We start from the raw sequence: 72,089 nt of genomic DNA on the forward strand, positions 1-72,089 counted from the left end.
TTGTGTTAGTCTAGAACATCTGAACCAGATTCTGCCATGCAACTGCTTGAGTGTTTGCATCCTGTATGTGTCTCATCATAGTGTCTGTGAGTGACACTAGTTGAAAGCCAGTACGTGACTTTTCTTGCACCCTGATTCCAATACTTGAATGCCTTTATATCTGTAGGAGTGGCATTCTCCTCAGATAACTCTAGAGACTCCTCATTGTCTCCTTCTACATAATCCCAAAATGCTTACCCATCAGAAAATTGGTCATTCTGAACTTCCAGGCATGGAAGTTATTCTTATCTGGCTTCTCACTAACAATCTGATTAATTCCATCAAACATGTTTTCCTTGCAGAGCAATCAAATAACTCGTAAACAGAAAACTTATATATGCAACCTGTAATACAATAGTATCTCCTCTAACTGCAGCAGCGGTACTTCAGCACAGCCTATGTGTCACCAAATGTGACCAAAGTACCACTTCCTTCCTTGCTTGTTCTTGCCTCTTGCTTGCCTCCTTAGATCTCACACGAACCAGACTCTGATACCATAAAGAGAATGTGGGGGAGAGGGAGAGCCTCAAACCCTAGCAAGCAAACACACATGTACACACACAAGAGAGAGCAACACACGAGAGAGATGGATAGCTGAATTTTCTTCTGTCTTCTTCTTCTCTACTCAACCAACATAGCATAAAGATAAGAGTACACACTATATGGGTTAGTACTCAACTACTACAACATACAATGGTCGGTCCATAATGTGAACCCGACTAAATGAGCTGGCGCTATAACTATGCCAGTCTCTAGTAATCTAAAATGGCACACAGCCTATCATCCCACTGGCCACATATCACCCATAATCTCACCAACCATGCCAGTGGTGTAGATACAGAAGCTATTACCCAAGCGGGTCATCAATGTCCGCCGCCGTAGCACTAGTTGAGCTCGATATCTCAACAGGAGTGGCTATCCGCCGCCGCGAGTAGGTGGTTGTAGTGGAGGGGGAACCCTTGATCTTTTCACTATCCTTCTCTCGCAAAAGAGTTGCATTTGGCTTTAATAGTGGGGAGCGTGTGGAAAGTCCTCAAAAGCTATCATCCAAAAGGGGCACTGTCCACCCTGCTTGTTTAAGCACTATTGTAAGAGATCGTAACAGTGTCCTAATATCACAAGTTGTATTTTTTGTCTAAGCTTGTGTCGTTGTTTTCTCTTGGTTGGCTTGACATTATCGAGGTAAGTGGCATTATTCATTCAACCTCATGTTTATTACACCCTTGGGTGTGCCGGGTTTAGGAAATGGACTTATGCATAGGGATATGGGGCATTGTTACATGCCATCTAGAATGCTACTTATGTCAAGTTAGGAGTGATTATCTGCCAAGTAGGTGGTTTTAGTGGAGGGGGAGCCCTCGATCTTCTCACTGTCCTTCTCTTGCAAAACAGGAGTTGCCTTTGGCTTTAATATTGGAGAGCGTGTGGAAAGTCCTCACAAAAGCTATCATCTGAAAGGGGCACTGTCCACCCTGCTTGTCTAAGCAGTATTATAGGAAGTCTTAACAATGTTCTAATATCACATGTATTCTTTGTCTAAGCCTTAAGTATTGGGTTAGAGAAATCGTGTTTTGTTGCCTATGCATGTATGTAGCAATAATGCCGATCGACCCGCATAAGATCTTGATGTGGCTAATCTACTATCCATTATAAATGAACGATATGGGCAACAAGATTGATCGCAGTCAAGGATTTCACTGACGTAAACGAGAACATGTGAACATGTTAATAACATATGTTAATAACACAAAAAATCTTGTGATCACATGTTATATTCACAAAGCTTTCACAAGGGCCTAAAAAAATTATCTTTGTCGCGCATAAAAAATCTTCTTAGGTGGCCATTGACCTGCTATTATGTGAAGATGGTAACATGAGAACATGTGAATAGCTTATTCCCATGTGTAGCCAAGCTTTTAAGGGGTTCCCAATGGCAAGTGACCTGTTATTTTGTGAACGGTAACATGAGAACATGTGAATAACTTCACATGTGTTATTATCACAAAAAATCTTGTGATCACGTGAATATTAAATCCCTGGTCGCAGTTTACATAGACACAGGTATGGTTCCATCAAATCTTTTCACATACAAAAAGTTAATCTTTTATGCATTCTATCTGTCTTATATTTTAATCTTATATGCAGGCAGGCTTACAGTCGCGGGCTAGTTGACGCCATGGGGGTAGACTACCCCACTTGGCCAGTCGACACCGTGGGGGCAATCTACCCCACTTGCTCAATCGGGGGATAGACCACACCTTTTATAGGCATGGGGCCGAGTGATGCAGGCCCATCATGGTATGGTTATGATGAGCTTACACCACCTTCCTCTACTAGACCCACCCCTGCTCCCTCACATCCGTCTTCACCACGACGACGATGTAGCAGGGAGTCTGGGGGGGTAGTAGACGTGCTAGTGGGGGGTAGTAGACGTGCTAGTGGGGGGGGAGTTGGCTAGGTCTCCCGATGCGTCTCCCCAACAGGGAAGCTCTTCATCTACACATTATGAGCCAGCCCCTAAAAGACCCATTCCACCATTCGATCCATGCCTCCTACCATACACCGTGGATGCGGATGGTGCCCTCGTGTGATGGATGCATGAGGAAAGCAAGTCATGAATCGTATGTATGTACTTGCGAACCTAGAGGAATGCACAAGATAAACTTTCTAAGAAATATATTATCGATGTGCTTTAAGTCAGAGTTCCCTGTGCCACATGAGGGTCTGTGCTTCTCCGAGGAGTGGATGAAGTGGCACATCAAGCTTTTGCTCTCTAATAGAAGAGAAAATATCAAGAGAGCAGCAAAAAAATAATTTGGAGAAGCTTAGCGTGTGTACGGCCGAGGAGTGGAGGCACGCACATAGTTTCGTGAGAAAGCACCCAGGTGCTTTTTCAACAAGCAGCGGCGGCGAGTGCTTCCCAACTACGAAAGCGAGGGGCTTCGCACTTCGGCTCTAGCAAGAAACCCTCCTTTCTTGCTCATTTCCTAAGTATCATTTCTTCTCTCCTTTCATTTCGTTTTGTACTCTATTGTTTTCTTGAAATAATTATATATTTTCTTAATTGTTTTTTGTAGAGGGAGGTTGTTGAGCGTGACCCAACAAAGGAGAAATATGACTATGGGTATAGAGCCCCCTGTCCGTAATTTTGGGCATGGATGTGTACGCGGGGTGTACTATGTATACATACATACACACATACACACATAGAGATACAAATACATACATTAATGCACACACACACACACACACACATATATATATATATATAGTAAATACATGTATGTTCTTTTATATATATATATATAAGTACATACATGTATTTACTATATATATATGTGTGTGTATATATATAAAGTACAGGCCAATAGTGTATTTAGGGTCTTTAAGGACCAAGCGGACATACTCGTCCGACACAGGCTTGTGGACTACATGGCTATCGTTGATTTGAGCCAAAAAAAAAAAAGGGGCGGACGAAAACGTGGGCGGGCAAGGTCCCCCCTCCAAACGCCCGCCGGGACTTGAACTCGGGATTTGCCACTTGGATATAAGTGATTTGTGACATCGAAGCCTTAAAAACTAGTTTCGCGCAGTCTGTAAAAGCTGTGAGCGCCCGCCATCCACTCACTTTTGGCGGGCACTCGGCCATGTGTAAACACCCTTAGAGCTAGGCAGAGCACTACAGCCAAAAGGGAAACAGCGGCTAGCCTATTACATCACCAAAATCCGATTCACCTGAGTCAACTGTGTTAAGAAAAAAATTTAATTGGATGGATCAAGGCTGGAGCTGAGGAAACCGCAGATTTAGGCAACTATGAGGAGACCTTTGTTCGTGCGTGAAGGGCACAAGGCGGGAGTGTTCAGGATGAAAACGATAGTGTGCGGGCTCACACACGCAGACAGGAAGGAACACCATGTGGATTATTGTTAAGTGATCGCTCATATGACAAAAAAAATTTACAGACCTTGCCTGTCAGTACACATTGTTAAGTGATCGCTCATAAGACAAAAAAATTGTACAGACCTTGCCTGTGAGTACACATGAGAACTGATCGATAGAGCCACTCTCACCCTCAAAATAGAAGGGAGTTGTGCACTGCATGGGGAGCTGCTATACTATTGTAATTACCGTCAATGAGGGAAAGTTGCCTTCATGAAAGCTCCTGACGCTACTCTCATTCTAGAAGAGAGCTGTCATAGAAGCTGCTAAAGTTACTTGTTGTAGTTTGGTGCATGCCTTCTGGGCGCACAGTACACACAGCGCACACAAGTTCAGGAAGCGCGTCCACAGAACATAACAGTTATTCGATTGATATGATTGTGACAAGGTATTACATTAAAGAAAGGAGGCGCGCCCTTTCATATATATCTTGGCTGGACACATGGACACTACTCTCATCCTGATCAGAGAGGCCACTGCAGGAGTGCTGCAACGGCACTCTAGTCAATCTATAGGTGCGCTGAGTGTTTTCGGCATCGACATCGTTGTCTGCGTCTTCGTTGACCTCCGACCGTCTGCATCATAACTGTCTTCCTCACCTTCAGCATCAGTCTCCTCATCGGCCTGCTGTGCATGCGGCCTGGCTGGCGGATCCGCGACATCATCATCGTGGATATGTAAATCAATGCTGAAAAGGCTATCTGCATCATCATCATATGCCTCCTCTTTTACAAAAGCGGGGTCTGAATCGTCAAGCAGGAATGAAAAATCGAAATCAGAACTCTCTTCTGGGTTTGATAAAGTGGAGGCGGCATGCGTAAATAAGTTGGCTGCCTCAGGATCCTTCCTGGTAGGACGACGTCGTTGAACTTGCAAGTGAACTTTATACAAGCTGCTGATGAGTGGGATGCAGTGATCCTCCTCAAACTCGAGTTCGATGCTTGCGTCAGAGAGAAAAGAGGGCAGATCATACGCATAATCAGAAGGACCATTATGATAGTACTCTTTACTCAAAGGAGTGATGTATATTATGTCGTCCGGCAACTGCAGAACAAGATCAGCGTAGTCATTCATGTAACTAGCCATGTCTTCCTGGTGATGCCGATACCAGGAGGTTGCGCATGCGTAATTCTGCTTATTCTGCTTAGCTACATGTTGCTTTATGCGTTGCTGTAGAGTCATGGTAATAGGCTCTGCCTTCTTGATGATGACGATGCAGCACTGCTTTAGAGTCATATTGCAACGTTAACAGGCGCTCCGCTGCATATAAATATTGTGCGAGATGATAATCGCTGCTTTTCCTTTCTTTGCTTTTCTGTACAACATATATATATATATATATATATATATATATATATATATTGCTTTTTGCTTTTAAAGCCTTCGCTTTTCTCTAGCGTGTATATATATATATTGCTTTTTGCTTTTTAAAGCCTTCGCTTTTCTCTAGCGTGTGCTTTACTTTTGTGCGGCTCTAGCTTTGGTTTATTTTTTGTGAGGTATAAAGTAGGTTACTTTGTTGGACCTTATCTAACTCTATACCAAGTCATTTAATTTCCCCTCTTTCTTTTAGTGGGAAAGGCAAATAAATATGTTGAAAAGAGAGAGCCAACTGCATGGTTCCAAAAAGACTCCCGAGAGGAAGGCCCAAAAATTAGAGTCATCTATCACCATAGGCGGAGAAGGGATGACATAGTCACCATCCCAGAACATCTCTACTGGGAGGTACACAAGAGCCCACTCTATACACATCTCTAAGGGAGGTACTTTGAGCAACAAGAGCCCACTCTATATCGGGGGGATAGGTGTCGCATCATCAGGCCAGTACACAAAACCATCTCACAAGGAGCTTTTGATCATTCTCCATATAGAAAAAAAAAGGCGTTCACTAGATAATTTCCTAGGTAAAAATTGAATACTTACTACATAGCTTAACTAGGAAATATGGATTCAATAAAGGTAATGTTTTCTATATAAGAAATCTGCTTAATATAGATAAATTTTCCTATAAAATTACATAATTTTCTTTATATAAAAAATGTGTCCAATATCGTCAATTTTTTCTATATAGTGAAAATCTTATACATTTCCTAGTTATAAACTATCTAGTAAGTGTTTTATTTTCTCTAGATTGCACTTTCCCTATATATGTCTATTTACCTCTAGCAAATTATCTAGTGAATACACTTTTCTTTTTACATATAGGAAATAATCAAATACTCACCTAATATAGGTATTTATTCAATATCTCAATATAGGGAAAAAATTCATCTACATGAAGGTGCAAGCTACTAAGCAAAATGTTCTATATTTTAAAGTTCTCACATACTCTACGAATACATTTTAAACTTTAAATTTTACATAAAGAAATAATTTAAATTTTTCTCTTTAATTTCTATCATGCACACTATGCATCAACTCAAATTTTCAATACAAAAATATAGCATCGACTATTAATATAAGATCAAAGAGAAACTTCTTCTTTTTTTGACAAAGATGTAATGGAAAGTTCAGAAACTTGAAATCTTCGTACATAAATGAGAGTTAAAGATAGCTAAAAGAGCTAGAATGTTTTGATAGCTAATAAAGTTGAGTAACATATCATGATAAAATCTCGATATCTTCTGAATTACATTGTGCATTGAATCTAACTTTTCTATTTTCTATAAGCCAATGCACAATCTCAATAATCATAACTTCAATCCCTGGCTTTTTAGTGTCTTTGGAATAGTTTCCAAAACTACTATTTGTCTTCTTTAAGACCCAAATATGTACTCTTGAGAGAGTATAAACCCATATATTTCAAAAGAATCATCTCCATGTTCTCCTCTGAGATATCATGTACCTAGGTCCATAATACCAATATTATTAAGTCTCAAAGTATAATAAGTTATGCAAAGCAAACTAATAACTTGATTAATTATGCATTCCTTTAATGCTATATCAGTCACTTTATTGATCTCACTTGGAGCGATAGCTTGATCTATCTCTCAATATCTTTCAAATCCTTCCTGAAAAAAAAAGACCAAAATTACCTTGAAGCTAAAATAAAGATAAAATTAACCTAGTTAATGATAGAAAACATAATTTAATTATATAAGAATACATTAAAACATTTTCCTTTGATATCTTCATCTCTTTGTACACTTTTTTGTTACATATGGATCCTCATCTTTTCACCGATCTATAAAATTAAACAAATAAGCAATAACAATGACATAAGAAAGAAACAAGTGAAAGTATATAAGAATACTAAGCTAGTTATTTAAGAGTAAACATACACTTTTTTGTTTTTTTTCTATTTGACAATTCTTCCCTTTCGCTTTCTTTGACTTTTTCTTGATTCTTAATTGGTGTTATCGTCCAATTCAAGCATTGATATATATAAATATACCAAATGCTCATGAGAAAACTTGAGGTAAACATTTCATTGTTTTGAGACTTGTCAATACAAGGAGTATATTCTTGAATTTGAAAGTTTATTTATCTATAAGCCTACATTCATTTTAAAAAATATAACTTGTCTTACATATATTCAAAAACATAATTCTTAGATTAAAATACGAGAAGATAGCCTATCATATCATTAAAAAATATGACAAAATCATTAAAAAGATAAAGCATTATACCACTTAAATGATTCAAAAATCAATAAAATTCTATACTCACGTGTTGACGGGTGTGTACACACCCCTAGCATTTTGGCATTAGTAGCATTAGCTTAGGCTAATACGTTGTTGGATTTGGTTATTACAAGATGTCATATCAAAAAGCGGTTACAAGAGGGCTAGTGAGGAGTTAGGATGTTGTGGAGGTTATGGGAGCCTAATAGTCACATGGGTAGCCCAATAGTCACATGGGTATCCCAAGAGTCATATAGTTGGATGGCTATATAAAGCCACTCTTGTATGCAAATTCGATATGACTATGGTATGTACACATGATTCTTATGCTGGACACACAATATGTGATACATGGATATGGAATACACTATGATGTTATGTTGTTATGCTTGTATGTTTATCTTGTTCTTGATCTATGCCTCCTACTCCATGCTCATGTGTACTCCATGGCCATGTGTACTCCACGGCCATGTGTGTAGGAGCATGTCACTTTTCCCCATGTTAGCAAGGTGATGCTAACACTTGGTAATCAAGGTGGGATAAATCACGGTGGATAAGAAGTTTCAATTTTTCCTTACCCACAAGCTCTTGATTAGAAGTCATATGGCATCGTAGCATCGGCATCATCTTTTGCCTTTTTCCTGGCCCCATATGCTGCATCCACCAGCATACGCTTTGGGTTTTTACAGATCCCATGGTCATGCGATGCTCCTGAGGGCAGCTTACACGAAGCCAGGTCTTGCTTGCATTGGCCAGTGCAGGGGTTGTAGGGGCCTAGCTCATCTCAGGCGTTAGCTCCTCAACATCCTTGGCTTTTCCCTCTGTGTTGCCTTCGTCAGCCATGTTCGCTTGTCCAACATCAAAATCTGCACTTTGCTGCTTGCTTGCCTCTTCGTGTATGACATCTTCTGGGTCTTCTTTTCTGAGCGCTTCTTCGTTGAAAACGTGATAGTGTTTGTAGCCATGCAGCAGCCCTATGCATACGGCGGCCAACACTCTCAGCTTTCCCTCCATGGCATTGCGCAGTCCCTGGGACTGCGCAACTAGTCGGACATGCCTTTGTCATCTAGTATTACAACATTCATGTGGTCTACTATTTTTATACAGACTCTAGTCGCCTCACGCGTGCTAAAGCTGGGCCTGATGGTACAGTGCTGTCTGCAAGAAGCCAAGTGGAGATCCAAAATATTGTGATGTCTATGGGTTATGAAGAGTGCAAAGCAGAGATCATAAGTACAGCCTGTGGCTATGCCTATCTCGTATCAGCAGGTGAATGAGCAGCCTATCTATTCTCACCAGAACAACAGTGCAGGTATGCTAGGAAATCCACCAATGGCCGTGCATGTAGTGGATGAAATGCACTTTCGAGCAGTGAAGGCAGAGCTGTTGAATTGAAATCAATATCCATCAAGAATTTGCCTGCAAACATCATTGAATCACAACTCGAAGACGATCTGATTAAGATTGGCTCTTCCAGATCCATTAGCGTCATCGTGAAGAGTTACAAGGATGGTGGAGTATATGCCTTTCTTGATTTTGAAGGCACATCTTCAGCTCAGAATGGCATACAGGTTGTATGGATTGGACTCACCTTTTTGGCAGTTGTGGAAGTTTATTGGCTTGTTTCTTACAATCCATGGCCGATGATGCACATGGTCTACTAGATGGGTTCCTTCACCTTATTAAGGATGTAGATGTTTTACTTGATGTAGCCATGGCCAATGATTTACATGGGCTACTTGCTGCTATCCCTCACATAGTTGAGGATAATGATGATGATGTGTTCTTTGATGTAGATGTAGCCATGGCCGATGATACACATGGGCTACTCAATGAGACCCTCATGTCGATGAGGATGATACAGTTATTATGGTTCCTTGGGCACCTTGGAATAATGTCTTTCCATGCACGAGAAATACACATAAGCAAAAGGTTTTTTTTTATTTATAAAATGAACACTAAAGTTAATAAGATCAAGTAGCCTTGTGTATGAACAGTAAGAACCTTGGTATTGCAATACGCTCTACTTGCTGGGAGCACACTTGGTCTTGTGCTAGTATGGTGCACTAGTTGCGGGGGCTTAGATCAAATCAAACAGTAAAAATGAGGAGAAAAATCAGCACACATATGACATATAACATGTTGGCTTTGATGATCGTGCTCATCTTATGCCTACTACATGGATTACATGGAACAAATCCATCACCTACATGGGAAACTCTGGCTAGACAACCTGATGAACTTGAATGGTAAGTAATTGACCAATTCTTGAAGTTTTGTCTTAAAATATGGTGTCAATGAAAAAATGAAATTAAATATTGAAAGAATGAAGCATGAGAGGGTCGAAGGAGACGCTTAGCTGGGATACTACTGGGACACTTGTAAGACCCAGTGAGAAGGCATGAGGTTAGGATCCTCATCATCTGCCATCTCTTTAATCTGCTTCTCCACTTGTAACAATGCTGAAAGTCTTTCAAAAGAAGAATATCCTTATCTCCTTACAAAATTGAATTTTGATGTGTTAGTACATCCAATTGCACAAAAAATTCTATCTTCATTTCCTTCAATCAATCTACATTCATTTCAACCATGTTTGTTTTCTTTTGTAACTGAATTTGCACATCTTGAATAATGTGCTTCTCATACTCTACCACCTGTTCCTCCATCCTGTTTTCCACTTTGGCAACTTTGCTTTCAGGTCCTTCAATTCTTCCTCAGAACTAGTATTCTGCACTAATTGTTGATTCACAGCTACATTCTGATTCTCTAGGTCTTTTATCTTTCTTTCATACATGAACTGCTAAACTCCAACAAATGCTCAACAAATGCCAATGCCCCTCTTAGTTTTGGATTTGACTTCTTTCTGAACATTCCCTTCCATTGACATCTTGTCAGTGTCTATATCTTTATCTCGAAACTTATGCTTGCTAAGGTTCAGATTAATGACTTTCTTGGCCACAGTACCTTTGCTGGACTGTGCAATCATCTATGTCTGTGTTAATTGGTGTCTCCCACTGGTGTCTCCCATAGTTGCTTCACTACTAACTCAGGTTGAGATTTCTCTTTGGCCTCCTTTGCAACCTGAAATGAATTACCAGCATTAACCAGATCTGTAATCACTCCCTTCACATTTATCTTATTGGTACTCAAATTCTTAGTGTGACAGATGGTTTCATTCGATCGGCCCCTCTCAACGCTATGACCCGGCTATAAAGCAGGCAAAGGGTTGCAACACATGATGCAGCAGAGGCATCAACCTCACAAAGTTAGGGTCAAACAAGATCCCCTGAACAAGCACGAGCAACTCGGCACTCATGAAAGAAAGCCGCCAAGGTTGGGAAAGGAGAAAGCCGATTGATTATCAAAAGCAGTTCTAGCACAACAAATCATCCGTCAACTTCTTTTGCTGACGAAGAAGAATTGCTAAGGGCTATTGCTTCCTAAGCCAGAGAATCCATGGACACCCACCAGTTACTGCAAAATCTTGTTGAGTACCCTAGTCCTATTGAGGAAAAGGAGAGACTCCTGGTAGTCCAAGAGTTAGTCTGTGAGTGATAAGCTCAGTTTGGAAGCTGATCCTCCTACTGCCTACCTTGAACTGTGCCCATCGGTCTCAAAACAGAGACCTGCGCATGATGCTCACGCAAGAGTTAATAGAAGTGGAAGCTACCCCCCCCAACAACAGGGAGATGGAGTGGCCGAATATCTTATAAACTTGGGAGAGGAACATTATAGGGGAACAAATGCAAAATCCTTGTTCCCATCCCATACACCTCAAAAAGCTTAAGACAAAGCATACCCAACCTTCCTCAAAGGACACCCTCTGTCCCAAGAGATACTGCAGGTATCTTTTCCTTTCTCTCGTCTCAAGTCCAAATCCCTATCGGCACCTTGCTCCACGGTAGCCCAAGCCTATGGAACGACCTAAAGGACTGGATGGAGGGACTTCTAAGAGCAAGCATGTACGAAACCATAGAGCCCGCCAGTTCCGATGAATCTGAGGAAAAGGAATTCCATATACCTTACAAGGTAAGAGGAACCCCCACGGTTCGAGTCAATGAACTTGGGTAGTAATAAACTTGAGTAGTCCTTCAAAGGCGATGAACTCAACACAGCTTTACTCGTAACCTTCGATGGCCTCCAGGTTATTGCAATCTTGGATGGGGGAGCCGGTGTGAGCATTGTTACCAAACAATGTTGGGAAGAATTGGGAGCACCTACCTTGGATAACACTCGATTGCTAGTTAAACTTGCTGATGGAGCCGCTGCTAGACCCATTGATCTACGAAGGGATCTTAAAATTAAGATTCTGGGAACCACCTAACTGCCACACTTTTGTGGTGGTGATGAATTTTGGATGTCAACCAGTTTCATATGACTGCATCCTTGGCAGACCCTTAATGAGAGAATCGAAGAGATGATCCATGACTAGGACACTCACCACATTTACATTCAAAGAAAAGATCTTACCTTCAAGATCAATCTACGCACGTGGAAGGTATATCCCATGAGTGGCAGACCATTTGCAGAGGACTTGGTCACAACAACATGAACTACTGAAGTCCACCTGTGCCAAACATGCCTTAAAACGCTAGAAGATGAAAATGAGAGTGAGGGTTGCGCACCACTCCTAGAGTTGGAAGACTCTGAGAACTGGATTGATATTCTTGCTACCCTGGGTATCTTACCTCGATGCACTGGTACAAGGTTTGCTTGGCCAATGGGCAAGATCTTACGTCATTATACATGCTTAGTTCAACATATTTGCCCAATATTGCCACCCAAGATCTCAAACAGGCTATTGGAGCAAAGCCATCAAGGAGCACACACTCCCATAGAACTCATAGGCTAGAGGGTTTCCCTGGGCGGAAAGGTATGGCTTCCCAAATAACTCAGAAACCTATTGGTTGAAGTATGTGGGTGTTGTGGAAGCACATGAGCATTTCAATGAAATGTTGCAAAAAGAGTTTGCAAACAGCTCTCTTTTGGTCCACACTACTGTCCTGCAACTAGTTTGAACCCATTCAACCTAAACCAGTCCTCGAAAATCTTTACCGCTCCATATGCAAGGCACGCGATAAAAAGCTAGCACTCGTTGAGAAAGAAGCCAAGAAACTACTTGATGAGGAAAGTGCTAAAGCAGAAGAGACAAGACAAGTGCCCAAGAACTTTAAGACCTTCCAAAAGGCCGATCGATTTGTCCAATATGACTCGGCTCAAAGGTCTACTAGTGGGCAACCTAGGACCTCATATGACGGTCTAGCTAAGGTTAAGGAAGTAAAATTAGTAGACCAAGGTGAAGACCCAAGGACGTTATTTATTGTTTTGCAGAAGACCTTTAAAAGGAAGAAGAGACCAAGCTCATCACTCTCCTGACAAAATTCCTGGACTATTTTGCTTTTGGAAGTACACGGATATGAAGGGTGTACCTCCTGAAGTGGTCTAGCACACCATTCCAATTGTTGATGGAGCCAGGCTAGTCAAAAAATGAGCTTATCCTATGAACCCTAAGTTCTCCAAGATGGTCCTCAAGGAGATTGAAAGAGTTATTGATGCCGGATTCATCTATAAAATCGAGCATACGGAGTGGGTGGCACCAATTGTGATAGTACCCACAAAAAGAATGGAAAAGTCAGTGTGTGTTGACCTTAAAAAGGTTAATGCCACCACCATTAGGGACCACTATCCCCTACCATTCATAAAAAATGTGCTAGAAAGAGTAGCGGGAAAGGAAAGTTATAGTTTCCTCAACGGATTTTTAGGATACAACTAGGTGCACTAGCACAAAGTGGCCACTGATGAGTGGGATACATATGCATACCGAGCCATGCCTTTTGGCTTAACCAATGCCCCCAGAACCTTCCAATTCCTGATGTGCACGACTTACAAGGAATATCTTCATACGTTCCTTGAAGTCTTCATGGATGACCTTTGTGTCAATTCCTCTTGGAAGGAGCACCTAGCATGTCTGCGCAAAGTGCTAGAAAGATGCAGGTTATATTACATCATGTTGAACCCTCTCAAATGTAAATTTTGGGTTTGACACACGGTGTGATCTTGGGACACATTGTCTCCAAGCAGGGAATTTCAACCGATGACAACAAAGTGTGGCTCATTCTCGTGTTGCCCCCACCCACTAACTTCAAAGGTGTCCAACGCTTCATGGGACATGTCGGCTATTATCGATGATTCATTTTTGTGTACATTGATATTGCTAGACCCCTTTATGGACTCATCATTTTTGAGTGGACAAAAGAATTCCAAAGGGCTTACACCATGCTCAAAAAAGCCTTGGCAACCGCTCCAATCCTTAGATCCCCCAATCGGGATCTCATCTTCCATGTCCACATTGATGCCTCGGCATTTTCTATAGGATGTGTGCTGGACCAACCAGGTGAACACAAGATGGGCTTCCCCATCAGTTTTGCCAGCCGCCAACTCAATGAAGCTGAGAGGAATTACACCACAACAACTGAGAGAGAGGGATTAGTGAAGGTTTACATGGTAAAGAAGTTCTGCCAGTATCTTTTGGCGACCAAGTTCGTTTTCTTCGTAGACCATCAAGCCCTCTTGTACCTAGTAAATAAAACCTTATATGATAGATAGTATTACCAAGTGGCGACTTATCTTTCTTGAGTTTGACTTCACCGCCGTTAAGGAAAGGCTCTCAGCATATTCTTGCAAACCACATGTCAAGGATCCCCAACGGTGAGAAGAGCCAGTGGGAGTAGATGACGATTTATTAGATGCAGCCCTATTCCAACTTTGTTTAATTTCTTGAATGGGGCGAAGAAGTAGCTCACTTCTTAGCCACCAATGGCTTATGATTGATCCTCTCCTCAACAAGGACCATGCCGGTTGTTTAATAAAAAAGTGTCACCCTTACCAGCTAATTGCAGGTCAACTTTACAAGGTGGGCAAAGACAAAATCCTAAGAAGTTTTCAAAAGACAAGTATGTCTTCCTCCTTGAACATGCTCACTCTTCTTGTGCTGGTGGTGGTGGGCACTTTGCAGGCAGATTTCACTACTCATAAAGTTCTCACGGGTAGCTAGCTTATGGTGGCCCACTTTAATGGCTGCCACTGCTGCTGAGTATGTCAAATGATGTGATGAATGCTAGCGTGTAGCAATTTCACATTTCAAGGAACACATGCCCCTAAACCGCATCGTGTCCTTACAACCATTCAAGAAATAGGGTATAGACTTCGTAGGAGCCATTAGTCTGGCAGCCAAGTACACTCAATCCAGATACATAATTGCTGCCACACAGACTATTACACCAAGTGGGTAGAAGCTCATACAACCCACAAGGCTTATGCATGATCGATGGCTAAATTTCTCTATGAGTCTATGATCACACAGCTTGGTTGCCCCCTTGCGCTTGTCAACGATAATGGAATGCATTTCATCAATGAGGTAATCAAATTCCTCTTGCAAGAGTTCCTGGTCACCCACAGAAAGTCCTTCCCCTACTATCCTCAAGTGAATGGCCAAGTTGAAAGCACAAACAGAATCCTATGTGCCATTTTCACCAAAACCGTGGAGGCCAGCCACAACGATTCGGAACAAAAGTTGCCGGCTGCGCTTTGGGCTTATAGAACTTTGTACAAAGTAGCAACCAATGCTACCCCCTTTAGTTTAACCTACGGTTTGGAAGCAGCCATGCCTATGGAGTTCTTAGTCCCAAGTCTACGTGTCGTAGTGTAGAAAATACTCATCAAAAACGCTTTAAGTTGTCGCCTCTTTGAGCTTGAAAAGCTCGATGAAACACGCCTCTTTGCAGTCTACAACATGATTGTAGAGAAGTTAAGGTGTAATTGATGACCAGCTCAAGGATAAGCAAATGAATGAGGGAGACATGGTCCTCTTATTCAGTACCAAACCACATAAGAAAAAGCTCAAGCTCAGAGGCTTAGGACCTTTCCTAGTCTCCGAGATAACACCACAAGGCGCTATGCGCAGCATTGAAACATGTGATGGTGTTGAGATTGTTGGTTACTTTAATGGTAGAAAACTTAAATGCTACTATGGACCTCTCACAAAGGCCACCTTAACACTAGTTCTGTAATTGGACACTAAAGTGTCCTGAAAGTTAGCATTTTTCTTGAATTTTTGTGGGCAATCTATTAAGAGTTTTGAAATGCTTAACATCCACAAATGTTCCTCAAGACCCAAAAAAAATTTGAGATTTTTTAAATTGCACTTTTCTTAGCTTATGCAAGGCAATATTTTAATTTTCTTAGACACATGCTGATAAAACGCATGATTTTTGCTGTTTTCAAAATAGTAGTAATTTGTACATAACTTTTAGAAGGGACATAGTTTGATCATCAAACTTGGCTTGATGGAAAGCCCATGATGTAAACTAAATCTTGGAATCATCAAATGATAATTATTGGATAAATTTTTGACTCGCTAATATTGAAATGATGTTTTTTATACAGGTGGAGCATGAATTTTTCTCCTTCCATATGCAAGCTAATAATGTAAAACTTGAGGTGCACCCATGTTATATAGGGTAAATACTACTTTGTTTTGAATTTTCCAAAAATTTAGAGCCACTTTTTGGGCCTCTTCTCATACATGGCCTTTTGCGCAACCTGTTTTTAATACGTAAAATGTCTAATTATGAGCCTAATCTTGATTTTCATCAAAGGGAAAAGCTGTGTAAGTGCATTATTTGTTGTAACTATAGGTGTAGACTACTTGTGCAAGCATAGTTATGATTAGTTTTTGAAAAAAGATGATCAAATTTTGTATTTTTGTTTTTTGTAGTTTTTTAAGAACTAGGCGATAAGAACCTACTTAAGTGGAGGCTAAGTTAGTATCATACACATCAAATTATGGCTTATTTATCTCATCTCAAGCATGAAAACCAATAATAAACATTCTCATTGATAGGGCTACAATTTTTTTTAGTGGCGTGATTGAGTTTTGATAATACGCGTTACTTTTGCTGATTTTATACAACTTTTTTGGAAAAAATTCTAGGAAAGGAAAGTGATTTTTTTGGTGAACTTCTACCTCCTTGGACTGATGTATGCTATCAAAATATCTTGGGAAAAATGCTATTGATATCATTGGATTTTTTTTTTGAGAGAATGATGCTTGCATATTTGGAAAAATCTTGAAAAATCCTGAAAAATATTCATTTCCAAGACATATGCTACTTTGTTGCTTATGTACTTCCAAATAAAAAGGCATTTTATATGTTTAGCATTTTTTACATAAGCATAGGGTTATGTTCTACATGCCCAATGAAGCATTTTGGTTTTTAAAGCCTACATTAGGAGTTTGATTTTTTTTCGCAACCCCCAAAAAAGGACACTCAAGTGTCCTGTTTTGGTACCAAACTAGTGTTAAAAGCCATCCATGATTAAAAAACAAAGAAAAAAAGACCATGAGGATATGAAAAAAACTGCACAAGTAGAGGCCAAAAGCAGAGGCCAAAGCAAGGCAAGCCAAGCTTAGGCAAAAACATATCATGGTCAACATGGCAAGTGGTCAACTTAGGAGAAGAAGATTGGGAGTGAAGCCAGCTTGGATGTGGTTAGGAATGACCACCCCAACCAGCTTTGTCCAAAAATTATCTCTTGTTGATAATACAGGGGCTAGTTACAATTTAATGTCATATGAAACATGGCGTTCTGTTTATTGCTTACCACATCTTCAAAATAACTGTCAACTATCTGATTACATAAATCTCCATATCTGCGAATGAAAAATCCCTCTTCTTCTATTTTGCAGATCACCACTACTACTTCGCATGACATTTCTAACTTCCATCTAGATTTCAAAAGACACTTCACACTACATCCGATTATGACAAATTGAAAGACAAAAAAGTAGACAAAAGTAGCATCTAATTTTCAGCCTTAAACACTTGGCACAGCTCGATGGCTTGAGCCAAAGGCTGACATCGGACCCACAATCCCTTGATCCGTAAACTAGATAGGCAAAGAATCTTGCAAAGATAAAACAAAATCAGCATAAATGTCATCTGAACATCCTCCTCTTTGAAATTTTGCATATCCCGCTGACTTTCCATTTGAAAAATAATGCTCCACTGATTTCTGACTAATCTGCTGCTTTGCCGACTTTCTATTTGTAAGATTCCTCCCCAGCCTCTCAAGATGTCCAGCATCTTCCTGTGTAATTAAATCCCTCTTCAGAAATATAAAAGATCTTGTCTCTGCCTGTTGTGACATAGAGAGAGAAAATATTCTAGAGAGAGAATATTCAGATTTTTAATATTTTTGGATAGAAAAATATCTCATCTTATTAAAATGAATTCCCTTGAAACAGAAATTCAAAAAGAAATTTTCAATGTGCAATTGGAATTAATTGGAAATGGATATAAAGGACCTTAGCCTAAGAGTCTAGATTTTCAGAAATTTTTGGATTATGGTCCAATTAAGGTTCCTATGGGCCAATAAGATCAATCCATGTGTGGGGAGGAGATAAATCCAATTTTGTAAAAGAAGATACCCAAAAATGAGTAAATGCTCACATAAGATGAAGAGTTGACTATGTACAAGGTTTATTAGTAAGAAACTATGAGTAATTTTAATAATATGAGATATTTTGGGTATAATGATTCCAATTTGACACATATGTAAGGAAGGGGAGTCCCTTCAATGCTCACATAAGATGAAGAGTTGAATATGTACAAGGTTTATTAGTAAGAAACTATGAGCAATATTAAAAATATGAGATATTTTGAGTATAATAATTCTATTTTTGACACATATGTAAGGAAGGGGAGGCCCTTTAATGAGACGCCTACTTCACATGTGCAAATTGAGTTTTAAATCATCAAAAATTGAGATATTTCATCTCTCCTCTCTCCTAATTCAAGTCTAGTTCCAAAAAGTTAGCTTAACTGACCTAAAAATGGTCAAAAATTGACCAAACTGATTTGGAAAATTCTAGAATCAGTTTGTTTGGTTAGGAGCTCAATTTTTCCTATAAATAGAAGCCTCTCCCTTGTTGAAAAAGAATAGTGTTTTATGCACTGTTACTCTATTCCACCCAAGTCAAGAACTATGAATTTATTCCCTCTTCCAAAGATTGGTTGGCCACTCTTGTTCAAACAAGAGTTGAACCCTCAAACCATCAAGCCAAAGGAAAGCATTCAAAGTCACTAGTAAGTTGGTGATTCTTCTTTTCACTTATTTTATGAGTTTTATTCTTGTTCAAACAAGAGTTGAACCCTCAAACCATCAAGCCAAAGGAAAGCATTCAAAGTCACTAGTAAGTTGGTGATTCTTCTTTTCACTTATTTTATGAGTTTTATGGCTTTAAATGGTTTCTATGCTTTACGTCTTCTCTAAAAATGTTATGCTTCATTTACAAAAAGGCATTCCCCTCTAACAAGACCAACCATTCTCTATCCTAGGTGAATGGTTAATTGATTAATGTCAAGTTTTTATAATGTTTGTTCAATTAAGTGAAAAAATATTTACTTAGGATAATTTCAATACTTTTGGTGCACTTTTAATTAGTTTTAAAGACTTAGAAATTTAAAAAACGGTCAGCCATACAAAGGAGGTTATGGCGAAGTTTTTAGAAGTTAATAAAATAAAATTCATCTTTTATTATTCTAAAAGAGTAATCCTTATGGTTTCTATATTCTAAAGTATCATTTTCATGCATAGAAGATGCATTTTGATTATGTGTATAAAAGATAATTTTTTATTATAAAAGTGTTACTTTTATCATATTTAGAAGTCATGCATAGGGGTATGCATAAAAGATGATTATTTTATTATAAAAGTGTTACTTTTATCATATTTGAAATTCATGCATAGAGCTATGCATAAAAGATGATTATTTTATTATAAAAGTGTTACTTTTATCATATTGAATTTCATGCATAGAGGTATGCATAAAAAAATGATTATTTTATTATAAAAATGTTACAAAAAAATGATTATTTTATTGTAAAAGTGTTACTTTTATCATATTGAATTTCATGCTTAGAGGTATGAAAAAAAATGATTATTTTATTATAAAAATGTTATTAAAAAAATGATTATTTTATTGTATGCATAAAGATGATTATTTTATTGTAAAAGTGTTACTTTTATTATATTTGAAATTCATGCATAGGGGTATGCATAAAAGATGATTATTTTATTATAAAAGTGTTACTTTTATCATATTTGAAATTCATGCATAGGGGTATGCATAAAAGATGATTATTTTATTATAAAAGTGTTACTTTTATTATATTTGAAATTCATGCATAGGGGTATGCATAAAAGATGATTATTTTATTAATGTTACTTTTATCATAATTGGATTTCATGCATAGAGGTATGCATAAAAGATATTTTTATACTAAAAGTGTGATTTTAATCCTAAATGAATTTTATGCATATATTAGATGCATAAGAGAAATTCTTTTATTCTAAAAGTGTAATTCCTACTAAATTGAATTTATGCATAGGAAGATGCATAAAAGATTGATTCAAAGTGTCATTCTCATTTAAAAGGAATTTATGCATAGGAAGATGCATAAAAGTTCGAAAGTGTTATTCTCTTTAAAATGAAATTTATGCATAAATAGATTCGTAAAGAAATCTTATATCAAATATAAGAATTCTCTTGTATTCTATAAATAGATATTGAGATGTGATAAGATGTGATAAGATGCGTATGGGAAGTGATAGGATGTGATAAGAGGTGTATGAGATGTGATAAGATGCGTATGGGAAGTGATAGGATGTGATAAGAGGTGTATGAGATGTGATAAGATGTGATAAGATGCGTATGGAAAGTGATCCTAGGATGTGATAAGAGGTGTATGAGATATGATAGGATGTGATAAGATGCGTATGAGATGTGATAAGATATGATAAGAGGTGTATGAGATGTGATAGGATGTGATAAGATGTGTATGAGATGTGATAAGATATGATAAGAGGTGTATGAGATGTGATAGGATGTGCTAAGATGAGTTAGGATGTGATAAGATGTGTATGGGATGAGGTAAAAAGTGTATCTGATGGGATAAGATGTATATGGGTTGTGATAGGGCGAGAATGGATGTGTTGTGGATGTATGCATGTAGATGTGGATGTATGGATGTGAATGTGAATGTGAATGTGAATGTGAATGTGGAAGTGGATGTATGGATGTAGATACGGAGGTGGATGTATGTATGTGAATGTGGATGTATGAATGAGGATGTGAAAATGGATGTATGCATGTAGATGTGGGTGTATGGATGTGGATGTGGATGTGGATGTGGATGTATGGATGTGTATGTATGAATGTGGATATGGGATTGGATGTATGATGTGGATGTACGAACATGGATGTGTATGTAGAATAATGAATGTGAATGTGTATGTGAATTAATGTGTCATCGATATGAGAGAATGGATAAGGATGAGTACACATTGAATGGAATGTGGAATAAGTAATGTGGACTGAGGAGGGATAATGTGGAAAGACGAGAGTTTGATATAGAAACTGTATTTTGTGACTGTTTGTAATGATTGTTTTATGTTAAGAATGCTGGGAAAGCGTTTTGACCGTCTTATGGATTAAGGTCATGAAGTCCTAACTGATAAAGTTGCAACGGCTGACGGAGAGTCAATGGAGGACGTCTCGCGTAGTAAGGTCAACCGAGGTCTTGACCAGCCTTGTTTCGATTTAAATGGTGAGCTTCCAGTACGGTGGATGAGGGACCAAGGAAGCGGCTTATAAGTGAAGCGCTAGGTCACCTGCGAAGGATCCTAGAGGGTGCTGACCATATGGTGCTCGGGCTCTGGGTCGCCGAAGATACCCACACGTGCGTCGTGGAAGATATTGGAACAAGGAGTAAGAGTTGTTTTCTGAAACCGGGGGCATGGATCTGGTTGATTGACCTTGTTGGTCCTACGGATGAGTCCATGGCTCTCTTATATGGATCTGTTGATTGATCTTGCTGATCTTCAACAAGGATTCCATCTTGATTTTTATATGTGAAAATATTGTCGGGTATTATGAGCTAGGAACTATTGAAAAGGCCCCTGAGTAAACAGGTGGTGAGCGTTCTGGTTGCCAATGATGCCATAAGTACACCGATGAATGAATGATTGGAAATATGGATTCAACCAGAGAATTCGAGGATTGTCATCAGTGACATAATGGTTTCATTAAAGGATTGTTTTTAAGTTAATTGATGCTGAGAAAAAGGTAATTTCATATTGGGTGTGTAAGTGGTGTGACTAGTTTTATGTTTGCATGAACTTCCGGCTAGGGGACCTGGGAACTCTTTTCCCTGGTACCCGGGACAAAACCTAACCAAATTCCTAATTGGATCCCTTCACTACAGTGGTTGGGCGGTTGGCTAACCCATGGGATTGGAAGGGGTTAGGCTGGACTGATGGATCTGTAAATCAAAACTTAATTTCTGTTATTAGGATAGATGAAGTAAATCCCGGATAGTAATTGTTCTATGGATAGGAATCAACGACTGTGCCTCTTGATGGGAAAAAAAGCATTGATCCCAATGATCCAAGTGCAAGTTTCTTCCTTGATCTAACAGAGTATCTTTATAGGTGCAGTCGGATTAGTTTGATCAGTAATGGTCTTGACTACGTTAGAGTAAAAAGTTATCCCGGTGGAATCGCCCGTGCTTTCCGGATAAAGGAAGTTTTTTCGGGTTCGGTTTTGGAAAAACCGACGGATTAGTCTCTTGTCCGGATATCCGTGGTGGACAAGGCCCCGTGTGTGGGACCCTGTCCGCGCAAGATGTACTACTTTCGCTGCTAGCACCCGAATCTATTGCGCGGTGCGGACAGGGATCTCACAGTTGGTATCAGAGCTAATTGGCTAATAAAGATCCACTGAGAAGCCAAATATGTCAAAAATTTATCAAGAAGCACAAAAAGGTTGTAATTGTGTGATATAATTCATACAATTTGATATTCAAACAGAAAAATTCGTAAATTAGTAATTGGGTCTTCAGATGGAAGTACCGCAATTGTATGGAACCCTGGCTTGCTTAGGCATGATGGTATTTACCTTATAGTTCCAAGTATCATGACTACCCGTATATACTGAGGGTATAACTGCAACTCTTTACCGACAGTATATACGAGTAAATCTAAGACTTAAAATTATAAGCATTAATGCTATCCAAATGATGATTTCGAATGTGGTTGATATGATTTTTAATTCTGTTTGAGAACCGATGAGTTGATTTGGATTCTGATTGAAAAATGATGATTCCTGAAAATTGGTTGAAATGTAATAAGCTGAGCAAAACCACAATGAGGATGAATGGGACGAGTCCCTGTGATGATATTCATAAATAGAATGATGATAATGATTTCAGCAAATCACTATGAGATTAGTGGATTGTGCTGTCAAATTGCTACTGTTAACACTTGACACGGTAGATCAAGTTAAGGGATGACAAATTGAGAACTTGCTTGACTGAAATTTCCGTGGAGGAATGTTCAGAAAGAAAAATTTTCGGTCTAATGGACCATTTATCGTGTTAAAGATATGAATGATATGATCTGAATGAATTGTCACCAGAAGATATACCTTTATCCCGTTTTTGGCTTGCCTCTTAGAGGTCCTTTTAATAGGTCACCTCATACCAGTGAGATAGGTGCTGCAATAACCGGCCGAATTATTCCCATAGATGAGTTACCTTATACGTGTGCAGCTTGTGAGTGTTGCTTTTGTGACCATATGATGGACGGGCTTATGGAATTGTAAAAAGTTCTTCTATCTTGTTGTATATGTTCCAAGAGTGAATAAAGTTGAAATCTTTATTCTTGTCTTGAGTCTTACTCTCTTTGAGACTTTTCTTGGTGGTTACTTTTAATTAAATTTTCTCTTAGTCTCATATTCGTGCATCTTGCGGAATTAACCCCAAATTGCGAGATGAGGGCATCTCGCGTTTTTCAGGTAGGAGAGAATGTAAGATTCCTCCCCAGCCTCTCAAGATGTCCAGCATCTTCACGTATAATTAAATCCCTCTTCAGAAATATAAAAGATCTTGTCTCTGCCTGTTGTGACATAGAGAGAGAAAATATTCTAGAGAGAGAATATTCAGATTTTTAATATTTTTGGATAGAAAAATATCTCATCTTATTAAAATGAATTCCCCTGAAACAGAAATTCAAAAAGAACTTTCCAATGTGCAATTGGAATTAATTGGAAATGGGTATAGAGGACCTTAGCCTAAGGGTCTATATTTTCAGAAATTTTTGGATTATGGTCCAATTAAGGTTCCTATGGACCAATAAGATCAATCCATGTGTGGGGAGGAGATAAATCCAATTTTGTAAAAGAAGATACCCAAAAATAAGTAAATGCTCACATAAGATGAAGAGTTGACTATGTACAAGGTTTATTAGTAAGAAACTATGAGTAATTTTAATAATATGAGATATTTTGGGTATAATGATTCCATTTTGACACATATGTAAGGAAGGGGAGTCCCTTAAATGCTCACATAAGATGAACAGTTGAATATGTACAAGGTTTATTACTAAGAACTTATGAGCAATATTAAAAAATGAGATATTTTGAGTATAATAATTCCATTTTTGACACATATGTAAGGAAGGGGAGGCCCTTTAATGAGGCGCCTACTTCACATGTGCAAGTTGAGTTTTAAATCATCAAAAATATTATGAGCTAGGAACTATTGAAAAGTCCCCTGAGAGTGAACAGGTGGTGAGCGTTCTGGTTGCCAATGATGCCATAAGTACACCGATGAATGAATGATTGAAAATATGAATTCAACCAGAGAATTTGAGGATTGTCATCAGTGACATAATGGTTTCATTAAAGGATTGTTTTTAAGTTAGTTGATGCTGAGAAAAAGGCAATTTCATATTGGGTGTGTAAGTGGTGTGACTAGTTTTATGTTTGCATGAAATTCCGGGTAGGGGACCTGGGAACTCTTTTCCCTGGTACCCGGGACAAAACCTAACCAAATTCCTAATTGGATCCCTTCACTACAGTGGTTGGGCGGTTGGCTAACCCATGGGATTAGAAGGGGTTAGGCTGGACTGATGGATCCGTAAATCGAAACTTAATTTTTGTTATTAGGATAGATGAAGTAAATCCCGGATAGTAATTGTTCTATGGATAGGAATCAACGACTATGCCTCTTGATGGGAAAAAAAGCGTTGATCCCAATGATCCAAGTGCAAGTTTCTTCCTTGATCTGACCGAGTATCTTTATAGGTGCAGTCGGATCAGTTTGCGTTTGATCAGTAATGGTCTTGACTACGTTAGAGTAAAAAGTTATCCCGGTGGAATCGCCCGTGCTTTCCGGATAAAGGAAGTTTTTTCGGGTTCGGTTTTGGAAAAACCAACAGATTAGTCTCTTGTCCGGATATCCGTGGACGAGGCCCCGTGTGTGGGACCCTGTCCGCGCAAGATGTACTACTTCCGCTGCTAGTACCCAAATCTATTGTGCGGTGCGGACAGGGATCTCACACTATTGATCTGGCCTCCTATCCATTCATTGAAATATTGCTTCCTCCGCATTTTGAAAATCGGACCATACTCCCTTGTCAAATAGAATGAAAGAAACCTGACTGTTAAATCAGATAACACTTCCAGAATACTTTAAATTCTGCATCATAATTCTGCCTTGAATCTGATCTAATCCTCCACACCTGTTTTGACATAATCAGATTTGTAAAACCTGCTTCACATTCATCAAATATCTGCACTTGAGATCCTCCAAGTTGAATGCTATCAAAACAGCCTTTGTCAAATAAATTTGAACCCAAATCTGCAAATAGTCAATTCGATCACCATTTTTCTTCATAATGAAAACATTTGGAAAGTTAGACTCAACATTTCTCATCAACATTAGAGATTCAGATACTTCAAAACCAAAACTTTGACCCTTGACAACTTTTACAACTTCCCTCATAAGAGTTTGACATTCCGTTTGAATCCTCCAGCGATCAAAATCAGTCTCAATCAACTTGTGTAGGTTTATTTGGCCATCTGCTATGAAAATGTGACACCAATATGCAAGAAACCTGTGTTGATACACACAAACCAACTTTGCTCTAAAATCTGAAAATTCCATAAAAATCAGGAAAATAATCCGCATATAATCCTCTGGAATCCTTTGAACCTGTTTAGATGTGATCTGATCCATAAACCATGAAAACTGATCGCTATGCATCCTATAATGCAATCTTCTTTGACCAATTTGCAACTCGAAAATCTGCAACACATGAATATCTAAATTTCGACAATCTGCCATCATCTGTATTTTAGAATTTGTCATCCACATCTGACAACCCATTTTGCACAAATTCACCTCCATTCTGTCATCAACTTGAAAGCACACATCATTCAACAAAAATATATTTGAATTGACAACTTTTCCTACATCCATGTTAGAATGCACATCCATCAAACTTAAGCTTAAAATTTCATCAGCCCGCATCTCAGGCATCATATGCTGATCCCCCAAATGTGTCAAACCTGCTTTGTACTCTTTAACAACTTGCTCTTGACAATCCTCCTGCTCAATTTGATCCATAAGACCTGTATTTGATTCAGACCAAAAATCAATCCACTTGCTCAAATTCTTTGCAAAACTGAAACATCTCCTTGCTGAATATCAACCTGTGACATCAAAATATGTCCTTTAATTCAGAGTCAAAATTCTGATTTCCCTGATCATCCGCAACATCACTTATATTAGTCGAAAAATCCGCTTGAATCCGCCAACTATCAAAATTAGCATCTGGAAACTCCTCTGGTATTCCTACAGCACCTGAAATGTGACCATAACAATTATCTGCAACAACCATGCTTTGATGTACAAGAACGGATTTTGCTCTTGTTCCACCATATTCCTGTGAAATACACCTGTCTATTAGAAATTCCTCCCACTGGTTTTTTGATTGCAAAATCTATTTATAGGGTTCAAATATCAATTTTGCATTTGGCTGCAAATCCTCCTGTGCGGATTTTTCTGGTGGAAATTCTTCTTGAACTGACATATTTGCCAAAAATTCCTCTTCAGCAAATCTGATTTCAGGGAATTCCTCCTGAGTTGATTCTTTATCTGTAATTCCACACACATCATCCATGGAACCTAAAAACAGCTGAATCACATCCTCCTCTTCATTCATCTTGGTATCCACCTCTTCAATTGCGCTTTGAATGACATGAACAACATCATTACTATGTATGATCTGCTTCTCCTCACAACATTTATCAGATGCAAGTGACATATGTAACCTTAGGTTAAGCAATGAATCTTCCTCTTCCACTCCATGAGCATACTCTAGTGGTAGGTTAGGGGTATCTAGGGGCTCTTCTAGGCTCTCTTGGCCAACCTCCTTTTGCACCTCCTTCTCCTCCATCTTTGGTATCCCCACTTGATGGATTTCAATCTCCATGCCAATCCAAATGTCATCATCATCACTTGACTCCCCATTGAACTCATCCTCATGTGCATTCCTCAACTTCTCGCATGCTTTTTGTAACTTCCCAATGCTTTTCCTACTGGAACATGACTTTCGCCTGTCTCCTTTGTGATCAACTAACCATTCATATGCATTCTCTAAGTCATCCTCAAAATCTGCCAACCTTTCAAATGCAGTCTCCATGTCCTCCCAAGATGATGCTTTATGCACTTTACGGATAATTTTATGAAACTTTGTGTGCATAGGTCAACCATACACCATTTCCTACATGCATCTTTATTTGAGCACTCATCAATTGCACATGGACAATCATCCACCTCATGCTTCCCACTCATGCAAATCTTGCACTTCTTCTTCTTCTTTTTACCCCCCATGACACACTCACATAATTAAAATACAACAATCATATTCAGCACCACACCAATCTGAGACCCATTAAATTTGCTAAACGGAGAGCCACGGATGCTATACCGGGATCCGCAAAGTCCATTTAATTGGCTGCTTAAAATTGATTGAAATATTTTAAATTGATAATATTATGATTTCTCCTTGAAATTTGCCATAAAAAGTTACCTTCTGGTTGCAAAGCAGATTCAGTCTACAAATCAAAAAAACTGTCAAACTGTCAACTGCCAAAATCTGCCATACAACCAAAATCCGCCATGATCCTCCTTGCTAATGAACCTTGCCGCCTTACTACTGATCTTACAAAATAAGAATATGAAGGCTATTGTGAATTCTCCAGAATGTATTACCATTCAGCATCTGACTTTCAAGAAATCATAATTGCCAGTGTAACTGCCATCGTAACTGCTGCTCGGCGTCTTCTTGGCACTCATCCCCCTTACAAAGAGAGAAAACTCGACCTTGACATTGCATCACAACACCGTGAACGCTCACAAATTTGAGTGCTGGCTGAGATTTGCATTGACAAATTAGAATCCATCTTCAAATCAAAATCTGCCTTCAAATTAGAATCCATCTTCAAATCATAATGTTTTTAGCACTTGCCATCAAAAGAAGAAAATGAATTCGACCATGACGACTTGCCACAATCACCGTGATGATCGCCAGTGTTTACTGCTTACCACAACTTTCACAAACTTCAAGGGAAATTTAGACTTTCTGACAAACAAACTGACAAACTGTTTAACTATGTATCACTTCCCAAACACACAGCAAACTAATCCATAACACAAAACTGCAATACTTCCAAAACATCTTCATCACATCAATCTTCAAAATAAACTACAGAATGACAATGCCACAGTGACAACCAGATTGACAAAACACACTGCATCTTCATTGTCAAAATAACTGTCAACTATCTGAGTACATAAATCTGCATATCTGCGAATGAAAAATCCCTCTTCTTCTATTGCGGATCACCACTACTACTTCGCATGACATTTCTAACTTCCATCCATATTTCAAAAGACACTTCACACTACATCCGATTATGACAAATTGAAAGACAAAAAAGTAGACAAAAGTAGCTTCTAATTTTCAGCCTTAAACACGTTCTCTCGAGGAACCTACACTGAAAGTAATCCCAACCATTGTCACAACAGTTGCCTCATAGCATGTTCATTGCATTGGCACAGTCACACTTTTATTCCACATCGGAAATTATCCCTTAGAAGGGAAGATTTATGTGATGCCTACAGGAACAATCCGTGAAGAAATCCTCCTAGTAGGAAGGGGATGGATGGGCCATAAAACAGATGCAATATCGATTGGGATAATCGGATGGCTACCCTACAATTGGCTTCTGGGCTAAGTCACTATTCATGATGGATAAAGAGCTAGTTCCCGCTGCTTCCCCATGCCAAGCACTCCCCAATCCACCACCCACAATCACCCCAACACCTTACCGTTCTCACTCCGTTCCCCCAAAAAAGAGGCTGCTTGTTCAATGCCTCTCACACCCACACTACCACAACGCACAGCAACATCTCACTCTTATATTGCCAAATCACCAGTTGTTGTCCCACCAGGTCACACTAACCCAACTAACACTGCTAACCATACTAACAAATCTCTACAAGGTTTGATGTCTCACCACCAGTGGGTGCCCAAGAAACTTCTTACAGGACAAGGTTACTATGAAGGTGAATCTCAGTTGTGGATCCCCAAAAGGTCCCACCATCCCCCTTGCCCAACAAGCACCCAAAGCTCCTCGTGTCACCAGTGCAGGCCCTCCATTCACCAACCTCAATCCTACAGGGTATCAGATCGATGCCAACATAAGAGCTCTTCAAGGCATTTTGACCCTCGATCAAACCCTCAACCCATGCAATCAACCCTTCGGTGGATCCTAAAACCCCTTCTCCGCGCCCAAAATTTATATAAGGGAAATCATAACATATGGATCCCCAAACCTCTCCAACCTAAACCCCTACCTCGTGTCACACCACAATCGCCTACCCATCAATGGATACCCAAGGTAACATCTGTAGTGAAGACTATTCAGAACAAAGGAAAGCAGAAGGTCTTATATGACACCACCACCCCTTGCTATCACTGATGAACTTCCTTACAGATATACCTTCAACGTTGGAAATCCCCCTGCCTATCATTTAGAGGCTCAACAATACTACAAAGCTACCATCAACTCCCTCAGCCTCACCTACTTCCTAACCACCCTCATCGGAATCCCTTCAGAAAGTGCTTCCCACACGACCTTGTCAACACCTAACTAGAATCGACTCCTTGTCTTGGCCAACTGGGCACGCGATCAGTACAAAACCCGCAACAAACGGGGTGCTGGCAGCAAAGCTTAGCATAGCTTCTGTGTATAAAACCTGTTTCAGGTACACCAAAAATAAAATAAAATTTACCATGGACGTACCAAGTTTACCATGGCCGTTCTCTTTTGAGATCCTAAATTGCCACGGATGTACCAAGTTTGGCATGCCCGTTCCATCTTCACCCCGTTGCCACAGCTGTTTGCTCCGTGAGCCCGCGGCGGCCATCCTAACCATTTCTCTCAAGCCCATGATGTTCTTTCTGTTTCCACAAGCCCACGATAATTAGCAATATTATAGAGTAATTATGCGCCTTTATACTTAGCTTTAGAGTAGTGAAAACTCACCAAGAACTCTCTCGTTCACATAGAATACACTCAAATCTTAAGTAGCATATAGGGGGATGCACTACTAAGAAACACTTGTAGACCCCTTTTTCTTTATGGACATACTGTTTTTTATAAAAATAGATTTAAAAAATTCTTTTTATAAATGTATTTGTATAAATTTATTTTAAAATTTTGAATTAAAAAACCCCTTCATTTGAACTCACGTGCCATATTTTCAAGTGAACCTTCAGAGAGTAGCATTAAACAATATCTTAAGTACCTTAATCATAATACCGAATATCTTGAATGACTTGAAGAAGTGATTTTTTTTTTGATGACTTGGAGCACCATCTTCAATGAAAGAGCAAGGACCTTCTCCCTGCAATGTGTTAGGCTTCAAGGTTCTTCATGTCCGCCAAAGTAAGATGCAAGTCTCCCAAAATGTGATTCACACCTTTCAGTCTCCTTTCTCTTAACATGGATGCTTTTCCAAAGCTTACTCAAGCAATAACTTTTGTTATAAAAAACTCTATCTTTTCACTCTCTTAAATCATTATAAAGCAACTTATTGGGATAATTAATTGATAAGTCCTATGACTTAACTCTTTATTCCTTCTTCCTCTTGCTACTAGTAGCCTCTTAATGAAAAACACAACGATATGCTAGAGCCTCAAATAGACTCCACTGCTCTCATACCGTATTAGAATTAAAGCATAAGGATTGAACTCAATCAAAGTATTCTTACACTAGCCACATTCATGTGCTAGCAAAAAGATAGAAGCATAAGGGTGATTAGTCCATATGAAAAACTTAAGAGAGCATTACTAATGAGGTAAATTCAGAGATTATTCAACAATGAAACATGAGAAAGTGAGACATAGTGACACTCCAAGACACAAAGTTATGATTTTATAGAAAGCTTGTAGAGTGTGTATAGTGAGCATGTTTGTGATCCCTTATATAGGAGTAGCATGGAAGAGGGTGCCCTCATTGGATGACATCACTGCTTAGATCTCTATCCCAAAGAGTATCTTGAGCCTCCCTTCAAATCTACCATCTCAAGTATCACCTACGCTTTACACATGTGATCTAGTTTCCACTTTCATCATCTAGAGCCATCTCAAGTATCACCTAAGCTTTACCCATGTGGTCTAGCCTCCACCTTGATCCTCTAGAACCATCTAAGCTTGTCTTAGACTTTCACTCAAGTTAATTTCTTCCCCACAAAGGTATCAATTACCTATAGAGCTAAACCATATTACGATTTCCATTGATGTGACTCTCTTGATGTGAGAGCTCTCAAAACTCTGCATACAGGAATGTGTCTCTATTAAAGAGATATTGTCATTTATACCAAAGGAGGTCCTTTGGCTTTCCACCTTTTGATGGCGGTCTCCATCTACAACACGCACACCAGGAAATTATTTTATCTACATTTTCTTATTCTGGAGTATCTTCTTTTGTCTTAACATTTTGCAAGGTTCAATTTTATCAATTGAATCCCTCATAATTACATACCTTCACGAGCTTCTTTTAATCTTAATTAACTTTGGTTTATCCACCATATTCAAATCTAAGTTTAAAATGTTTAACCATACCTTGGTTTAACTACACAAATCTGTGCGTGTTTATGTATATATGTATCTATATCTATGTGTATATGTATATGCACATGCACACACATAGAGATACAAATACATACATGAATGCACACATAGAGATATAAATACACATATATATATATACATGTATGTTCTTATATATATATGTAAGTACATACATGCATTTACTATATATATATGTATATGTATATATATAAAGTACGGGCCAATAGTGTATTTACAAACCAAGCGCGGGCTTGTGGACGACGTGACTATCGTTGATTTGAGCCACAAAAAAAGGAGCGGTGAAGGGCACTTGAACTCAGGATCTGCCAATCAGAGACCGGCACCTTTCCACTTGGAAATAAGTGATGTTTTTGAAGCCTTCAAAAACTAATCTTACTTAGTCTGTAAAAGCTGTGAGCGCCCACTCACTTTTGGCGGGCACTTGTAAACATCCTTAGAGCTAGGCAGAGCACTACAGTCAAAAGGGAAATGGCTAGCGTATTACATCACCAAAATCCGATTCACCTGAGTCAACTGTGTTAAGAAAAATATTTAATTGGATGGATCAAGGCTGGAGCTGAGGAAACCGCAGATTTAGGCAACTATGAGGAGATCTTTTTTCGTGCGTGAAGGGCACAAGGCGGGAGTGTTCAGGATGAAAACGATAGTGTGCGGGCTCACACACGCAGACAGGAAGGAACACCATGTGGATTATTGTTAAGTGATCGCTCATATGACAAAAAAAATTTACAGACCTTGCCTGTCAGTACACATTGTTAAGTGATCGCTCATAAGACAAAAAAATTGTACAGACCTTGCCTGTGAGTACACATGAGAACTGATCGATAGAGCCACTCTCACCCTCAAAATAGAAGGGAGTTGTGCACTGCATGGGGAGCTGCTATACTATTGTAATTACCGTCAATGAGGGAAAGTTGCCTTCATGAAAGCTCCTGACGCTACTCTCATTCTAGAAGAGAGCTGTCATAGAAGCTGCTAAAGTTACTTGTTGTAGTTTGGTGCATGCCTTCTGGGCGCACAGTACACACAGCGCACACAAGTTCAGGAAGCGCGTCCACAGAACATAACAGTTATTCGATTGATATGATTGTGACAAGGTATTACATTAAAGAAAGGAGGCGCGCCCTTTCATATATATCTTGGCTGGACACATGGACACTACTCTCATCCTGATCAGAGAGGCCACTGCAGGAGTGCTGCAACGGCACTCTAGTCAATCTATAGGTGCGCTGAGTGTTTTCGGCATCGACATCGTTGTCTGCGTCTTCGTTGACCTCCGACGCTTCATCGTCTGCATCATAACTGTCTTCCTCACCTTCAGCATCAGTCTCCTCATCGGCCTGCTGTGCATGCGGCCTGGCTGGCGGATCCGCGACATCATCATCGTGGATATGTAAATCAATGCTGAAAAGGCTATCTGCATCATCATCATATGCCTCCTCTTTTACAAAAGCGGGGTCTGAATCGTCAAGCAGGAATGAAAAATCGAAATCAGAACTCTCTTCTGGGTTTGATAAAGTGGAGGCGGCATGCGTAAATAAGTTGGCTGCCTCAGGATCCTTCCTGGTAGGACGACGTCGTTGAACTTGCAAGTGAACTTTATACAAGCTGCTGATGAGTGGGATGCAGTGATCCTCCTCAAACTCGAGTTCGATGCTTGCGTCAGAGAGAAAAGAGGGCAGATCATACGCATAATCAGAAGGACCATTATGATAGTACTCTTTACTCAAAGGAGTGATGTATATTATGTCGTCCGGCAACTGCAGAACAAGATCAGCGTAGTCATTCATGTAACTAGCCATGTCTTCCTGGTGATGCCGATACCAGGAGGTTGCGCATGCGTAATTCTGCTTATTCTGCTTAGCTACATGTTGCTTTATGCGTTGCTGTAGAGTCATGGTAATAGGCTCTGCCTTCTTGATGATGACGATGCAGCACTGCTTTAGAGTCATATTGCAACGTTAACAGGCGCTCCGCTGCATATAAATATTGTGCGAGATGATAATCGCTGCTTTTCCTTTCTTTGCTTTTCTGTACAACATATATATATATATATATATATATATATATTGCTTTTTGCTTTTAAAGCCTTCGCTTTTCTCTAGCGTGTATATATATATATTGCTTTTTGCTTTTTAAAGCCTTCGCTTTTCTCTAGCGTGTGCTTTACTTTTGTGCGGCTCTAGCTTTGGTTTATTTTTTGTGAGGTATAAAGTAGGTTACTTTGTTGGACCTTATCTAACTCTATACCAAGTCATTTAATTTCCCCTCTTTCTTTTAGTGGGAAAGGCAAATAAATATGTTGAAAAGAGAGAGCCAACTGCATGGTTCCAAAAAGACTCCCGAGAGGAAGGCCCAAAAATTAGAGTCATCTATCACCATAGGCGGAGAAGGGATGACATAGTCACCATCCCAGAACATCTCTACTGGGAGGTACACAAGAGCCCACTCTATACACATCTCTAAGGGAGGTACTTTGAGCAACAAGAGCCCACTCTATATCGGGGGGATAGGTGTCGCATCATCAGGCCAGTACACAAAACCATCTCACAAGGAGCTTTTGATCATTCTCCATATAGAAAAAAAAAAGCGTTCACTAGATAATTTCCTAGGTAAAAATTGAATACTTACTACATAGCTTAACTAGGAAATATGGATTCAATAAAGGTAATGTTTTCTATATAAGAAATCTGCTTAATATAGATAAATTTTCCTATAAAATTACATAATTTTCTTTATATAAAAAATGTGTCCAATATCGTCAATTTTTTCTATATAGTGAAAATCTTATACATTTCCTAGTTATAAACTATCTAGTAAGTGTTTTATTTTCTCTAGATTGCACTTTCCCTATATATGTCTATTTACCTCTAGCAAATTATCTAGTGAATACACTTTTCTTTTTACATATAGGAAATAATCAAATACTCACCTAATATAGGTATTTATTCAATATCTCAATATAGGGAAAAAATTCATCTACATGAAGGTGCAAGCTACTAAGCAAAATGTTCTATATTTTAAAGTTCTCACATACTCTACGAATACATTTTAAACTTTAAATTTTACATAAAGAAATAATTTAAATTTTTCTCTTTAATTTCTATCATGCACACTATGCATCAACTCAAATTTTCAATACAAAAATATAGCATCGACTATTAATATAAGATCAAAGAGAAACTTCTTCTTTTTTTGACAAAGATGTAATGGAAAGTTCAGAAACTTGAAATCTTCGTACATAAATGAGAGTTAAAGATAGCTAAAAGAGCTAGAATGTTTTGATAGCTAATAAAGTTGAGTAACATATCATGATAAAATCTCGATATCTTCTGAATTACATTGTGCATTGAATCTAACTTTTCTATTTTCTATAAGCCAATGCACAATCTCAATAATCATAACTTCAATCCCTGGCTTTTTAGTGTCTTTGGAATAGTTTCCAAAACTACTATTTGTCTTCTTTAAGACCCAAATATGTACTCTTGAGAGAGTATAAACCCATATATTTCAAAAGAATCATCTCCATGTTCTCCTCTGAGATATCATGTACCTAGGTCCATAATACCAATATTATTAAGTCTCAAAGTATAATAAGTTATGCAAAGCAAACTAATAACTTGATTAATTATGCATTCCTTTAATGCTATATCAGTCACTTTATTGATCTCACTTGGAGCGATAGCTTGATCTATCTCTCAATATCTTTCAAATCCTTCCTGAAAAAAAAAGACCAAAATTACCTTGAAGCTAAAATAAAGATAAAATTAACCTAGTTAATGATAGAAAACATAATTTAATTATATAAGAATACATTAAAACATTTTCCTTTGATATCTTCATCTCTTTGTACACTTTTTTGTTACATATGGATCCTCATCTTTTCACCGATCTATAAAATTAAACAAATAAGCAATAACAATGACATAAGAAAGAAACAAGTGAAAGTATATAAGAATACTAAGCTAGTTATTTAAGAGTAAACATACACTTTTTTGTTTTTTTTCTATTTGACAATTCTTCCCTTTCGCTTTCTTTGACTTTTTCTTGATTCTTAATTGGTGTTATCGTCCAATTCAAGCATTGATATATATAAATATACCAAATGCTCATGAGAAAACTTGAGGTAAACATTTCATTGTTTTGAGACTTGTCAATACAAGGAGTATATTCTTGAATTTGAAAGTTTATTTATCTATAAGCCTACATTCATTTTAAAAAATATAACTTGTCTTACATATATTCAAAAACATAATTCTTAGATTAAAATACGAGAAGATAGCCTATCATATCATTAAAAAATATGACAAAATCATTAAAAAGATAAAGCATTATACCACTTAAATGATTCAAAAATCAATAAAATTCTATACTCACGTGTTGACGGGTGTGTACACACCCCTAGCATTTTGGCATTAGTAGCATTAGCTTAGGCTAATACGTTGTTGGATTTGGTTATTACAAGATGTCATATCAAAAAGCGGTTACAAGAGGGCTAGTGAGGAGTTAGGATGTTGTGGAGGTTATGGGAGCCTAATAGTCACATGGGTAGCCCAATAGTCACATGGGTATCCCAAGAGTCATATAGTTGGATGGCTATATAAAGCCACTCTTGTATGCAAATTCGATATGACTATGGTATGTACACATGATTCTTATGCTGGACACACAATATGTGATACATGGATATGGAATACACTATGATGTTATGTTGTTATGCTTGTATGTTTATCTTGTTCTTGATCTATGCCTCCTACTCCATGCTCATGTGTACTCCATGGCCATGTGTACTCCACGGCCATGTGTGTAGGAGCATGTCACTTTTCCCCATGTTAGCAAGGTGATGCTAACACTTGGTAATCAAGGTGGGATAAATCACGGTGGATAAGAAGTTTCAATTTTTCCTTACCCACAAGCTCTTGATTAGAAGTCATATGGCATCGTAGCATCGGCATCATCTTTTGCCTTTTTCCTGGCCCCATATGCTGCATCCACCAGCATACGCTTTGGGTTTTTACAGATCCCATGGTCATGCGATGCTCCTGAGGGCAGCTTACACGAAGCCAGGTCTTGCTTGCATTGGCCAGTGCAGGGGTTGTAGGGGCCTAGCTCATCTCAGGCGTTAGCTCCTCAACATCCTTGGCTTTTCCCTCTGTGTTGCCTTCGTCAGCCATGTTCGCTTGTCCAACATCAAAATCTGCACTTTGCTGCTTGCTTGCCTCTTCGTGTATGACATCTTCTGGGTCTTCTTTTCTGAGCGCTTCTTCGTTGAAAACGTGATAGTGTTTGTAGCCATGCAGCAGCCCTATGCATACGGCGGCCAACACTCTCAGCTTTCCCTCCATGGCATTGCGCAGTCCCTGGGACTGCGCAACTAGTCGGACATGCCTTTGTCATCTAGTATTACAACATTCATGTGGTCTACTATTTTTATACAGACTCTAGTCGCCTCACGCGTGCTAAAGCTGGGCCTGATGGTACAGTGCTGTCTGCAAGAAGCCAAGTGGAGATCCAAAATATTGTGATGTCTATGGGTTATGAAGAGTGCAAAGCAGAGATCATAAGTACAGCCTGTGGCTATGCCTATCTCGTATCAGCAGGTGAATGAGCAGCCTATCTATTCTCACCAGAACAACAGTGCAGGTATGCTAGGAAATCCACCAATGGCCGTGCATGTAGTGGATGAAATGCACTTTCGAGCAGTGAAGGCAGAGCTGTTGAATTGAAATCAATATCCATCAAGAATTTGCCTGCAAACATCATTGAATCACAACTCGAAGACGATCTGATTAAGATTGGCTCTTCCAGATCCATTAGCGTCATCGTGAAGAGTTACAAGGATGGTGGAGTATATGCCTTTCTTGATTTTGAAGGCACATCTTCAGCTCAGAATGGCATACAGGTTGTATGGATTGGACTCACCTTTTTGGCAGTTGTGGAAGTTTATTGGCTTGTTTCTTACAATCCATGGCCGATGATGCACATGGTCTACTAGATGGGTTCCTTCACCTTATTAAGGATGTAGATGTTTTACTTGATGTAGCCATGGCCAATGATTTACATGGGCTACTTGCTGCTATCCCTCACATAGTTGAGGATAATGATGATGATGTGTTCTTTGATGTAGATGTAGCCATGGCCGATGATACACATGGGCTACTCAATGAGACCCTCATGTCGATGAGGATGATACAGTTATTATGGTTCCTTGGGCACCTTGGAATAATGTCTTTCCATGCACGAGAAATACACATAAGCAAAAGGTTTTTTTTTATTTATAAAATGAACACTAAAGTTAATAAGATCAAGTAGCCTTGTGTATGAACAGTAAGAACCTTGGTATTGCAATACGCTCTACTTGCTGGGAGCACACTTGGTCTTGTGCTAGTATGGTGCACTAGTTGCGGGGGCTTAGATCAAATCAAACAGTAAAAATGAGGAGAAAAATCAGCACACATATGACATATAACATGTTGGCTTTGATGATCGTGCTCATCTTATGCCTACTACATGGATTACATGGAACAAATCCATCACCTACATGGGAAACTCTGGCTAGACAACCTGATGAACTTGAATGGTAAGTAATTGACCAATTCTTGAAGTTTTGTCTTAAAATATGGTGTCAATGAAAAAATGAAATTAAATATTGAAAGAATGAAGCATGAGAGGGTCGAAGGAGACGCTTAGCTGGGATACTACTGGGACACTTGTAAGACCCAGTGAGAAGGCATGAGGTTAGGATCCTCATCATCTGCCATCTCTTTAATCTGCTTCTCCACTTGTAACAATGCTGAAAGTCTTTCAAAAGAAGAATATCCTTATCTCCTTACAAAATTGAATTTTGATGTGTTAGTACATCCAATTGCACAAAAAATTCTATCTTCATTTCCTTCAATCAATCTACATTCATTTCAACCATGTTTGTTTTCTTTTGTAACTGAATTTGCACATCTTGAATAATGTGCTTCTCATACTCTACCACCTGTTCCTCCATCCTGTTTTCCACTTTGGCAACTTTGCTTTCAGGTCCTTCAATTCTTCCTCAGAACTAGTATTCTGCACTAATTGTTGATTCACAGCTACATTCTGATTCTCTAGGTCTTTTATCTTTCTTTCATACATGAACTGCTAAACTCCAACAAATGCTCGGGGGGTCACTATATGTAAATCCTCTATATCACGTGTGTTCAAGGCCTATTTGAAAAGTCCCTTATCTGTGAATTTTTGAGTGAATATAATATATCCTTTTTTATTAAAATCTGTAATTTTTTTTCAAAATACAATAAATAAATCCCCTCTCTAAATATATTTCTGTAAGTTTTAAATATTTAAAATGTCCTTCTGTTGAACCCACGTGATACTTACATATTTATACGAGTGACCCCCCCGAGAACAAATGCCAATGCCCCTCTTAGTTTTGGATTTGACTTCTTTCTGAACATTCCCTTCCATTGACATCTTGTCAGTGTCTATATCTTTATCTCGAAACTTATGCTTGCTAAGGTTCAGATTAATGACTTTCTTGGCCACAGTACCTTTGCTGGACTGTGCAATCATCTATGTCTGTGTTAATTGGTGTCTCCCACTGGTGTCTCCCATAGTTGCTTCACTACTAACTCAGGTTGAGATTTCTCTTTGGCCTCCTTTGCAACCTGAAATGAATTACCAGCATTAACCAGATCTGTAATCACTCCCTTCACATTTATCTTATTGGTACTCAAATTCTTAGTGTGACAGATGGTTTCATTCGATCGGCCCCTCTCAACGCTATGACCCGGCTATAAAGCAGACAAAGGGTTGCAACACATGATGCAGCAGAGGCATCAACCTCACAAAGTTAGGGTCAAACAAGATCCCCTGAACAAGCACGAGCAACTCGGCACTCATGAAAGAAAGCCGCCAAGGTTGGGAAAGGAGAAAGCCGATTGATTATCAAAAGCAGTTCTAGCACAACAAATCATCCGTCAACTTCTTTTGCTGACGAAGAAGAATTGCTAAGGGCTATTGCTTCCTAAGCCAGAGAATCCATGGACACCCGCCAGTTACTGCAAAATCTTGTTGAGTACCCTAGTCCTATTGAGGAAAAGGAGAGACTCCTGGTAGTCCAAGAGTTAGTCTGTGATTGATAAGCTCAGTTTGGAAGCTGATCCTCCTACTGCCTACCTTGAACTGTGCCCATCGGTCTCAAAACAGAGACCTGGGCATGATGCTCACGCAAGAGTTAATAGAAGTGGAAGCTACCCCCCCCAACAACAGGGAGATGGAGTGGCCGAATATCTTATAAACTTGGGAGAGGAACATTATAGGGGAACAAATGCAAAATCCTTGTTCCCATCCCATACACCTCAAAAAGCTTAAGACAAAGCATACCCAACCTTCCTCAAAGGACACCCTCTGTCCCAAGAGATACTGCAGGTATCTTTTCCTTTCTCTCGTCTCAAGTCCAAATCCCTATCGGCACCTTGCTCCACGGTAGCCCAAGCCTATGGAACGACCTAAAGGACTGGATGGAGGGACTTCTAAGAGCAAGCATGTACGAAACCATAGAGCCCGCCAGTTCCGATGAATCTGAGGAAAAGGAATTCCATATACCTTACAAGGTAAGAGGAACCCCCACGGTTCGAGTCAATGAACTTGGGTAGTAATAAACTTGAGTAGTCCTTCAAAGGCGATGAACTCAACACAGCTTTACTCGTAACCTTCGATGGCCTCCAGGTTATTGCAATCTTGGATGGGAGAGCCGGTGTGAGCATTGTTACCAAACAATGTTGGGAAGAATTGGGAGCACCTACCTTGGATAACACTCGATTGCTAGTTAAACTTCCTGATGGAGCCGCTGCTAGACCCATTGATCTACGAAGGGATCTTAAAATTAAGATTCTGGGAACCACCTAACTGCCACACTTTTGTGGTGGTGATTGTAAGATTCCTCCCCCAAAACCCTTTTTGATGTCTAGTATCTTCTTCTATAATCAATCCCTCTTCAGAAATATAAAGACCTTGTTTCTATCTGTTTTAGCCTAGAGAGAGAAAAATATTCTAGAGAGAGAATATTCAGATTTTGAATATTTTTGGATAGAAAAATATCTCTTCTAATTCAGATGAGTTCCCCTGAAACAGAAATTCAAAAAGAATTTTCCAATGTGCAATTGGAATTAATTGAAAATAGCTATAAAGAACCTTAGCCTAAGGGTCTATATTTTCAGAAATCTTTAGACTATGGTCCAATTAAGGTTCCTATGGACCAATAGCATCAATCCATGTGTAGGGAGGAGATAAATCCAACTTGTAAAAAGAAAATACCCAAAAATGAGTAAATGCTCACATGAGGTGAAGAGTTGAAAATGTACAAGGTTTATTAGTAAAAAAACTATGAGCAATATTAAAAGTATGACATATGTAAGGAAGAGGAGTTCTTTAAAGGAGGTGCATATTTCACATAAGATGAAGAGTTGAAAATGTACAAGGTTTATTAGTAAAAAATTATGAGCAATATTAAAAGTATGACATATGTAAGGAAGAGGAGTTCTTTAAAGGAGGTGCATATTTCACATAAGATGAAGAGTTGAAAATGTACAAGGTTTATTAGTAAAAAATTATGAGCAATATTAAAAGTATGACATATGTAAGGAAGAGGAGTTCTTTAAAGGAGGTGCATATTTCACATAAGATGAAGAGTTGAAAATGTACAAGGTTTATTAATAAAAAATTATGAGCAATATTAAAAGTATGACATATGTAAGGAAGGGGAGTTCTTTAAAAGAGGTGCATATTTCACATAAGATGAAGAGTTGAAAATGTACAAGGTTTATTAGTAAAAAACTATGAGCAATATTAAAAATATGACATATGTAAGGAAGGGGAGTTCTTTAAAGGAGGTGCATATTTCACATGCTTGAATGAGTATTAAACTCATAAAAATTGAGATATTTCATCTCTCCTCTCTCCTCATTCAAGTCTAGTTCCAAAAAGTTAGCTTAACTGATCTAAAAATGGTCAAATATTGACCAAACTGATTTAGAAAATTCTAGAATCAGTTTGTTTGGTTAGGAGCTCAATTTTTCCTATAAATAGAAGCCTCCCCCTTGTTGAAAAATATATAGTGTTTATGCATCGTTACTCTACTCCACCTAAGCCAGAAACTGTGAATTCATTTAATAATTCACTAGTTTTTGGAGCTTCCCTCTTTCTTCAATCCCCATTAGTGGCTCCATCAACATACTTAACCAATTGATTGGTTGGGGGCCTCTACCGTGAACAAAGAATCAAGCAAGTTGTAAGGTAATTAGTGAATATTGATCTTTCTATAATTTCTCAATGTTTCTCTCTTCTCAACCCCTCTCAAGCTTGAGAAGTTTAATTGGTATGGTTTTTTTTTAATGCTATTGAAGTTTGAATAGTAGTGAAGAGTTACATAATGCTATTGAAGTTAATTTTCATTTATGTTTAAATTCTAATGATTTTTATGTAAATTCTCTCTCTCACTCAAGAAATGGTCATACTCATGAACCGTTCTCAATCCAAATCAAGCTTTTCATAAAGCTTTTCCTTAACCCAAGATTAAGCTATGCTTGAGGCCAAATTAATGGCTTTTTTTCTATGCTTTTAGTTTATGTATATTAATGATTCAATCCATTATGGATTGATAATCCAATTAGAGATTATTTTAATTATTTTCTTAATGATAAGCATTATCCCTTAGAAAAATTGAGATTTATCAGTCATAGCAGCGGAGCCATGGCAAAATTTTTATAAAAATTATGCATAAAATAATCTCATTCAAAGCATAAAAAGAGGACTTCCTACCATATTCTAGGAATTATCATCCTAGATTAATTGAAAGAATTTCATTACAATCATGGAGAAATTGAATTTTAATATTATGCATAAAGGATAATTTTTATATCAAAAGTGTTATTTTTACCATTTTTATTTCATGCATAGAAGTATGCATAATGGATAAATTTTTATATCAAAAGTGTTATTTTTACCATTTTTATTTCATGCATAGAAGTATGCATAAAGGAAAAATTTTTATATCAAAAGTGTTACTTTTATTATTTTTAATTTTCATGCATAAAAGTATGCATAAAAGAAATTTTTTATATCAAAAGTGTTACTTTTATCATTTTTAATTTTCATGCATAGAAGTATGCATAAAGGAAAATTTTTATATCAAAAGTGTTACTTTTATCATTTTTAATTTTCATGCATAGAAGTATGCATAAAGGAAAAATTTTTATATCAAAAGTGTTACTTTTATCATATTGGATTTCATGCATATAGGTATGCATAAAAGATATTCTTTTTATACTAAAAGTATGATTTTCCTCATAAATGGATTTTATGCTTAACTTAGATGCATAAGAGAAATTTTTTTATTCTAAAAGTATAATTCCCTACCAAATTGAAATCATGCATAAGAAGATGCATAAAAGATTGATTTTAATTTCGAAAGTGTTAGTCTCCTTAAATGGAATTTATGTATAAATAAATGTGTAGAGAAATCTTATATCAAATAAAAGAATCCTCTTTTAAAAAAAAAAAAAGATATGAAATGTGATAAGATGTGATAAGAGGTGTATGAGATGTGATAAGAATTGATAAGATGCGTATGGAAAGTGATAGGATGTGATAAGAGGTGTGATAAGAGGTGATAAGATGCTTATGAAATAAGTTAGGATGTGATAAGATGAATTAAGATGTGTATGGGGGGATGAGGTAAGAAGTGTATGTGATAGGATAAGATGTATATGGGTTGTGATAGGGCGAGAATGGATGTGATGTAAAAGATTAGATGTGAAGGTATATGGGGTTATATAAATGGGAATGTGAAAATGGATGTATGTATGTGGATGTGTGGATATGGAGATGGGAGTGTGGATGTATGAACATGAAAATGGATATATGCATGAAGATGTATATGCATAGATGTAAATGTGGATGTAGATGTGGATGTATAGATGTGAATGGATGTGGATGTATAGATGTGAATGGAAATGTGGATGTGGATGTATGTGAATGTGGATGTAAATGTGGATGTAAATGTGGATGTATAGATGTGAATGTGAATGTAGATGTGGATGTATGTGAATGTGAATGTAGATGTGAATGTGGAATGTGGATGTATAGATGTGGATGTATGGGAATGTGGATGTGGATGTATGTGAATGTGAATGTAGATGTGGATGTATAGATGTGAATGTGGAATGTGGATGTGGATGTATGTATGTATGTGAATGTGGATGTGGATATGGATGTGTATGTATGAATGTGGATATGGGATGTGGATGTATAAATGAGGATGTGAAAATGGAGATAAGCATGTAGATGTGGATGTATGGATGTGAATGTGGATGTGGATGTGGATGTATGGATGTGGATATGGATGTGAATATATGATAGGTGATGTGAAGGAATCTGAAGTGAAGAGATGGAAAAAGGAGGTGATTGGATGAGTACACATATACATGGAATGTGGAATAAGTAATGTGGATTAATGAGGAACAATGTGGAAAAATGAGAGTTAATATAGAAACTGTATTTGTAAACTGTTTGTAAATGCTGTTTGTAAATGGCTGTTTTATGTCAAGAATGCTGGGGAAGCATTTTGACCGTCTTGTGATTAAGGTCGTGGAGACCTAACTGATAAAGTTGCAACTGCTGACGGAGAGTCAATGGAGGACGTCTCGCGTAGCAAGGTCGACCGAGGTCTTGACCAGCCTCGGTTCGATTAAAATGGTGAGCTTCCGGTACGGTGGATGAGGGACCAAGGAAGCGGCCTATGAGTGAAGCGCTAGGTCACCTGCGAAGGATCCTAGAGGGTGCTGACCATACGGTGCTCGGGCTCTGGGTCGCCTAGGATACCCACGCGTGTGTCGAGGAAGATATTGGAACAAGGAGTAAGAGTTGTTTTGTGAAACCGGGCATGGATCTGGTTGACTGACCTTGCTGGTCCTCAACGGATGAGTCCATGGCTCTTTTATATGGATCTGTTGGTTGATCTTGCTGATCTTCAACGAGAGTCCATCTTGATAAGTGATTATATTGCCGAGTATTATGGGCTAGGAACTATAGAAACGGCCCCTGAGTGGTCAGGTGGTGAGCGTTCTAGTTGCCAATGATGCCATAGATACTCTGATGAAGGAATGATGGAAAATTTGAGAATCAATCGGATAATTTGGAAGACTGTGATCAGTGGTACTATGGTTTCATTAAAGGATTGTTTTAAAGTTAGCTGATGCTAAGAAAAAGACAATTTCATATTGGGTGTGTAAGTGGTGTGCCTAATTTTATGTTTGCATGAACTTCCGGCTAGGGGGCCTTGGAACTCTTTTCCTTGGTACCCGGGACAAAACCTAACCAAATTCCAAATTGGATCCCATCACTACAGTGGTTGGGCGGTTGGCTAACCCATGGGATCGGATGGGGTTAGGCTGGACTGATGGATCCGTAAATCGAGATTTAATTTCTATTATTACGATAGATGAAGTAAATCTCGGATAGAAATTGTTCTATGGATAGGAATCAACGGCTGTGCCTCTTGATGGGGAAAAAAGCGTTGATCCCAATGATTCAAGTGCAAGTTCTTCCTTGATTTGACCAAGTACCGTTAAAGGTGCAGTCAGATCAGTTGATCCGTAACGATCTTGACTACGTTAGAGTAAAGAGTTATCCTGGTGGAATCGCCCATGCTTTCCGGGTAAAGGAAGTTTTTTCGGTTTCGGTTTTGGACAAACCGACGGATTAGTCTCTTGTCCGGATATCCGTGGGCGAGGCCCCGAATGTGGGACCCCTGTCCCGCGCGAGAAGTGCTACTTTCGCTGCTAGTACCCGAATCCGTTGCTCGGTGGGAACAGGGGGATCTCTCAGTTGGTATCAGAGCTGCTTTTGAAAGCTAATAAAGATAATTAAATTCTTATCTGAAATTGGTAATAAGAATTCAGAAACAGCATTTTCATAATGTATTTTCATCCCGTAAGCTTCTTTAATGAAGAAATTTTAATCAAAGAAATTGTTTTTATAGATGGAAGTTCCACATTTATCTGGTATTCCCGAGCTCACCCAGTCTCAAGATATGATTGCATTTGCCTTCGAGCATCTCATCTCTTCCGCTTCAACTCAAACAAGCCGAGTAAGACTTGCACGCCATTTCAAGGATTTATATTTTCCTACCCCAGTGGAGAGAATACAACATAAGTGGGTTGCAGGGCAATATGTCCACGCTCATTGCAACCGCCGTACAATGCTGTGGCAGAATCTCTCATTGACTATGATCCTGTTAAAGCTGAAAATGGTGCGTGGTGTCATTCTATATCATTCGACACCTCGAAATTTCAGACTTTCATGTCAAATTTATAGACTCCTTAGTCGATTTATCCCTAAGGAGAAAATAATAACTTCCTTCGCAGTTAGAGAACTTATGTAACAGGGCATGACTATGGCCCAGTACCGTCGTCTTATACGTCTCTCGAAGAGATTTTGAATTTTGGAGCCGAACCACTCTATGTAATTATTGCAACTTGTATATAAATATACAAATGTTTTTTTTTACGGACGATCGGATAAAGAAAAATCTATTTATCAGACTTAAGTCATAGATCTCCAATAAGATCAACTGAGGAGCAAATTATGTCAAAATTTTATCAAGAAACACAAAAAGGTTGTAATTGTGTGATATAATTCATACAATTTGATATTCAAATTGAAATTCGTAATTTGGTAATTGGGTCTTCAGATGGAAGTACCGCAATTATATAGAATCCTTGACTTGCTTGAGGCCTAGACATGATGGTATTTACCTTATAATTCCAAGGGCCGTGACTATCCGTATATACCGAGAGTATAACTGCAGCTCTTTACTGACAGTATATACGAGTAAATCTAAGACTTGAAATTATAAGCGTTAATGCTATCCAGATGATGAATTTGAATGTGGTTGATATGATTTTTAATTCTGTTTGGGAATTGATGAATTGATTGGGATTCTGATTGAAAAATGATGATTTTTGAAATTTAGTTGAAATATAATAACTTGAGCAAAACCGCAATGAGGATGAATGGAACGAGTCCCTGTAATGATAAATGATGATAATGATTTCAACAAATCACTATGAGATTAGTGGATTGTGCTGTCAAAGAACTACTGTTAACACTTGACTCGGTATATCAAGTTAAGGGATGACAAATTGAAAACTTGCTTGACTGAAATTCCCGTGGAGGAATGTTCAGAAAGAAAAAATTTCGATCTGATGGACCATTATCGTGTTAAAGATATGAATGATATGATCTGAAATGAATTTATTTAATGATGAGTTCTATATAAGGGATATTTATCCCCGTATTCTGTTGGGTTGACCAGAATATAAGGAACCCTAGAATAAATTGGATCTTAAGAAAAAGAGTTGTCCTCTACTTGGCGAGATGAGGACATCTCGCACTTTTTTAAGTGGGGTAGAATGTAAGATTCCTCCCCAGCCTTCGAGGCATACAGGAGTAAGAATCTCCCTTTTTGATCTTAAAATTATTCCCTCTCAAAAATAAAAGAAAGATTCTGTTTAAAAAAAGGAAGACCCTTTCCCTAGAATACTTCTCAAGAGTCACGCTGTTTTAAGGATTCAGAACAATGAGTTCAGAAGTGAAAATCGGTGTTTTGGATACCAAGGTTTTGTTCTTCATTTGAGTACGGCACAAAAGAAGTTCTTTATCTATTGGGGAGTTTAAGAAGTTATCCCCCAGATATTGTGAGCCTTATCTGACTTCAAAGAAAGTAAGTGACTTAGCTTACGAGCTTCTTTTATCTCCTCATCTCAAAGTTCTTAATGCTTTCTATAGAAAATTGTGCCAAACCCAAATCATGGAAAGACGGTAAAACTTCAGTGGCAAGCTACCGTTGGCTTCTAAGTTACACTAGCTCCTTCCTTTATATAAGTCGTAACTTTTACTTATCGCTCACAGTAATCTTACTCCCATCGATCTCCTTTCTTCCTAATCTCCTTCATGGCTTGGCAACAAGAATTAGTTTTATCCATAATGATTCCTCACCTTCAAGACGCAAGTGAGTCTGTGAAGAAGGATTTTATAGAACAGTATGAGCGCTCACTTTTCCCTCACTTGGGAACTTCTGTAGCGCAGACCAAATGGCGGACCTATCAAGACATAACTAGGGTAACACCCTGGGGTCAGCAGCACTTCCGTAACAATGTCCGCTTGGCCATGGTTATTGAAGCTTTGGGTTTGGGTCCCCGATACTACTGCGTCATGAGATCAAGACATCCTGGGTTTTCTGAGCGGGTCTTCTTACTGGCGTGTTTTCTTCCTCATGAGAAGATATGCCTTTACCCCGTTTTTGGCTTGCCTCTCAGAGGTCCTTTTGTTAGAACACCTCATACCACTGAGATAGGCGCAGCAATAACCCACAGAATCATTCCCATAGATGAGTTACCTTATACTTGTGCAGCTTGTGAGGACTGCTTTTGTGACCATATGATGGACGGGCTTATGGAAGTGTAAAGAGTTCCTCTATCTTTACTGTATAAGTTCCGAGAATGAATAAAGTTTAAATCTTGTTCGTATTTTGAATCTTGCTCTCTTTAAGACTTATCTTGGTGGTTAATCTTGATTAAAATTTTTCTCTAAGTCTCATATTCGTGAATCTTGCGAAATTATCACAAGTTGCGAGATGAGGACATCTCGCGTTTTTTAAGTGGGGTAGAATGTAAGATTCCTCCCCCAAAACCCTTTTTGATGTCTAGTATCTTCTTCTATAATCAATCCCTCTTCAGAAATATAAAGACCTTGTTTCTATCTGTTTTAGCCTAGAGAGAGAAAAATATTCTAGAGAGAGAATATTCAGATTTTGAATATTTTTGGATAGAAAAATATCTCTTCTAATTCAGATGAGTTCCCCTGAAACAGAAATTCAAAAAGAATTTTCCAATGTGCAATTGGAATTAATTGAAAATAGCTATAAAGAACCTTAGCCTAAGGGTCTATATTTTCAGAAATCTTTAGACTATGGTCCAATTAAGGTTCCTATGGACCAATAGCATCAATCCATGTGTAGGGAGGAGATAAATCCAACTTGTAAAAAGAAAATACCCAAAAATGAGTAAATGCTCACATGAGGTGAAGAGTTGAAAATGTACAAGGTTTATTAGTAAAAAAACTATGAGCAATATTAAAAGTATGACATATGTAAGGAAGAGGAGTTCTTTAAAGGAGGTGCATATTTCACATAAGATGAAGAGTTGAAAATGTACAAGGTTTATTAGTAAAAAATTATGAGCAATATTAAAAGTATGACATATGTAAGGAAGAGGAGTTCTTTAAAGGAGGTGCATATTTCACATAAGATGAAGAGTTGAAAATGTACAAGGTTTATTAATAAAAAATTATGAGCAATATTAAAAGTATGACATATGTAAGGAAGGGGAGTTCTTTAAAGGAGGTGCATATTTCACATAAGATGAAGAGTTGAAAATGTACAAGGTTTATTAGTAAAAAACTATGAGCAATATTAAAAATATGACATATGTAAGGAAGGGGAGTTCTTTAAAGGAGGTGCATATTTCACATGCTTGAATGAGTATTAAACTCATAAAAATTGAGATATTTCATCTCTCCTCTCTCCTCATTCAAGTCTAGTTCCAAAAAGTTAGCTTAACTGATCTAAAAATGGTCAAATATTGACCAAACTGATTTAGAAAATTCTAGAATCAGTTTGTTTGGTTAGGAGCTCAATTTTTCCTATAAATAGAAGCCTCCCCCTTGTTGAAAAATATATAGTGTTTATGCATCGTTACTCTACTCCACCTAAGCCAGAAACTGTGAATTCATTTAATAATTCACTAGTTTTTGGAGCTTCCCTCTTTCTTCAATCCCCATTAGTGGCTCCATCAACATACTTAACCAATTGATTGGTTGGGGGCCTCTACCGTGAACAAAGAATCAAGCAAGTTGTAAGGTAATTAGTGAATATTGATCTTTCTATAATTTCTCAATGTTTCTCTCTTCTCAACCCCTCTCAAGCTTGAGAAGTTTAATTGGTATGGTTTTTTTTTAATGCTATTGAAGTTTGAATAGTAGTGAAGAGTTACATAATGCTATTGAAGTTAATTTTCATTTATGTTTAAATTCTAATGATTTTTATGTAAATTCTCTCTCTCACTCAAGAAATGGTCATACTCATGAACCGTTCTCAATCCAAATCAAGCTTTTCATAAAGCTTTTCCTTAACCCAAGATTAAGCTATGCTTGAGGCCAAATTAATGGCTTTTTTTCTATGCTTTTAGTTTATGTATATTAATGATTCAATCCATTATGGATTGATAATCCAATTAGAGATTATTTTAATTATTTTCTTAATGATAAGCATTATCCCTTAGAAAAATTGAGATTTATCAGTCATAGCAGCGGAGCTATGGTAAAATTTTTATAAAAATTATGCATAAAATAATCTCATTCAAAGCATAAAAAGAGGACTTCCTACCATATTCTAGGAATTATCATCCTAGATTAATTGAAAGAATTTCATTACAATCATGGAGAAATTGAATTTTAATATTATGCATAAAGGATAATTTTTATATCAAAAGTGTTATTTTTACCATTTTTATTTCATGCATAGAAGTATGCATAATGGATAAATTTTTATATCAAAAGTGTTATTTTTACCATTTTTATTTCATGCATAGAAGTATGCATAAAGGAAAAATTTTTATATCAAAAGTGTTACTTTTATTATTTTTAATTTTCATGCATAAAAGTATGCATAAAAGAAAATTTTTATATCAAAAGTGTTACTTTTATCATTTTTAATTTTCATGCATAGAAGTATGCATAAAGGAAAATTTTTATATCAAAAGTGTTACTTTTATCATTTTTAATTTTCATGCATAGAAGTATGCATAAAGGAAAAATTTTTATATCAAAAGTGTTACTTTTATCATATTGGATTTCATGCATATAGGTATGCATAAAAGATATTCTTTTTATACTAAAAGTATGATTTTCCTCATAAATGGATTTTATGCTTAACTTAGATGCATAAGAGAAATTCTTTTATTCTAAAAGTATAATTCCCTACCAAATTGAAATCATGCATAAGAAGATGCATAAAAGATTTATTTTAATTTCGAAAGTGTTAGTCTCCTTAAATGGAATTTATGTATAAATAAATGTGTAGAGAAATCTTATATCAAATAAAAGAATCCTCTTTTTTTTTAAAAAAAAAGATATGAAATGTGATAAGATGTGATAAGAGGTGTATGAGATGTGATAAGAATTGATAAGATGCGTATGGAAAGTGATAGGATGTGATAAGAGGTGTGATAAGAGGTGATAAGATGCTTATGAAATAAGTTAGGATGTGATAAGATGAATTAAGATGTGTATGGGGGGATGAGGTAAGAAGTGTATGTGATAGGATAAGATGTATATGGGTTGTGATAGGGCGAGAATGGATGTGATGTAAAAGATTAGATGTGAAGGTATATGGGGTTATATAAATGGGAATGTGAAAATGGATGTATGTATGTGGATGTGTGGATATGGAGATGGGAGTGTGGATGTATGAACATGAAAATGGATATATGCATGAAGATGTATATGCATAGATGTAAATGTGGATGTAGATGTGGATGTATAGATGTGAATGGATGTGGATGTATAGATGTGAATGGAAATGTGGATGTGGATGTATGTGAATGTGGATGTAAATGTGGATGTATAGATGTGAATGTGAATGTAGATGTGGATGTATGTGAATGTGAATGTAGATGTGAATGTGGAATGTGGATGTATAGATGTGGATGTATGGGAATGTGGATGTGGATGTATGTGAATGTGAATGTAGATGTGGATGTATAGATGTGAATGTGGAATGTGGATGTGGATGTATGTATGTATGTGAATGTGGATGTGGATATGGATGTGTATGTATGAATGTGGATATGGGATGTGGATGTATAAATGAGGATGTGAAAATGGAGATAAGCATGTAGATGTGGATGTATGGATGTGAATGTGGATGTGGATGTGGATGTATGGATGTGGATATGGATGTGAATATATGATAGGTGATGTGAAGGAATCTGAAGTGAAGAGATGGAAAAAGGAGGTGATTGGATGAGTACACATATACATGGAATGTGGAATAAGTAATGTGGATTAATGAGGAACAATGTGGAAAAATGAGAGTTAATATAGAAACTGTATTTGTAAACTGTTTGTAAATGCTGTTTGTAAATGGTTGTTTTATGTCAAGAATGCTGGGGAAGCATTTTGACCGTCTTGTGATTAAGGTCGTGGAGACCTAACTGATAAAGTTGCAACTGCTGACGGAGAGTCAATGGAGGACGTCTCGCGTAGCAAGGTCGACCGAGGTCTTGACCAGCCTCGGTTCGATTAAAATGGTGAGCTTCCGGTACGGTGGATGAGGGACCAAGGAAGCGGCCTATGAGTGAAGCGCTAGGTCACCTGCGAAGGATCCTAGAGAGTGCTGACCATACGGTGCTCGGGCTCTGGGTCGCCTAGGATACCCACGCGTGCGTCGAGGAAGATATTGGAAGAAGGAGTAAGAGTTGTTTTGTGAAACCGGGCATGGATCTGGTTGACTGACCTTGCTGGTCCTCAACGGATGAGTCCATGGCTCTTTTATATGGATCTGTTGGTTGATCTTGCTGATCTTCAACGAGAGTCCATCTTGATAAGTGATTATATTGCCGAGTATTATGGGCTAGGAACTATAGAAACGGCCCCTGAGTGGTCAGGTGGTGAGCGTTCTAGTTGCCAATGATGCCATAGATACTCTGATGAAGGAATGATGGAAAATTTGAGAATCAATCGGATAATTTGGAAGACTGTGATCAGTGGTACTATGGTTTCATTAAAGGATTGTTTTAAAGTTAGCTGATGCTAAGAAAAAGACAATTTCATATTGGGTGTGTAAGTGGTGTGCCTAATTTTATGTTTGCATGAACTTCCGGCTAGGGGCCCTTGGAACTCTTTTCCTTGGTACCCGGGACAAAACCTAACCAAATTCCAAATTGGATCCCATCACTACAGTGGTTGGGAGGTTGGCTAACCCATGGGATCGGATGGGGTTAGGCTGGACTGATGGATCCGTAAATCGAGATTTAATTTCTATTATTACGATAGATGAAGTAAATCCCGGATAGAAATTGTTCTATGGATAGGAATCAACGGCTGTGCCTCTTGATGGGGAAAAAAGCGTTGATCCCAATGATTCAAGTGCAAGTTCTTCCTTGATTTGACCAAGTACCGTTAAAGGTGCAGTCAGATCAGTTGATCCGTAACGATCTTGACTACGTTAGAGTAAAGAGTTATCCTGGTGGAATCGCCCATGCTTTCCGGGTAAAGGAAGTTTTTTCGGTTTCGGTTTTGGACAAACCGACGGATTAGTCTCTTGTCCGGATATCCGTGGGCGAGGCCCCGAATGTGGGACCCCTGTCCCGCGCGGAAGTGCTACTTCCGCTGCTAGTACCCGAATCTGTTGCTCGGTGGGAACAGGGGGATCTCTCAGTGATGAATTTTGGATGTCAACCAGTTTTATATGACTGCATCCTTGGCAGACCCTTAATGAGAGAATCGAAGAGATGATCCATGACTAGGACACTGACCACATTTACATTCAAAGAAAAGATCTTACCTTCAAGATCAATCTACGCACGTGGAAGGTATATCCCATGAGTGGCAGACCATTTGCAGAGGACTTGGTCACAACAACATGAACTACTGAAGTCCATTTGTGCCAAACATGCCTTAAAACGCTAGAAGATGAAAATGAGAGTGAGGGTTGCGCACCACTCCTAGAGTTGGAAGACTCTGAGAACTCGATTGATATTCTTGCTACCCTGGGTATCTTACCTCGATGCACTGGTACAAGGTTTGCTTGGCCAATGGGCAAGATCTTACGTCATTATACATGCTTAGTTCAACATATTTGCCCAATATTGCCACCCAAGAGCTCAAACAGGCTATTGGAGCAAAGCCATGAAGGAGCACACACTCCCATAGAACTCATAGGCTAGAGGGTTTCCCTGGGCGGAAAGGTATGGCTTCCCAGATAACTCAGAAACCTATTGGTTGAAGTATGTGGGTGTTGTGGAAGCACATGAGCTTTTCAATGAAATGTTGCAAAAAGAGTTTGCAAACAGCTCTCTTTTGGTCCACACTACTGTCCTGCAACTAGTTTGAACCCATTCAACCTAAACCAATCCTCGAAAATCTTTACCGCTCCATATGCAAGGCACGCGATAAAAAGCTAGCACTCGTTGAGAAAGAAGCCAAGAAACTACTTGATGAGGAAAGTGCTAAAGCAGAAGAGACAAGATAAGTGCCCAAGAACTTTAAGACCTTCCAAAAGGCCGATCGATTTGTCCAATATGACTCGGCTCAAAGGTCTACTAGTGGGCAACCTAGGACCTCATATGACGGTCTAGCTAAGGTTAAGGAAGTAAAATTAGTAGACCAAGGTGAAGACCCAAGGACGTTATTTATTGTTGCAGAAGACCTTTAAAAGGAAGAAGAGACCAAGCTCATCACTCTCCTGACAAAATTCCTGGACTATTTTGCTTTTGGAAGTACACGGATATGAAGGGTGTACCTCCTGAAGTGGTCTAGCACACCATTCCAATTGTTGATGGAGCCAGGCTAGTCAAAAAATGAGCTTATCCTATGAACCCTAAGTTCTCCAAGATGGTCCTCAAGGAGATTGAAAGAGTTATTGATGCCGGATTCATCTATAAAATCGAGCATACGGAGTGGGTGGCACCAATTGTGATAGTACCCACAAAAAGAATGGAAAAGTCAGTGTGTGTTGACCTTAAAAAGGTTAATGCCACCACCATTAGGGACCACTATCCCCTACCATTCATAAAAAATGTGCTAGAAAGAGTAGCGGGAAAGGAAAGTTATAGTTTCCTCAACGGATTTTTAGGATACAACTAGGTGCACTAGCACAAAGTGGCCTTTGCCACCCACTGAGTGGGATACATATGCATACCGAGCCATGCCTTTTGGCTTAACCAATGCCCCCACAACCTTCCAATTCCTGATGTGCACGACTTACAAGGAATATCTTCATACGTTCCTTGAAGTCTTCATGGATGACCTTTGTGTCAATTCCTCTTGGAAGGAGCACCTAGCATGTCTGCGCAAAGTGCTAGAAAGATGCAGGTTATATTACATCATGTTGAACCCTCTCAAATGTAAATTTTGGGTTTGACACACGGTGTGATCTTGGGACACATTGTCTCCAAGCAGGGAATTTCAACCGATGACAACAAAGTGTGGCTCATTCTCGTGTTGCCCCCACCCACTAACTTCAAAGGTGTCCAACGCTTCATGGGACATGTCGGCTATTATCGATGATTCATTTTTGTGTACATTGATATTGCTAGACCCCTTTATGGACTCATCATTTTTGAGTGGACAAAAGAATTCCAAAGGGCTTACACCATGCTCAAAAAAGCCTTGGCAACCGCTCCAATCCTTAGATCCCCCAATCGGGATCTCATCTTCCATGTCCACATTGATGCCTCGCATTTTCTATAGGATGTGTGCTGGACCAACCAGGTGAACACAAGATGGGCTTCCCCATCAGTTTTGCCAGCCGCCAACTCAATGAAGCTGAGAGGAATTACACCACAACAACTGAGAGAGAGGGATTAGTGAAGGTTTACATGGTAAAGAAGTTCTGCCAGTATCTTTTGGCGACCAAGTTCGTTTTCTTCGTAGACCATCAAGCCCTCTTGTACCTAGTAAATAAAACCTTATATGATAGATAGAATTACCAAGTGGCGACTTATCTTTCTTGAGTTTGACTTCACCGCCGTTAAGGAAAGGCTCTCAGCATATTCTTGCAAACCACATGTCAAGGATCCCCAACGGTGAGAAGAGCCAGTGGGAGTAGACGACGATTTATTAGATGCAGCCCTATTCCAACTTTGTTTAATTTCTTGAATGGGGCGAAGAAGTAGCTCACTTCTTAGCCACCAATGGCTTATGATTGATCCTCTCCTCAACAAGGACCATGCCCGTTGTTTAATAAAAAAGTGTCACCCTTACCAGCTAATTGCAGGTCAACTTTACAAGGTGGGCAAAGACAAAATCCTAAGAAGTTTTCAAAAGACAAGTATGTCTTCCTCCTTGAACATGCTCACTCTTCTTGTGCTGGTGGGCACTTTGCAACAGATTTCACTACTCATAAAGTTCTCACGGGTAGCTAGCTTATGGTGGCCCACTTTAATGGCTGCCACTGCTGCTCAGTATGTCAAATGATGTGATGAATGCTAGCGTGTAGCAATTTCACTTTTCAAGGAACACATGCCCCTAAACCGCATCGTGTCCTTACAACCATTCAAGAAATAGGGTATAGACTTCGTAGGAGCCATTAGTCTGGCAGCCAAGTACACTCAATCCAGATACATAATTGCTGCCACACAGACTATTACACCAAGTGGGTAGAAGCTCATACAACCCACAAGGCTTATGCATCGATGGCTAAATTTCTCTATGAGTCTATGATCACACAGCTTGGTTGCCCCCTTGCGCTTGTCAGCGATAATGGAATGCATTTCATCAATGAGGTAATCAAATTCCTCTTGCAAGAGTTCCTGGTCACCCACAGAAAGTCCTTCCCCTACTATCCTCAAGTGAATGGCCAAGTTGAAAGCACAAACAGAATCCTATGTGCCATTTTCACCAAAACCATGGAGGCCAGCCACAACGATTGGGAACAAAAGTTGCCGGCTGCGCTTTGGGCTTATAGAACTTTGTACAAAGTAGCAACCAATGCTACCCCCTTTAGTTTAACCTACGGTTTGGAAGCAGCCATGCCTATGGAGTTCTTAGTCCCAAGTCTACGTGTCGTAGTGTAGAAAATACTCATCAAAAACGCTTTAAGTTGTCGCCTCTTTGAGCTTGAAAAGCTCGATGAAACACGCCTCTTTGCAGTCTACAACATGATTGTAGAGAAGTTAAGGTGTAAACAATGGTTTGATGACCAGCTCAAGGATAAGCAAATGAATGAGGGAGACATGGTCCTCTTATTCAGTACCAAACCACATAAGAAAAAGCTCAAGCTCAGAGGCTTAGGACCTTTCCTAGTCTCCGAGATAACACCACAAGGCGCTATGCGCAGCATTGAAACATGTGATGGTGTTGAGATTGTTGGTTACTTTAATGGTAGAAAACTTAAATGCTACTATGGACCTCTCACAAAGGCCACCTTAAAAGCCATCCATGATTAAAAAACAAAGAAAAAAAGACCATGAGGATATGAAAAAAACTACACAAGTAGAGGCCAAAAGCAGAGGCCAAAGCAAGGCAAGCCAAGCTTAGGCAAAAACATATCATGGTCAACATGGCCCAAGTGGTCAACTTAGGAGAAGAAGATTGGGGGTGAAGCCAGCTTGGATGTGGTTAGGAATGACCACCCCAACCAGCTTTGTCCAAAAATTATCTCTTGTTGATAATACAGGGGCTAGTTACAATTTAATGTCATATGAAACATGGCGTTCTGTTTATTGCTTACCACATCTTTCACAAACTTCAAGGGAAATTCAAACTTTCTGACAAACAAACTGACAAACTGTTTAACTATGTACCACTTCCCAAACACACAGCAAACTAGTCCATAACACAAAACTGCATTATACAGAATACTTCCAAAACATCTTCATCACATCAGTCTTCAAAATAAACTACAGAATGACAACGCCACAGTGACAACCAGATTGACAAAACACACTGCATCTTCATTGTCAAAATAACTGATTACATAAATCTCCATATCTGCGAATGAAAAATCCCTCTTCTTCTATTTTGCAGATCACCACTACTACTTCGCATGACATTTCTAACTTCCATCTAGATTTCAAAAGACACTTCACACTACATCCGATTATGACAAATTGAAAGACAAAAAAGTAGACAAAAGTAGCATCTAATTTTCAGCCTTAAACACTTTGGCACAGCTCGATGGCTTGAGCCAAAGGCTGACATCGGACCCACAATCCCTTGATCCGTAAACTAGATAGGCAAAGAATCTTGCAAAGATAAAACAAAATCAGCATAAATGTCATCTGAACATCCTCCTCTTTGAAATTTTGCATATCCCGCTGACTTTCCATTTGAAAAATAATGCTCCACTGATTTCTGACTAATCTGCTGCTTTGCCGACTTTCTATTTGTAAGATTCCTCCCCAGCCTCTCAAGATGTCCAGCATCTTCCTGTGTAATTAAATCCCTCTTCAGAAATATAAAAGATCTTGTCTCTGCCTGTTGTGACATAGAGAGAGAAAATATTCTAGAGAGAGAATATTCAGATTTTTAATATTTTTGGATAGAAAAATATCTCATCTTATTAAAATGAATTCCCTTGAAACAGAAATTCAAAAAGAACTTTTCAATGTGCAATTGGAATTAATTGAAAATGGATATAAAGGACCTTAGCCTAAGGGTCTAGATTTTCAGAAATTTTTGGATTATGGTCCAATTAAGGTTCCTATGGGCCAATAAGATCAATCCATGTGTGGGGAGGAGATAAATCCAATTTTGTAAAAGAAGATACCCAAAAATAAGTAAATGCTCACATAAGATGAAGAGTTGACTATGTACAAGGTTTATTAGTAAGAAACTATGAGTAATTTTAATAATATGAGATATTTTGGGTATAATGATTCCAATTTGACACATATGTGAGGAAGGGGAGTCCCTTCAATGCTCACATAAGATGAAGAGTTGAATATGTACAAGGTTTATTAGTAAGAAACTATGAGCAATATTAAAAATATGAGATATTTTGAGTATAATAATTCTATTTTTGACACATATGTAAGGAAGGGGAGGCCCTTTAATGAGACGCCTACTTCACATGTGCAAATTGAGTTTTAAATCATCAAAAATTGAGATTTTTCATCTCTCCTCTCTCCTAATTCAAGTCTAGTTCCAAAAAGTTAGCTTAATTGACCTAAAAATGGTCAAAAATTGACCAAACTGATTTGGAAAATTCTAGAATCAGTTTGTTTGGTTAGGAGCTCAATTTTTCCTATAAATAGAAGCCTCTCCCTTGTTGAAAAAGAATAGTGTTTTATGCACTGTTACTCTATTCCACCCAAGTCAAGAACTATGAATTTATTCCCTCTTCCAAAGATTGGTTGGCCACTCTTGTTCAAACAAGAGTTGAACCCTCAAACCATCAAGCCAAAGGAAAGCATTCAAAGTCACTAGTAAGTTGGTGATTCTTCTTTTCACTTATTTTATGAGTTTTATGGCTTTAAATGGTTTCTATGCTTTACGTCTTCTCTAAAAATGTTATGCTTCATTTACAAAAAGGCATTCCCCTCTAACAAGACCAACCATTCTCTATCCTAGGTGAATGGTTAATTGATTAATGTCAAGTTTTTATAATGTTTGTTCAATTAAGTGAAAAAATATTTACTTAGGATAATTTCAATACTTTTGGTGCACTTTTAATTAGTTTTAAAGACTTAGAAATTTAAAAAACGGTCAGTCATACAAAGGAGGTTATGGCGAAGTTTTTAGAAATTAATAAAATAAAATTCATCTTTTATTATTCTAAAAGAGTAATCCTTATGGTTTCTATATTCTAAACTATCATTTTCATGCATAGAAGATGCATTTTGATTATGTGTATAAAAGATAATTTTTTATTATAAAAGTGTTACTTTTATCATATTTAGAAGTCATGCATAGGGGTATGCATAAAAGATGATTATTTTATTATAAAAGTGTTACTTTTATCATATTTGAAATTCATGCATAGAGCTATGCATAAAAGATGATTATTTTATTATAAAAGTGTTACTTTTATCATATTGAATTTCATGCATAGAGGTATGCATAAAAAGGATTATTTTATTATAAAAATGTTACAAAAAATGATTATTTTATTGTAAAAGTGTTACTTTTATCATATTGAATTTCATGCTTAGAGGTATGAAAAAAAATTATTATTTTATTATAAAAATGTTATTAAAAAAATGATTATTTTATTGTAAAAGTGTTACTTTTATCATATTGAATTTCATGCATAGAGGTATGAAAAAAAAATGATTATTTTATTATAAAAATATTACAAAAAAATGATTATTTTATTATAAAAGTTTTACTTTTATCATGTCGAATTTCATGCATAGAGATATAAAAAAATGATTATTTTATTATAAAAATGTTAGTAAAAAAATAATTATTTTATTGTAAAAGTGTTACTTTTATCACATTTGAATTTCATGCATAAAGGTATGCATAAAGATGATTATTTTATTATAAAAGTATTACTTTTATCATAATTGAAGTTCATACATAGAGGTATGCATAAAGATGATTATTTTATTGTAAAAGTGTTACTTTTATCATATTTAAAATTCATGCATAGGGGTATGCATAAAAGATGATTATTTTATTATAAAAGTGTTAATTTTATCATAATTGAAATTCATGCATAGAGGTATGCATAAAGATGATTATTTTATTGTAAAAGTGTTACTTTTATTATATTTGAAATTCATGCATAGGGGTATGCATAAAAGATAATTATTTTATTATAAAAGTGTTACTTTTATCATATTTGAAATTCAGGGATAGGGGTATGCATAAAAGATGATTATTTTATTATAAAAGTGTTACTTTTATCATATTTGAAATTCATGCATAGGGATATGCATAAAAGATGATTATTTTATTAATGTTACTTTTATCATAATTGGATTTCATGCATAGAGGTATGCATAAAAGATATTTTTATACTAAAAGTGTGATTTTAATCCTAAATGAATTTTATGCATATATTAGATGCATAAGAGAAATTCTTTTATTCTAAAAGTGTAATTCCTACTAAATTGAATTTATGCATAGGAAGATGCATAAAAGATTGATTCAAAGTGTCATTCTCATTTAAAAGGAATTTATGCATAGGAAGATGCATAAAAGATGGTTTTTTATTTCGAAAGTGTTATTCTCTTTAAAATGAAATTTATGCATAAATAGATTCGTAAAGAAATCTTATATCAAATATAAGAATTCTCTTGTATTCTATAAATAGATATTGAGATGTGATAAGATGTGATAAGATGCGTATGGGGAAGTGATAGGATGTGATAAGAGGTGTATGAGATGTGATAAGATGCGTATGGGAAGTGATAGGATGTGATAAGAGGTGTATGAGATGTGATAAGATGTGATAAGATGCGTATGGAAAGTGATCCTAGGATGTGATAAAAGGTGTATGAGATGTGATAGGATGTGATAAGATGCGTATGAGATGTGATAAGATATGATAAGAGGTGTATGAGATGTGATAGGATGTGATAAGATGTGTATGAGATGTGATAAGATATGATAAGAGGTGTATGAGATGTGATAGGATGTGCTAAGATGAGTTAGGATGTGATAAGATGTGTATGGGATGAGGTAAAAAGTGTATCTCATGGGATAAGATGTATATGGGTTATGATAGGGCGAGAATGGATGTGATGTGGATGTATGCATGTAGATGTGGATGTATGGATGTGAATGTGAATGTGAATGTGAATGTGAATGTGAATGTGAATGTGGAAGTGGATGTATGGATGTAGATACGGAGGTGGATGTATGTATGTGAATGTGGATGTATGAATGAGCCTGTGACATTTTATTAGCCTGTGACATTTTATTAGCCTGTGAAACCGGGCATGGATCTGGTTGATTGACCTTGTTGGTCCTCAACGGATGAGTCCATGGCTCTCTTATATGGATCTGTTGATTGATCTTGCTGATCTTCAACAAGGATTCCATCTTGATTTTTATATGTGAAAATATTGTCGGGTATTATGAGCTAGGAACTATTGAAAAGGCCCCTGAGTAAACAGGTGGTGAGCGTTCTGGTTGCCAATGATGCCATAAGTACACCGATGAATGAATGATTGGAAATATGGATTCAACCAGAGAATTCGAGGATTGTCATCAGTGACATAATGGTTTCATTAAAGGATTGTTTTTAAGTTAGTTAATGCTGAGAAAAAGGCAATTTCATATTGGGTGTGTAAGTGGTGTGACTAGTTTTATGTTTACATGAACTTCCGGCTAGGGGACCTGGGAACTCTTTTCCCTGGTACCCGGGACAAAACCTAACCAAATTCCTAATTGGATCCCTTCACTACAGTGGTTGGGCGGTTGGCTAACACATGGGATTGGAAGGGGTTAGGCTGGACTAATGGATCCGTAAATCAAAACTTAATTTCTGTTATTAGGATAGATGAAGTAAATCCCGGATAGTAATTGTTCTATGGATAGGAATCAACGACTGTGCCTCTTGATGGGAAAAAAAGCATTGATCCCAATGATCCAAGTGCAAGTTTCTTCCTTGATCGGACCGAGTATCTTTATAGGTGCAGTCGGATCAGTTTGCGTTTGATCAGTAATGGTCTTGACTACGTTAGAGTAAAAAGTTATCCCGGTGGAATCGCCCGTGCTTTCCGGATAAAGGAAGTTTTTTCGGGTTCGGTTTTGGAAAAACCAACGGATTAGTCTCTTGTCCGGATATCCGTGGACGAGGCCCCATGTGTGGGACCCTGTCCGCAAAGGTGTACTACTTCCGCTGCTAGTACCCGAATCTATTGCGCGGTGCGGACAGGGATCTCAGAGTTGGTATCAGAGCTAATTGGCTAATAAAGATCCACTGAGAAGCCAAATATGTCAAAAATTTATCAAGAAGCACAAAAAGGTTGTAATTGTGTGATATAATTCATACAATTTGATATTCAAACAGAAAAATTCGTAAATTAGTAATTGGGTCTTCAGATGGAAGTACCGCAATTGTATGGAACCCTGGCTTGCTTAGGCATGATGGTATTTACCTTATAGTTCCAAGTATCATGACTCCCGTATATATACCGAGGGTATAACTGCAACTCTTTACCGACAGTATATACGAGTAAATCTAAGACTTGAAATTATAAGCATTAATGCTATCCAAATGATGATTTCGAATGTGGTTGATATGATTTTTAATTCTGTTTGAGAATCGATGAGTTGATTTGGATTCTGATTGAAAAATGATGATTCTTGAAAATTGGTTGAAATGTAATAAGCTGAGCAAAACCACAATGAGGATGAATGGGACGAGTCCCTGTGATGATATTCATAAATAGAATGATGATAATGATTTCAGCAAATCACTATGAGATTAGTGGATTGTGCTGTCAAATTGCTACTGTTAACACTTGACACGGTAGATCAAGTTAAGGGATGACAAATTGAGAACTTGCTTGACTGAAATTTCCGTGGAGGAATGTTCAGAAAGAAAATTTTTCGGTCTAATGGACCATTTATCGTGTTAAAGATATGAATGATATGATCTGAATGAATTGTTATTTAATGATGAGTTCTATATAAGGGATATTTATCCCCGTATTCTGTTGGGTTGACCAGAATATAAGGAACCCCAAAATAATTTGGATCTTAAGAAAAAGAGTTGTCCTCTACTTTGCGAGATGAGGACATCTCGCACTTTTTTAAGTGAGATAGAATGTAAGATTCCTCCCCCAGCCTTCGAGGTATACAGGAGTAAGAACCTCCCTTTCTGATCTTATAATTATTCCCTCTCTAAAATAAAAGAAAGATTTTGTTTAAAAAGGAAGACCCATTCCCCAGAATACTTCTGAGGAACCCCACCTGTTTTAAGGATTCAGAACGATGAGTTCAGAAGTGAGAACCGGTGTTTTGGATACCAAGGTTTTGGTCTTCATTCGAGTACGGCCCAAAAGAAGTTCTTTAGCTCTTGAGAAGTATAAGAAGTTATCCCCCAGATATTGTGGACCATATCTGAATTCAAAGAAAGTAGGTGACTTAGCATACGAGCTTCTTTTACCTCCTCATCTCTAAGTTCATAATGTATCTCATGTAAGCCTTCTATAGAATTATGTGCCAAACCCGAATCATGAAAAGACGGTAAAACTTCAGTGGCAAGATACCCCGTTGACTTCTAGGTTACGCTAGTTTCTTCTTTTATATAAGTCATAACTCTTACTTGTCGCTCGCAGTAATCTTACTTCCATCGATCTCCTTTCTTTCTTAATCTCCTTTATAGCTTGGCACAGCAGGACTTGGTTTTATCCATGATGATTTCTCACCTTCAAGACGCAAGCGAGTCTGTGAAGAAGGATTTTATAAAACTGTATGAGCGCTCACTTTTCCCTCACTTGGGAACTTCTGTAGCTCAGACCAAATGGCGGACCTATGGAGACATAACTAGGGTAACACCGTGGGGTCAGCAGCACTTTCGTAACAATGTCCGCTTGGCTATGGTTACTGAAGCTTTGGGTTTGGGTCCCCGATACTATCGCGTGATGAGATCAAGGCATGTTGGGTTCTCTGAGCGAGTCTTCTTACTAGCGTGTCACTCTTCCTCACCAGAAGATATACCTTTATCCCGTTTTTGGCTTGCCTCTTAGAGGTCCTTTTAATAGGTCACCTCATACCAATGAGATAGGTGCTGCAATAACCGGCCGAATTATTCCCATAGATGAGTTACCTTATACGTGTGCAGCTTGTGGGTGTTGCTTTTGTGACCATATGATGGACGGGCTTATGGAATTGTAAAAAGTTCTTCTATCTTGTTGTATATGTTCCAAGAGTGAATAAAGTTGAAATCTTTATTCTTGTCTTGAGTCTTACTCTCTTTGAGACTTTTCTTGGTGGTTACTTTTAATTAAATTTTCTCTTAGTCTCATATTCGTGCATCTTGCGTAATTAACCCCAAATTGCGAGATGAGGGCATCTCGCGTTTTTCAGGTGGGAGAGAATGTAAGATTCCTCCCCAGCCTCTCAAGATGTCCAGCATCTTCCCGTGTAATTAAATCCCTCTTCAGAAATATAAAAGATCTTGTCTCTGCCTGTTGTGACATAGAGAGAGAAAATATTCTAGAGAGAGAATATTCAGATTTTTAATATTTTTGGATAGAAAAATATCTCATCTTATTAAAATGATTTTTCGTGAAACAAAAATTCAAAAAGAACTTTCCAATGTGCAATTGGAATTAATTGGAAATGGGTATAAAGGACCTTAGCCTAAGGGTCTATATTTTCAGAAATTTTTGGATTATGGTCCAATTAAGGTTCCTATGGACCAATAAGATCAATCCATGTGTGGGGAGGAGATAAATCCAATTTTGTAAAAGAAGATACCCAAAAATAAGTAAATGCTCACATAAGATGAAGAGTTGACTATGTACAAGGTTTATTAGTAAGAAACTATGAGTAATTTTAATAATATGAGATATTTTGGGTATAATGATTCCATTTTGACACATATGTAAGGAAGGGGAGTCCCTTAAATGCTCACATAAGATGAACAGTTGAATATGTACAAGGTTTATTAGTAAGAACTTATGAGCAATATTAAAAATATGAGATATTTTGAGTATAATAATTCCATTTTTGACACATATGTAAGGAAGGGGAGGCCCTTTAATGAGGCGCCTACATCACATGTGCAAATTGAGTTTTAAATCATCAAAAATTGAGATATTTCATCTCTCCTCTCCTCTCTCCTAATTCAAGTCTAGTTCCAAAAAATTAGCTTAACTGACCTAAAAATGGTCAAAAATTGACCAAACTGATTTGGAAAATTCTAGAATCAGTTTGTTTGGTTAGGAGCTCAATTTTTCTATAAATAGAAGCCTCCCTCTTGTTGAAAAAGAATAGTGTTTTATGCACTGTTACTCTATTCCACCCAAGTCAAGAACTATGAATTTATTAATAATTCACTAGTTTTTGACATTTCCCTCTTCCAAAGATTGGTTGGCCACTCTTGTTCAAACAAGAGTTGAACCCTCAAACCATCAAGCCAAAGGAAAGCATTCAAAGTCACTAGTAAGTTGGTGATTCTTCTTTTCACTTATTTTATGAGTTTTATGGCTTTAAATGGTTTCTATGCTTTACGTCTTCTCTAAAAATGTTATGCTTCATTTACAAAAAGGCATTCCCCTCTAACAAGACCAACCATTCTCTATCCTAGGTGAATGGTTAATTGATTAATGTCAAGTTTTTATAATGTTTGTTCAATTAAGTGAAAAAATATTTACTTAGGATAATTTCAATACTTTTGGTGCACTTTTAATTAGTTTTAAAGACTTAAAAATTTAAAAAATGGTCAGCCATACAAAGGAGGTTATGGCGAAGTTTTTAGAAATTAGTGAAATAAAATTCATCTTTTATTATTCTAAAAGAGTATTCCTTATGGTTTCTATATTCTAAAGTATCATTTTCATGCATAGAATATGCATTTTGATTATGTGTATAAAAGATAAAGTTTTATTATAAAAGTGTTACTTTTATCATATTTAGAAGTCATGCATAGGGGTATGCATAAAAGATGATTATTTTATTATAAAAGTGTTACTTTTATCATATTTGAAATTCATGCATAGAGCTATGCATAAAAGATGATTATTTTATTATAAAAGTGTTACTTTTATCATATTGAATTTCATGCATAGAGGTATGCATAAAAAATGATTATTTTATTATAAATATATTATTAAAAAATAATTATTTTATTATAAAAGTGTTACTTTTATCATATTGAATTTCATGCATAGAGGTATGAAAAAGAATGATTATGTTATTATAAAAATATTACAAAAAAATGATTATTTTATTGTAAAAGTGTTACTTTTATTATATCGAATTTCATGCATAGAGGTATGAAAAAATAATTATTTTATTATAAAAATATTACAAAAAAATAATTATTTTATTATAAAAGTGTTACTTTTATCACATTTGAATTTCATGCATAAAGGTATGCATAAAGATGATTATTTTATTGTAAAAGTGTTACTTTTATCATAATTGAAATTCATACATAGAGATATGCATAAAGATGATTATTTTATTGTAAAAGTGTTCCTTTTATCATATTTGAAATTCATGCATAGGGGTATGCATAAAAGATGATTATTTTATTTTAAAAGTGTTACTTTTATCATATTTGAAATTCATGCATAGAGGTATGCATAAAGATGATTATTTTATTGTAAAAGTGTTACTTTTATCATATTTAAAATTCATGCATAGGGGTATGCATAAAAGATGATTTTTTTATTATAAAAGTGTTACTTTTATCATATTTGAAATTCATGCATAGGGGGTATGCATAAAAGATGATTATTTTATTATAAAAGTGTTATTTTTATCATATTTGAAATTCATGCATAGGGGTATGCATAAAAGATGATTATTTTATTAATGTTACTTTTATCATAATTGGATTTCATGCATAGAGGTATGCATAAAAGATATTTTTATACTAAAAGTGTGATTTTCATCCTAAATGAATTTTATGCATATATTAGATGCATAAGAGAAATTCTTTTATTCTAAAAGTGTAATTCCTACTAAATTGAATTTATGCATAGGAAGATGCATAAAAGATTGATTCAAAAGTGTCATTCTCATTTAAAAGGAATTTATACATAGGAAGATGCATAAAAGATTGATTTTTATTTCGAAAGTGTTATTCTCTTTAAAATGGAATTTATGCATAAATAGATGCGTAAAGAAATCTTATATCAAATATAAGAATTCTCTTGTATTCTATAAATAGATATTTTGATGTGATAAGATGTGATAAGATGCGTGTGGGAAGTGATAGGATGTGAGAAGAGGTGTATGAGATGTGATAAGATGTGTATGGGAAGTGATAGGATGTGATAAGAGGTGTATGAGATGTGATAAGATGTGATAAGATGCGTATGAGAAGTGATCCTAGGATGTGATAAGAGGTGTATGAGATGTGATAGGATTGATAAGATGTGTATGAGATGTTATAAGATATGATAAGAGGTGTATGAGATGTGATAGGATGTGCTAAGATGAGTTAGGATGTGATAAGATGTGTATGGGATGAGGTAAAAAGTGTATCTGATGGGATAAGATGTATATGGGTTGTGATAGGGCGAGAATGGATGTGATGTGAATGTATGCATGTAGATGTGGATGTATGGATGTGAATGTGAATGTGAATGTGAATGTGGAAGTGGATGTATGGATGTAGATACGGAGGTGGATGTATGTATGTGAATGTGGATGTATGAATGAGGACGTGAAAATGGATGTATGCATGTAGATGTGGGTGTATGGATGTGAATGTGGATGTGGATGTGGATGTGAATGTGGATGTGGATGTGGATGTGGATGTGGATGTATGGATGTGGATATGGATGTGTATGTATGAATGTGGATATGGGATTGGATGTATGATGTGGATGTACGAACATGGATGTGTATGTAGAATAATGAATGTGAATGTGTATGTGAATTAATGTGTCGTCGATATAAGGGAATGGATAAGAATGAGTACACATTGAATGGAATGTGGAATAAGTAATGTGGACTGAGGAGGGATACTGTGGAAAGACGACAGTTCGATATAGAAACTGTATTTTGTGACTGTTTGTAATGTTTGTTTTATGTCAAGAATGCTGGGAAAGCATTTTGACCGTCTTATGGATTAAGATCATGGAGTCCTAATTGATAAAGTTGCAACGGCTGATGGAGAGTCAATAGAGGACGTCTCGCGTAGCAAGGTCAACCGAGGTCTTGACCAGCCTCGGTTCGATTTAAATGGTGAGCTTCCGGTACGGTTGATGAGGGACCAAGGAAGCGGCCTATGAGTGAAGCGCTAGGTCACTTGCGAAGGATCCTAGAGGGTGCTGACCATATGGTGCTCGGGCTCTGGGTCACCGAAGATACCCACACGTGCGTCGTGGAAGATATTGGAACAAGGAGTAAGAGTTGTTTTCTGAAACCGAGCATGGATCTGGTTGATTTACCTTGCTGGTCCTCAACGGATGAGTCCATGGCTCTCTTATATGGATCTGTTGATTGATCTTGCTGATCTTCAACAAGGATTCCATCTTGATTTTTATATGTGAAAATATTGTCAGGTATTATGAGCTAGGAACTATTGAAAAGGCCCCTGAGTGAACAGGTGGTGAGCGTTCTGGTTGCCAATGATGCCATAAGTACACCGATGAATGAATGAATGAATGAAAATATGGATTCAACCAGAGAATTCAAGGATTGTCATCAGTGACATAATGGTTTCATTCAAGGATTGTTTTTTAAGTTAGTTGATGCTGAGAAAAAGGCAATTTCATATTGGGTGTGTAAGTGGTGTGACTAGTTTTATGTTTGCATGAACTTTTGGCTAGGGGACCTGGGAACTCTTTTCCCTGGTACCCGGGACAAAACCTAACCAAATTCCTAATTGGATCCCTTCACTACAGTGGTTGGGCGGTTGGCTAACCCATGGGATTGGAAGGGGTTAGGCTGGACTGATGGATCCGTAAATCGAAACTTAATTTTTGTTATTAGGATAGATGAAGTAAATCCCGGATAGTAATTGTTCTATGGATAGGAATCAACGACTATGCCTCTTGATGGGAAAAAAAGCGTTGATCCCAATGATCCAAGTGCAAGTTTCTTCCTTGATCGGACCGAGTATCTTTATAGGTGCAGTCGGATCAGTTTGCGTTTGATCAGTAATAGTCTTGACTACGTTAGAGTAAAAAGTTATCCCGGTGGAATCGCCCGTGCTTTCCGGATAAAGGAAGTTTTTTCGGGTTCGGTTTTGGAAAAACCAACGGATTAGTCTCTTGTCCGGATATCCGTGGGGGGCGAGGCCCCGTGTGTGGGACCCTGTCCGCGCAAGATGTACTACTTCTGCTGCTAGTACCCGAATCTATTGCGCGGTGCGGACAAGGATCTCACACTATTGATCTGGCCTCCTATCCATTCATTGAAATATTGCTTCCTCCGCATTTTGAAAATCGGACCATACTCCCTTGTCAAATAGAATGAAAGAAACCTGACTGTCAAATCAGATAACACTTCCAGAATACTTATAAATTCTGCATCATAATTCTGCCTTGAATCTGATCTAATCCTCCACACCTGTTTTGACATAATCAGATTTGTAAAACCTGCTTCACATTCATCAAATATCTGCACTTGAGATCCTCCAAGTTGAATGCTATCAAAACAGCCTTTGTCAAATAAATTTGAACCCAAATCTGCAAATAGTCAATTTGATCACCATTTTTCTTCATAATGAAAACATTTGGAAAGTTAGACTCAACATTTCTCATCAACATTAGAGATTCAGATACTTTAAAACCAAAACTTTGACCCTTGACAACTTTTGCAACTTCCCTCATAAGAGTTTGCATTCCGTTTGAATCCTCCAGCGATCAAAATCAGTCTCAATCAACTTGTGTAGGTTTATTTGGCCATCTGCTATGAAAATGTGACACCAATATGCAAGAAACCTGTGTTGATACACACAAACCAACTTTGCTCTAAAATCTGAAAATTCCATAAAAATCAGGAAAATAATCCGCATATAATCCTCTGGAATCCTTTGAACCTGTTTAGATGTGATCTGATCCATAAACCATGAAAACTGATCACTATGCATCCTATAATGCAATCTTCTTTGACCAATTTGCAACTCCAAAATCTGCGACACATGAATATCTAAATTTTGACAATCTGCCATCATCTGTATTTTAGAATTTGTCATCCACATCTGACAACCCATTTTGCACAAATTCACCTCCATTCTGTCATCAACTTGAAAGCACACATCATTCAACAAAAATATATTTGAATTGACAACTTTTCCTACATCCATGTTAGAATGCACATCCATCAAACTTAAGCTTAAAATTTCATCAGCCCGCATCTCAGGCATCATATGCTGATCCCCCAAATGTGTCAAACCTGCTTTGTACTCTTTAACAACTTGCTCTTGACAATCCTCCTGCTCAATTTGATCCATAAGACCTGTATTTGATTCAGACCAAAAATCAATCCACTTGCTCAAATTCTTTGCAAAACTGAAACATCTCCTTGCTGAATATCAACCTGTGACATCAAAATATGTCCTTTAATTCAGAGTCAAAATTTTGATTTCCCTGATCATCCGCAACATCACTTATATTAGTCGAAAAATCCGCTTGAATCCGCCAACTATCAAAATTAGCATCTGGAAACTCCTCTGGTATTCCTACTGCACCTGAAATGTGACCATAACAATTATCTGCAACAACCATGCTTTGATGTACAAGAACGGATTTTGCTCTTGTTCCGCCATATTCCTGTGAAATACACCTGTCTGTTGTAAATTCCTCCCACTGGTTTTTTGATTGCAAAATCTATTTATAGGGTTCAACTATCAATTTTGCATTTGGCTGCAAATCCTCCTGCGCGGATTTTTCTGGTGGAAATTCTTCTTGAACTGACATATTTGCCAAAAATTCCTCTTCAGCAAATCTGATTTCAGGGAATTCCTCCTGAGTTGATTCTTTATCTGTAATTCCACACACATCATCCATGGAACCTAAAAATAGCTGAATCACATCCTCCTCTTCATTCATCTTGGTATCCACCTCTTCAATTGCGCTTTGAATGACATGAACAACATCATTACTATGTATGATCTGCTTCTCCTCACAACATTCCTCAGATGCAAGTGACATATGTAACCTTAGGTTAAGCAATGAATCTTCCTCTTCCACTCCATGAGCATACTCTAGTGGTAGGTTAGGGGTATCTAGGGGCTCTTCTAGGCTCTCTTGGCCAACCTCCTTTTGCACCTCCTTCTCCTCCATCTTTGGTATCCCCACTTGATGGATTTCAATCTCCATGCCAATCCAAATGTCATCATCATCACTTGACTCCCCATTGAACTCATCCTCATGTGCATCCCTCAACTTCTCGCATGCTTTTTGTAACTTCCCAATGCTTTTCCTACTGGAACATGACTTTCGCCTGTCTCCTTTGTGATCAGCTAACCATTCATATGCATTCTCTAAGTCATCCTCAAAATCTGCCAACCTTTCAAATGCAGTCTCCATGTCCTCCCAAGATGATGCTTTATGCACTTTACGGATAATTTTATGAAACTTTGTGTGCATAGGTCAACCATACACCATTTCCTACATGCATCTTTATTTGAGCACTCATCAATTGCACATGGACAATCATCCACCTCATGCTTCCCACTCATGCAAATCTTGCACTTCTTCTTCTTCTTTTTACCCCCCATGACACACTCACATAATTAAAATACAACAATCATATTCAGCACCACACCAATCTGAGACCCATTAAATTTGCTAAACGGAGAGCCACGGATGCTATAGCGGGATCCGCAAAGTCCATTTAATTGGCTGCTTAAAATTGATTGAAATATTTTAAATTGATAATATTATGATTTCTCCTTGAAATTTGCCATAAAAAGTTACCTTCTGGTTGCAAAGCAG

General features: G+C 37.7%; 2 protein-coding genes across 2 annotated transcripts; both read right to left on the bottom strand.

Annotated features, from left to right (window-relative positions):
* Positions 1-26,226: 26,226 nt before the first annotated feature.
* LOC147639465 (uncharacterized) lies at positions 26,227-27,210 on the bottom strand. The gene is made up of 2 exons (XM_086794285.1): positions 26,539-27,210; positions 26,227-26,451 (listed from the first exon to the last, which is right to left on the bottom strand). The coding sequence occupies exons 1-2, from the start codon at positions 27,208-27,210 to the stop codon at positions 26,227-26,229; spliced, it is 897 nt and encodes a 298-aa protein (XP_086650411.1).
* A 43,769-nt stretch (positions 27,211-70,979) lies between these two features.
* Positions 70,980-71,681, bottom strand: LOC147639466 (uncharacterized). The gene has a single exon (XM_086794294.1). The coding sequence runs from the start codon at positions 71,679-71,681 to the stop codon at positions 70,980-70,982; it is 702 nt and encodes a 233-aa protein (XP_086650420.1).
* Positions 71,682-72,089: the final 408 nt, after the last annotated feature.

The sequence above is a fragment of the Cibotium barometz genome, chromosome 4 (genome assembly GCF_041138505.1).
Source record: "Cibotium barometz isolate CiBa-2024 chromosome 4, ASM4113850v1, whole genome shotgun sequence".
In the NCBI taxonomy this organism is placed as follows: Eukaryota; Viridiplantae; Streptophyta; class Polypodiopsida; order Cyatheales; family Cibotiaceae; genus Cibotium; species Cibotium barometz.

What these genes read in the sequence shown, in the direction of transcription:
- LOC147639465 (XM_086794285.1), bottom strand. Translation starts at nt 27,210, where the DNA reads ATGGAGACTGCATTTGAAAGGTTGGCAGATTTTGAGGATGACTTAGAG. An exon ending in AGGAGGATTTGCAGCCAAAT is followed by an intron (nt 26,452 to 26,538) that starts GCAAAATTGATA and finishes TGTATTTCACAG; the next exon opens with GAATATGGTGGAACAAGAGC.
- LOC147639466 (XM_086794294.1), bottom strand. Translation starts at nt 71,681, where the DNA reads ATGGAGACTGCATTTGAAAGGTTGGCAGATTTTGAGGATGACTTAGAG.